Below are 72,089 nucleotides of genomic sequence, written 5' to 3'. Positions count from 1 at the left end.
GTTGAAGGTTTGCATTTGAAAGGAAAAAGGAACCCCTGGATAAATAGGGTCGGCAGTAACTCGTTTTGTTTTGTATTTAAAAGGATATATAAAGCATGTGCATTATAGTATCTCATAACGATGTGCAGAAAACCAAAAGTATAAAACTTAGGCAGTGAATATAACAGCTCTACAGTAGAAGATAGGGCTGCCATACCTGGGATTTCAAAGGAGGGATTTCAAGCTTTTGGTTAGGCAATTGTGGCAGTAATTTCAGTTACGGCACTTAGGGTTTGCCACACGTCCAGATTTTCCCCAGACATTACCAGGATCCAGGGGGGATTTCCGAAAGTTGGTGCTTTATCCTGGATCTTAAGCATGGGAATCAAAAATTTGCGGGGGGTGGTGTTTTGTTTTTTTAAAAAGCTCCACAACTTTGGGGTTTAAACCATGAGAACAGCAAGTATGTTGTGTTGTGCTGCTGTCTGCAACAGTTTAGCTAAAGGTAAAGGACCCCTGACAGTTAAGTCCAGTTGCGGACGGCTCTGGGGTTGCGGCACTGATCTCGCTTTACTGGCTGAGGGAGCCGGCGTTTGTCCGCAGACAGTTTTTCCAGGTCATGTGGCCAGCATGACTAAGCCGCTTCTGGCGCAACGGAACACCGAAACCAGAGCAGCGCACAGAAACGCTGTGTATCTTCCCGCCGGAGTGGTACCTATTTATCTACTTGCACTGACATACTTTCGAACTGCTAGGTTGGCAGGAGCTGGGACCGAGCAACAGGAGCTCAGCCCGTGGTGGGGATTCAAACCGCCGACCTTCTAATCAGCAAGCCCAAGAGGCTCAGTGGTTTAGACCACAGCACCACCCGCGTCCCACCTGCAACAGTTTAATCTATGTAAAATGTACAAGCATTTACTTTTTGAAATGGGGCAACCCTACTAGAAGATGATCAGTAGAGAATATTTAAGAATTTCATGCAGAAAATACTTGGGCTTGTCGGAGCATGTTCTGCCTCATCTTCTTGTAGAAGGAAGAGTCCTGAAACAATTCACATATGCTGCAAACATCTGACTAGGAGGTCATATACGAGACAATATGGGGAGGTAGAGAATTGATGCTTTTGAATTATGGTGCTGGAGGAGACTCTTGAGAGTCCCATGGACTGCAAGAAGATCAAACCTATCCATTCTTAAGGAAATCAGCCCTGAGTGCTCACTGGAAGGACAGAACCTGAAGCTGAGGCTCCAATACTTTGCCTATCTCATGAGAAGAGAAGACTCCCTGGAAAAGACCCTGATGTTGGGAAAGATGGAGGGCACAAGGAGAAGGGGACGACAGAGGACAAGATGGTTGGACAGGGTTCTCGAAGCTACCAGCATGAGTTTGACCAAGCTGCAGGAGGCAGTGGAAGACAGGAGCGTCTGGCGTGCTCTGGTCCATGGGGTCACGAAGAGTCAGACACGACTAAACAACAACAACAACAGATGTTCCTGGTGACAGCAAACAGAAGGGCAGTTTGCTTTTTGTGTTTTGTAGTAACTACACTAGTGGTCGAAATTGTGGAGATCTTTTGGGAAAAAATGTACCGGTATTTCCAAGGTTTGATGGCTCATAACACCTGATTAGCTCTCTAAATACTCATGCGCATTGGCTACATTCAAATGAACAAAAGCTACTGCATATGGACCTAAGCAAGTTGTGCTTCCTTTTTCTGGTTATTTGGCTATAACTTTTGATAGAATACAGATAACTGAACAAACTTCGTTGCATTACATTCTTCATTAAATTATTTTTCCATTGATATATAATTTTATGGTATTACTCCCCAAAAAATGGTGTTATGAGCCATCAAACCTCAGAAATACACTTTTACCAAAAGGTTTCCACAATTTTGGCCACGAGTGTTGTAAGGTAAAATGTTTTGGAGGCCTCATGTCAGCTGATATATTATTGTTTTCGTTCTGTTATTATGGTCTGTATTCTTGTGTTTTTATACCCACACACTCACCTATGCCAGCTGCCCCCTGAAAGCACACCTGTGGACCCATACAGGGTGAAAAAGAAGTCAAAATTAGAAATTATAAAACATCTCACTGACTGGGACAGTTCTACCTGCTGCACTGAGGGAAGAAGAAGCCCATTCCCAGGGAGAAGATGTCATCTGGCACGTAGCTGGTGCTCATGACTTTATGGAATTGTATCATTTTTAAAAAATGGATCTGTTGTCGTTGTTCGCTTTATTTATATGCTTCTGTGTTTGATATCATAGTGATTGCAATGCTTGTTGTTATCTCATGCTACTGCGATTATTCCAAGTTGCTTTGAGCTCAATGTTTGTTGTTAAAACGGATATTAAATCGGATCTGAATCACAGGAAATTGTGCCGAATCTTGATCCTCATGGCGTTGAATCTGTGCTGCTGGAAGAACCGCAGTCAAAACGTTTCACCTAAAAGTATGCCTCACCCATTGGCCCCGTGGTCTTTGGCCTTGGGTCCCCAAATGTTGTAGGGTTACCGCCTCCCATCATCCAAAGCCAACAATCAGAGATAACTGCAGTCGTCGTCCAACGGTGGTAGGAGACCTAAGGTTGAAGAACTCTGTCCCAGCCAACACCGTCAAATTTAGCAGTGAGGAGTGCATACAAATGTAATGGTATACATTTGCCAACCTAACAGCAGGCAAATTAAAAGATATTACAGCATGGCACTTTGGGTTTTTTATATGTCAAGCTGCAGCAGTGTTATGTAAAATTGCCACTTGGAATTACCAGTTCTTGAAAGGCGTTTTGGATGGAACTTTTCGTCATTTTGTGGGGTTTTTAGTACGATGTTAAGGGCAATTTAACTGCTGGGTGCTGTTTTTCAGCTTTATAACAATCATCTGAACTTTTATCTCTGATATGTAATTATTCTACTAGAGCACAAATGGAGGAAATACATTTGCAATTCTGACAAAATCTGTCAGGCCGGGTAGTCTACCTTTGTCTATGATATGCACTCATACGTTCATATGAGACACTTCAAAGCTGCTCTTTATATCATTAATTAATGTTCTTAATGCAGAAGGTGATTCCATTTTCCACTCCAACAAATGCAGACCTAACATTCAGGATTTGACTTGCATCTGCCTCAAAGCAGCAAGCTTGGCAGCACATTAAAGGGCAGCAAGCCATCAATTACTTAATAAATTAATAATTTTTTTTACCATGAGGAGAGCCCGTCGTGTGGATTTCATGCCTCAGTTGCCAAAATGCCCTTGACTTTGCCCAGTTAAAATCCCGTAACAAAAGTTGGTGATAATAATAATAATAGATTCTGAAATGCCATGCTCCAAAAACTACAGTGTAGAAATAAACAACCCCTTCATAACTTTTTCCCAGTCTGTACAGCATGTTCTCTCTTCACACATGCACACACACACAGTGAAAAACATGCTGACCAGATTCCTTCCTAATGTATTATAGCCTTTTGCTACATGAAAACAATAATGTAAGCTATTTTGAAAGCGCTGAAATGTACTTTCTCGTTCAGCTTCGGTACAAATGGGTCACGGTGCTCTCACACTTAGCCCTTCTATTTTTCAGCACCGGGTACATTTTCAAAAATGTACACCCCACCCCACAAACACAACACAGCTACCAGAAAACAGCAGAATCTTGCCAATCTTTATTTCAGACGCATCATTAAAAGAAATCTCATTATACTCCTTTGTGATACCATTACTGTTAATTTTAAAATATTGATTGATTTTCGGTGTGGCTGTTAGGAATTTCTGATCAGATCTCCACATTTCCAGTATACGGCCTGGTTTTACAATGGAGCTTTCCCACTTCTGGTGTGGGTGACAAACATTGTAGACATGCATCATTTCACGAAACGGAAATTCAGGTTTACTAGCAAACCGGACGCGGGTGGCGCTGTGGGTAAAAGCCTCAGCGCCTAGGGCTTGCCGATCGAAAGGTCGGCGGTTCGAATCCCCGCGGCGGGGTGCGCTCCCGCTGCTCGGTCCCAGCGCCTGCCAACCTAGCAGTTCGAAAGCACCCCCGGGTGCAAGTAGATAAATAGGGACCGCTCTGGTGGGAAGGTAAACGGCGTTTCCGTGTGTGGCTCTGGCTTGCCAGAGCAGCGGACAGCGCTGGCCCCCGGCCTCTTGAGTGAGATGGGCGCACAACCCCAGAGTCTGTCAAGACTGGCCCGTATGGGCAGGGGTACCTTTACCTTTACCTTTAGCAAACCGGAGGTTAAGGAACACGGGGAGCGTTTGGGCGGCACAGCTACCCATTGCAGCCAGCACGCTGATGTGTTGCAACACACAATTTGGAAAGCTCTGTTCTACAGCAACCAACCTTTTCTATGATTTTCAATTTTACACATTTCAATAACTTTGTGATCCTTTTAACATTTTGAAACTCGACTTCCTTCCCCCTCTTTCTGCAGTTCCTTAATTTTTTTAATATATATTTTCTGCATATTCCTAATTAACTTAATTTACTCATTTATTCATCTACTTTAAATATATACTCTTAAGAAACTGCAGGTTATTACAATAATCCTGCTGATGCTTTTATCTGTTTACAGTTGATTTGTAAATATTCAATAAATCATTTCCATTCTTTTATAAAAAGTTCATTATCCTTATTTCTTATGTGGTTGCCTTGTAGTAAGGTTAAAGCTTACTGGGAAATGATATATAACGTATTGAAAAAGATATTTAAAATAATGTTTGTAAAAAAAACAACCCAGAAGCTTTCCTTTTGGGAGTTATAAGGTTTAACGTATAACGTTTGTTTAAAAACAAACAGAAGCTCTTCTTTTGGGAACGATAGGGACAGAACTACTCAAACTATACAGAATTTTTATCATATATGCAACTAGAGCGGCAAGAATGTTCCTTGCCGAAAAATAGAAAGAAGAAGAAGTCCCAACAAAAAAAGAATGGATACAAAAACTCATGGAATATGCAGAAATGGCGATACTTACCAGAAGAATAAGAAACCGAGATAACAAACTTTTTGTACAAGAATGGAAATGGTTTATTGAATATTTACAGATAAATTGCAAGCAGATAAAAACATTGGCAGAATTATTGTAGCAACTTGCAGTTTCATAAGAGTATATATTTAAAGTAGATAATTAAATGAGCAAATTAAATGAATTTGGATATGCAGAAGATATTTAAAAATAAATTTAAGGATCTGCAGAAAGAGGGGGAAGGAAGTCACACTTTGAAATGTTGAAATGATTGTAAAATTAATGAAATGTATAAATTCGAAAAGTATAAATAAAAACTTTTAAAAGTATGATTGGAACATGTTGTGGATGTCTGGACTCCAGCTCAGGCGACAGATTTTGATGACTGCTCTTCTGCAGAGCAGTTTTCAAAGGCAGCTAAGGGGGGGAAAGTGAATCCTATACGTAACTTTATATAACTGTTTCTCCCCCTCTTCAAACTACATAATAGTTTTCCACTCTCTACGTGCTCTGTCTCCAGAGAGAGATAGCACACCTTTTTCACAAACTACAGCTAGTTAGCTACAACAAATTACATCTTTGAAACTGCATTTATGTTCTGAGCTCCTCCTGGGTTTATTCTGGCTTCTCTTGGATTAGAGAGACCGAGAGCTTTTAAGAGAATAAATGTGCTGTTCTTGATACCCACTCTAGCACATTAAGCCACAAAACCATTTTTTCTCCCTTGGAGTGTCAGATCATAATGGTCTGGGATGGCACCTTCCGCTTGGTGAGGTTAGAACAAGAAAATGGTTTCTTTCGAGTTTTTCTGTGAACTTTTCTTCTGCCACGGAAAGGAAGGGCTGAAATAATACTATTATAAGCCTCCTCTAGAGAGAGAGAGAGAGAGAGAGAGAGAGAGAGAGAGAGAGAGAGAGAGAGAGACTTCTTGGTAAAGAGGAGACTGAAAGGAGGTATGATAGCCATCTTCAAATATCTCAAGGGCTGTCAAATAGAAGATGAAACATGCTTGTTTTCTCCTGGTATGGACGGTAGGACTCAAACCAATGGCTTCAAGTTACAAGAGATTCCGACTAAATAAGAACTTTCTGACAATAAGAATTGGTTGATTGACAGTGGAATGGTCTCCCTCAGGAGGTTGTGGACTCTCCTTCCCTGGAGGTTTTTAAACAGAGGTTGGATGGCCGTCTGTCATGGATGCTTTAGCCGAGATTCCTGCATTGCTGGGGGATGGACTAGATGACCCATGGGGTCACTTCCAACACTATGGTTCTGTGATTAAATCTGACATCAGGAATCACAAGACAAAGAAGCCAGTAGTAGAACACTTCAGTCTCCCAGGACATTCAACACAGGATCTCAAAGCAGCTGTCTTATTACAAAAGAATTTCAGAAACAGACTTGAAAGAGAAGTTGCTGAATTACAGTACAACTTATCACTAAACTGAAAATGATGGTGAGACCTGGTCTGAATAGAGGTACAGGTTAAGAACAGGTTAAGAACAGTTTCAGGTTAAGAACAGACCTCCGGAACGAATTAAGTACTTAACCTGAGGTACCACTGTATTGGATTCCTGTCTCATTACATATGCTAATCATCTGCATACTATCCTTTGCTTTTTCCTGTAGGACTAATTGCAGTCGTCAACAGGTTTACCATACCCATTGAGTCAATCACCCATCTCCTACTACCCTCCTGAGAAAAACCCCACCCCACCCTCCTACTACAGTGGTACCTTGGGTTAAGAACTTAATTCGTTCTGGAGGTCCGTTCTTAACCTGAAACTGTTCTTAACCTGAAGCACCACTTTAGCTAACGGGGCCTCCTGCTGCTGCCGCGCTGCCGGAGCATGATTTCTGTTCTCATCCTGAAGCAAAGTTCTTAACCCAAGGTACTTTTTCTGGGTTAGGGGAGTCTGTAACCTGAAGCGTCTGTAACCCGCGGTACTACTGTATATATAAGGGTCTGGTGACTTCTGCTTCAGTGTATCTGAAGAAGTGTGCATGCACACAAAAGCTTATACCAAGAAGAAACTTAGTTGGTCTCTAAGGTGCTACTGGACATTTATTATTATTATTTTATATATTTCGACTGCGTCAGACCAACATGGCTACCTACCTTAATCTATAATTCTGTGATTAAGGGTTGTTCGCCCAATACAATCAACAAGGGTACAATGTTCGTGCATTCGATAGTTGAGATGTGCAATTCAACAAGTGTTGTCCCCCTGTCACACAAGTACCTACGCATGCGTAGAGACATTCTTCCACCCTCATTCAGCATAATGTGTGAAGAAACCTTTAGGCACCTGATTTGTGTAGAAAAGAGGGGAAGTGGTGACATTTGCAGACTCGTTTAAAGTCAATGAAACAGCAGAGGAAGACAAATGATATTTGATACTGCACGGAAAACTAGAACGGGAACATGGATACTTCAGGATAAACGAAGGCGCTTCTCCTTAGACTAGAGATTTATTCTCCGTCTTTACAATGCCCTCAAAAGGTAAAAGACCCCTGACAGTTAAGTCCAGTCACTGACGACTCTGGGGTTGTGGCGCTCATCTCGCTTTACAGGCCGAGGGAGCCGGCGTTTGTCCGCAGACAGTTTTTCTGGGTCATGTGGCCAGCATGACTAAGCTGCTTCTGGCAAAACCAGAGCAGCACACGGAAATGCCGTTTACCTTCCTGCCGGAGCAGTACCTATTTATCTACTTGCACTTTTTGGCGTGCTTTCAAACTGCTAGGTTGGCAGGAGCTGGGACCGAGCAACGGGAGCTCACCCCTTGGTGGGGATTCGAACCACCGACCTTCTGATTGGCAAGCCCAAGAGGCTCAGTGGTTTAGACCACAGCGCCACCCGCGTCCCTTTACAATGCCCTGCAGATAAGTAAAAGAGGAATGTTCAGATTCACTGCCTTGTGGATTCATTGAATACATGAGGGGGTAACTAAAATGCACCCATTGGCCAAGCCCACTGGCAGCTACAGTTTCAGTGAAGAATGGTACCTATACTTCTGCATCCGGCATTCCCAACTGGGTGGATGCTCCCTAATGCAGAATGTGCAGCTGATGTGGCTGTTTGGGGAGGGTGCATTGGCATGGGGGGAGCCTAGCGAGTGGGTGCCTTCCTGCTGCCCCTTCTAGCATTCATTGAGCATGTTTCGTTTTGTTTTTTATTAAAGATTTTCTTGATTAACATAAGTATGTGTAATGTCTCTCGTATTTTTTCCATGTAACATTTTTACAAATCAGTTTCATTTGTTGAGACATTAGGAAGAAAGGGGGGGAGATGGGGGGGGTCGGGTGGCGGTGTTTCTATTTTGCTTAATGTATGTGGGGTTTGGTGTCAGCGTTACTCGTGCCGGTTCTCTGCTGTTCACTTGTGTTCCTTTGGTGGTAAGAGAGGTTGGGGTTGGCCTAGGGTGTTTGTTGTTTGTTTGTGACTGGCTGTGGTGATCTTTGTTTTTGTGTGTGAGTGGGGTGGGTGGGTGTTTTGGATCAGGTTAGCCATATTGATTTGTATGCTGTTGGTGGATCATTGTCTTGTTGGGCTGTGTACGTGATAAAGGGGAGCCATACCGGGGTAAAGGCGTCTTCTTCTGTTTGTCCCCGTGTCAGTTTCAGTTTATTGGTTAATTTTTCTAGTAGGGCTGTTTTCCATACTATTTGGTACCATTGGTCCATGCTTACTCCTGACAGGTCTCTCCAGTGTCTGGTTGTGGTGTTTCTGGCTGCTGAAAGTAGGTGGGTTATGAGTTCTTTGTGGTGTAAGTGGGCATTGTTGTCTTGGAAGATGTTTAGTAGGGCCAGTTCTGGGGTGATGTCTAATACTTGCTTAGTTATTTTACATATTTCTCGTATGGCTGTTGTCCAGAATAGTTGGATTTTGGGGCATTCCCACCACATGTGGAGGTATGTCCCTGTGGAGGTGCACCCTCTCCAGCATTTTGGTGAGGTTCCTGGGCGTATTAGCGCTAGTTTTCTTGGTGTTAGGTACCACCTGTAGGTGAGTTTCAGATTCACTGAGCATGTGAGCAGGATTGTATGAACACCCTGATGTCACGAGATGGCGGTGCTTACAATGAAGCCCCCGATTCTACAGGATTTTGAAGACACAGTGAACCTAATAGAGGGAATGCCAAGATGAATTTAGATGATAATCCTGCCTTCTCCTCACTGTGCCAGCTGAGGGAATCTAGGTAGATGTCCACCTTTTTCCTTTTGCATAACGTCAATGTTCTTTTTAAGAGCAGAATATAACTAGGGTTGCCATATTTCAAGAAGTGAAAATCTGGAAAGAAAAGCTGGTGAGCTTTTTTTGTTAAAGTGGTTGAGCTGCTCTTTTTGGGGGGCGAGGTTGTTGAGCTAATTCTCATTGCAGAATGCTGATGTTCTTTTTTTAGAGCTGAATATAACCACATGACCCGGAAGCTATACACCGGCTCCCTCGGCCAATAAAGCGAGATGAGCGCCGCAACCCCAGAGTTGGTCACGACTGGACCTAATGGTCAGGGGTCCCTTTACCTTTACTTAAGCCACCTGTTCTAAATCTTTCCTCTGATGCCAAGACGAGGCTATTGATTTCGGAACTCTAATGAATTTTAGTTTATTTTCCCTAAACTATTAATGATGTTTTGTTCAGGAGTTATTATTGGCTTGAGTGGCAAACTGCTGGTAGCATTTTTACAAATCCAACAGGCATGCTGAGCACATTCTGAAGTGAGTTAGAAAAGCCAGCTGAAGCACTGAAAACTCTGGTATATATTTAGCTTCCTGCCAAGCCTGTTAGGAAAGTAATAGGTTGGAAGGGTAAATTGCCATGGTCAAGCACAATGACTAATAATCCAATTATTATTTCCTTTCTGGGTAGTTCTGGGTACAGCAACAGCAGTGAATTATTCTAAAGTTCTATTGAAAAGACAGCAGGTCAGGTCAGAAACAAAAATCTATACCGGTGTCTGTCATGATGAGACATTTAAAGGTACAACAGGAAGACTATAGCTACTTCCTCTCAGGATTTTTTAAGGGAAGGGCTAGCATTTGCAAATCAAGATGCAGAAAGGTATATTTTCTTTTCCCCTTCCCTTTTGGGAATATTCCCAAAAGGGAAGGGGAAAAGAAAATATACCTTTCTGTATCTTGATTTGCACACACACACAAACATACATATATTTGTTCTTATTTGCATTAACAATTACCTGTTTAAATCCTAACTGCTATTTTATTCATATGTTTTTCTTATGCTGGTCTGTGACTGTAATAAAGTTTATTCATTCAATGTACTGCAGTCACGCAATCAAGCAATCAATCAGTAGCTGAACTGGGTTCCACACAGTCACGAAAACAAAATAAAAGAGCCGCAAAAACCAAAACACAAAATAAATAGAAAAACCACAGACCTCAGCATAACATTCAAAACAGAAGTGTGGCACTCAAAATGGAGCACCTTCGGCTTCCAAAAAAAGTTCACAAACCGGAACACTTACTTCCAGGTTTGCAGTGTTTGGGTTCCAAGTTGTTTGAGAACCAAGGTGTTTGAGAACCAAGGTACCACTGTATTATGTTTTTATATAAGCTGGAAGCTGTCCAGAATGGCTGGGGCAACCTAGTCAGATGGATGGGGTATTATTGTTATTATTATCATTATCATGGAAGAGCACATGCCTACTTTCATCAGAGAAATATTGGAGGCTATGTGCTATGATGCGCCAATCTGGCATAAACTATGGGTGCTGAATACAAGTAAAAGAAATGGTCAGTATCCTATGCTATTCTGTTTTGCCTATTTTTGCTAAGGGATGCACTATGTGAATGCATCACACACACACCCCCCAAATTAACAATATGAAGCTATAACCTCAGCGCACCTGTGTGTGTTTGTGCGAAAAATGCTCTAATGCGCTAACTCAAGACCATGATGATGGCACCAACGCCACTTTGCCTTTGCTGCGCTAGCTCTCACTCGAATGGAAGGGACATTAGAAGTAATTTGTAGTTGGTGCATTAAATCAGTCATTAATTCCTTTGTGAGGATTTTTTTCTCTCCTCTTGATGGCTATGTCTCATTCCAAGAAATAGTCTTCAAAACTCTTCATTCCCATAATTCAATGAATAATTATGCTCTTCACAGGCTTTAATCACGGTCAGACCATTATCTTCCTCCGCCTCTTAACTATTTTTTATAATTTCAATTAATTCTCCACTGTCAGCTGATATGCTTCAAGAGTCTCTTGTGGAAACAGGCAGCATGCATGTCAGGAAACTTGATTAAGACTGTAGCATCATCACAAAGCTCAGTGTTTTTGTTTTGTTTTAAGCTTTTTTCTGTAGTTCTCCAGTCTCTTTCCTAAGGTTGGTTTTCTTTCAGCACTAGGGGAAAATTTCCAATGTCCCTTGTGCAGGAAGTTCTCTAGAATGTGGGCTGATCCTCATCTTTGCATATAAAGGTAAAGACACCCCTGACCATTAGGTCAAGTCGTGACCGACTCTGGGGTTGGGGCGCTCATCTCACTTTATTGGCCGAGGGAGCCGGTGTACAGCTTCCAGGTCATGTGGCCAGCATGACTAAGCCACTTCTGGAGAACTAGAGCAGCACACAGAAACGCCGTTTACCTTCCCGCCGGAAGGTATCTACTTGCACTTTGACATGCTTTCAAACTGCTAGGTTGGCAGAAGCAGGGACCGAGCAACGGGAGCTCACCCCGTCGCGGGGATTCGAACCACCAACCTTCTGATCGGCAAGTCCTAGGCTCTGTGGTTTAACCCACGACTCACATTTGTTACATTGTGGTGTAATTTAATGAGTACTATATGCATCTTTGCATATAGAACTCATTAAATTACACCACAATGTAACAAATGTGAGTCCCTCTTAACAGTGTGAATAATTTCAACAGAACCAAGTAAGTGAGATGAAAGAAGAGGAATGTGATTCTTAGGCTGGAACTTGTGTCTTGCATGGGGTTGTCATATTTCAAAACTAGGACCAGTTGCTGAGCTTTTTAGGAAAACACTGAAATTGTTGATCTTTTTTTCTAGAAAAAAAACCCAAGTCCCAGTTATGTCCTCTCCTCTACACTACAGACACCTGGTAACATTGAACACAAAGACAATGGCCGGCCCAAGACATTTTAGCACCTGAGGCAAACCACAAAATGGCGTCCCCCTCCCTGGTAACAGAACAAAGACTCTTAATCTTACCCCACCTAATGGAATTGCACTTTGAGTGTATCCCTCACCTGCAGAGCTTCACTTCAGGTTTCTTTTTTTTAAGTTTCTCAGCTTTTTAGTATTAAAACTATGAAATCTGAAGATGGATTAGAAGTCTTCCTCTTCTCCTTTTACATAAAAATACATCTATCTTGTTCAGTCAGCTCTGAAGTGCATCCAGTCATCATTACCCTTAAATGTCAAACCAACCTTCCTCTACTATTTAGTAATGAGATCTTTACTCAGCTGCTGGTGTGGTTTTTTTTAAGCGATACTGTGATCTCAACTGGTAACAGGAATATGAGGGCATATGAGGGCATCAGATGTTTTCCTAGCAAGTATCGCCTTCAGAAACTTATGTGCGGCGTTGCTTTCAGGGGGTTTTACGGTAACGCAAACCTGCCCAAAAGAAAACTTCTTTGGTGTGCATGGATGCATACTGGATTGTGGCTAAAGTTTAGCTTCTGGGATCTGGAAATACTTCATTTAGGTCTTAGAATGGGATTCCCTGTAGGGTCGGATCCCCACGACGGGGTGAGATCCTGTTGCTCGGTCCCTGCTCCTGCCAACCTAGCAGTTCAAAAGCATGTCAAAGTGCAAGTAGATAAATAGGTACCACTCTGGTGGGAAGCTAAACAGCGTTTCAGTGAGCTGCTCTGGTTCGCCAGAAGCGGCTTAGTCATGCTGGCCACATGACCCGGAAGCTGTACGCCGACTCCCTTGGCCAATAAAGCGAGATGAGCGCCGCAACCCCAGAGTCGGCCACGACTGGACCTAATGGTCAGGGGTACCTTTACCTTTACCTTATAATTCTATAGAGACACATACAGAATCTAGTGCTTTCCAAAGGTTGCTAGACTGTGGCTCCCATAATTCTCTTTAAATGGGCACCAAAAGTGCTTTAACTATATGGAGTGGATTTGCCCTTAGAAAGTGTAACTTAGGCTCTCCAAAATATAAGAATTATTTCACATTCGTCTTTTACGTGAGTCACGCAGAGCAAACGCCTGGGCATATTTACTCAGAAGCAAATCTCACTACATTCAAAACTATTCACTTCCTTTTTACTGTGCTTAAAGCTGCAGCCTTAAGATACCGAAACTCCTATGCATTTTGCATTACTAACTGGGGTAATTATTTCTCAATACTAACTGGAGAAATTAAAACCAGGCATCCTCTGGCCCTTCAGATATAGCTGGGAGTCAGTCTCAGCCAGCCATTTAATACCTACCCTAGGAAACACGATCCTTTTTGCCTTTGCTCTTGACCTGCACATTTCTATTTCTGGCTCTTCTCTTAAAACATCCTCCTAGATTAGTCAAAACATATCTTTCCATTCAAAAAGTACTCTGATTTACGGCCTTAAACAAACTGACCTTGACTCACCGCATTATAAAAAGGGCTGCATCGCTTTTTCTCGCTCTATGTATTTTCACTCTAATAAACATCTTACTGTGTTTTCAGACGCTGACTCATTTCTGTTTATTAGTTCGATTAATAATGTGTTCTGAGTGCAAATGAACTATCCAAATTTGCAGAGTAGTTCTTGTCACGGCACCCCCCACACACCATTGCTTTTTCATTTCCCAAATTTTAATTCTTACTAAGCAGTAAAGGTAATGTACCTGTATTTACTAGAGTCTAATGCGCATCTCTCTCTTTTTTTGGCCAAATCACGTTGCAAAAATTAGGGTGTAAATTAGATTTGATGGCGTATTAGACTCGAGTAAATACGATACAGTATATATTTATTAAGGGCTATGTAAAGTATCCAGACATTGTACTTCTTGTACTTCTTAATGTATGAGTTGCAGCAAGGTTTTAACCATGTATTCTTCTCAAAGCTTGAGTTGTGAACTCTGCTCTAGAGGTGATCTATGGAACAGCTCACTTGCACGTACGTTAAGGTTACCAGATTTTTTTCAATGAATCCGGAGACACTTATTGTTCACTACATACATGTGAAGTCTGGTAACCTTAGCGTATGTCCTCCATTCATTCCAATGGGACTTTGTGCTGGAGTTGCAGGCAGGCCCCATTGGAATGAATGGAGTAACTGCTGCAGCTGTGCAGTTAAATTCAGTTAGAGAGACCAACTGTCATTCTTGCTTCTTGCCTCGTTCTTGCCTCATGGTGTTGTTCAACCATCTCTGAGACAGTATGTTATGGCATGACCATTTACTTTATTACTCAAGCTTTGTTTGGCATTTACGTGAGCCGCTTACTTTGCTGAAAGAAAAGAAACTCTGCGTAAGAATGGTGGAATATCCTAAACGGAGTTATGATTGGGATACGTTGAGAATTCCCTGGGCGTATTGTAAATACTGCAGCCGCAAGCAGCGTCTGGTCAGAAATGGGCAAAATCTGGATGTATGGCAGCCCATTTTTGGCAGTGTCGTTTTTGCGTCCAATTTCTTTTCGATTTTGCAGAAATAAAAAAAAACCCACCTTTGGACAAAACTTTGAAAAGCTAAACAACTCCCCCCCCCCAAGCAGCTCACTAACTTTTCTGTTGTTGCTGGAATTTCACTTTTTGAAATATGGCAACCCCAGTTATATTCTGCTCTAAAAAAAGAACATCAATGTTCTGCAAAGAGAAAAAGATGGAAATCTGCCTAGATTCCCTGAGTTGGCACAGTGAGGAGAAGCCTTCCTGGTTTCTTATTTGATCTTGTAATGTCCCACTTTTCCTTAGGATGTCCCTATTTTCCTTGGAGAAACGTTGGAGGGTATGGAGTTATCCAACCCCCGAGCCGTCTGAAGGCAATCATGTATTGGGAAGTTTTGTTTCAATGTTTTATTATGTTTTTATATATGTTGGAAGTTGCCCAAAGTGGCTGGGGCAACCCAGCAAGATGTGTGGGGTATAAATAGTCAAATTATCATTATGGAATGGGGCTTCCCTGTTTTCACTGGAGAGAGGTAGGAGGATTTATCTGACCTCCATCCATCTGTAGGCAATCCTGTATAGGGAAAGGGTTTTGAAAACAAATATTTAATGTTTTATGATGTTTTCCTTACATGTTGCAAGCTGCGCAAAGTAGCTAGAGCAGCCCAGCCAGACGTGTGGGATAGAAAGAGTAAAATCATCATTATGGAATGGGACGTCCCTGTTTTCACCAGAGAAAGGTTGGTGGGTATGAAAGAATCCATTAAAAGTTTAGAAAATCAAATGTCACTTAAAATGGCCGCCGGGATAATTTAGCATTTTGCTAAAGGAGGGGCAGGTGTCTTTTAACAGGCAGTTTTGATTCCTCTCTTGTGGCCTCCTGCCAGTGTAGTCCAAGTTGCACTGACAAAGGAACGAAGGCTGCTTACAGCCAACCACAGTGCAGGCTGCAGGAATGAGCCATGTTGTTTCTAACCTGGGCAGCAAATTCTCCCAACAAGGTAGGCAGCCATCTTGCTGCAGCCAGGACTCTTTGCAGGCCTAATGCATCTTGCTTTTTTGTTCTGTTTTGAGACGTATCATTGTTAGAGGGAAGCAAAATGTGGGCTGTGAATCCTAGGGGACAGTGTGAGTATTGTCCTGACCAGGTTTGGGCCCTAGACTTTGTGTGTGTTTAAATATTTTCTTTGAATATGTCGGGGGGGGGGGAATAATGGGTGCATGCCCTGTTTGGTTTCTGCCAGCTTAGCCCCACAACCCAGGGCTGTGGGTGCCATGCAGCGTGCATTGGCCCTGGCACCCAAATTTGTGGGAGCACTTTATGGGAAATTTTGTGGGTGCTCGGGCACCTAGGGCCCCAAGGAGCTGGGACTTAGGCAACAGGCAGAAGCATAGCTGTCAACTTTTCCCTTTTCTTGGGAGGAATCCAATTCGGAATAAGGGAATTTCCCTTAAAAAAGGGAAACGTTGACAGCTATGGGCAGAAGGGTGGGGGTGCAATTTCGTGGAAGGGTTGTGGTATTTTACACTGCAATCCTAAGCGTGCCTACTCAGAAGTAATTCCTATTGCGTTCAGTGAAGCTGACTCGCAGGTAAATGGGGTTAGAATTGCAGCCTTCATTGTGAAAAGCAGATGGCGTTGAGGGGAAATCAGGACTGGGTTTTGAAAAGAGGGGTGGGGGGGAATCTTATGCCTGGTCAAAACTTAGTTCAACCCTTCCTCTTATCCTCGCTTCATTTGTATGCTGCTTTTCCAGAGCTCAAACCATGCTCAAGGTGGCTTGCAAGAGGAAATGATTTACACAATCGCAAACATAACAAAAGTAGTCCTAAACAAAACACATCGAAAAATGTGTTTGAAATGATTTCCACATTTAAAAATACAGATACAAAAAATTAATAATAACGGCAACCAGTGTGGATTTGATTTAAATCAATCAATTTAAATCACTAGTCAGTAAGACTTGATTTTTTTATTTATTTTTATTTTTATTTTTTTTACAGAGACTCCGTCTTGCTGGTATAATCTTAATATTTACAAGCAGAGGAAGGTATTGTTTTTGGAATAATAAATTTTCAGAGTAGTTTTTACAGCTATATCAAAAATTACTTATTTGGTTATACTATTAGAATTACATAGACAGATAATTATGAAATTATTGTGAGGTTTAATAAGTTAACTCTTTATATTTGGACAACTTTTCTGCTGTACTTTATTGGAAGGAGAAAAATAATCATTTCCTTAATAACAATTTAAAGAATATATTTAACTAAAACAGTAACGTAATAGCATATGTATCCATGTTTGTTAACTAGTGTTGCTAATTTTTATAAAACACAAACAAAACTTAGACTTGAGTTTTAGCACAAATAAAAAACTTAAAACAAATCTTTATTTCCTGATGAATAGCCTTTGGACTATAATGTAACTTAAATAGAAAACTATCTTTAGAAAGATTTTTCCTCCAGAAGCATTTTATTTTAAAAATCCGATTTAAATAAAATAAAAAATCTGATTTAAATAAAATAAAAATTGATTTTTTTAAAATAAAAATCACTGACTTTTATCCACCCTGACATCAACAAAAAACCCTAAACAATAGCTCTTCTCCCTTGCTTTTGTTTGTACACCTAGGATGTCTGTTTGAAGAGTATTGTTTGCTTATTACTGGAAGAAAATAGCTATAAATTGAATTCTTAAGAGTTGTGTGAGGGCTGATTGCAGTGAGGCAGCTGTAATGAAAAAGTTGTATTGCAAACACTTGTTGGCTCTCTTATTGCATCAAATCTCAGTTTCCATGAGCTTTCCTTATAACAGCAGTAGCAATGCTCAAGCTTTTGTTTAGGCAATTATGGCAGTTAGAAATAAGTTTGTAAGAAATTTAGGCATTGATGGGAAGGTGTGAGAAGCACAAACTCCATTTAGCTGATTTGAAACTGACCTTCAATTAAGGGAGTGCCTTAATGCACTTGCACTGATTTTCTGCATATTCAAAATTCCTGACATTTTGTCCAGTATTTCTCAGCATGGCTGTATTCCAGGCCATCTGTAAACTTTGCTTCAACAACACAGGAAAGGCTGTAAGTCCCATTGAACTTCTGAATAGATATATGTGTAATTGTGTTATAAAAGGCGTTGGGAATCTGGATCACGTTTTTTATTTTGGGGTTTTTTTGGGTGGGGTGGGTACTCCACAACTTTGGGGTTTCAACAATTTTGGTGGTTTCCTGGTTTTTACTTTTGAAATATCGCAACTCTGCACTTACCGGTAGTTGAACAGTCTTAACTGTGAGGGCAGCAGGTATGTTGTGTTGTGCTGCTGTGCACCCCGGAGACAGTTAATTTGTGTAAAACTTACTAGCAATTTGAGAATCCCCTGTGGTCTAAACCACAGAGCCTCTTGGGCTTGCCAATCAGAAGGTCAGCTGTTTGAATCCCTGCGACAGAGTGAGCTCCTGTTGTTCGGTCCCAGCTCCTGCCAACCTAGCAGTTTGAAAGCACGCCAGCACAAGTAGATAAATAGGTACCGCTCTGGCAGGAAGGTAAACGGCATTTCCGTCCGCTGCTCTGGTTTAGCCAGAAGCGGTTTAGTCATGCTGGCCACATGACCTGGAAAAACTGTCACACCCAGTTTTAAGTACTAGGTGCTATTCATTTCTGACCCAAAAGCTCCACCAGCTGTATTTCTGACTGATTGTAACCCTCGCCCCCTGCTTTTCTGACATCTTTTTCCAATATGGCCTCACATAGGGCAGCTTCCTGGCCTAACCCAGCCACCAACTCCCCTTTTCTGACTTTCACCAGTATAGTTTTCTCACTGGGAAGGATAACTTAATATTCAGGCCTCGGCTTTCCTTCCCCTCAGCTTTTTCTGCTCTTTGCCTCACATCTCCAACATTGGCCAGCATTCCCAGCCGTCTCGCAACTCCCCATTCTTCACTGATTCAAACCTCCAGCCAACCTGACCCTGTTGATTCCCAGACTGGTGAAAATAAATTTACTCCACCCAAGCCATGTCCGGAAATATTAAAACCAATGATTATTTTATTACAGTTGTTCTTTATTTAATTTGTATACAATATTGCCCTTCATCCAAATATCTCAGGGCGGTTTGTGGCATAAATACAAGATAAATGCACAAAATACGTAATCGTTTCTTTCTCCTCCTTCAGACCCTGGACTCAGCTTAAAGGTAAAGGGACCCCGACCATTAGGTCCAGTCATGGCCGACTCTTATCCAGCTTCAAATAAAAGGTGCTGTAAAGTGCAGTGTACAAGTGTGACAGTAGATGGCAATGATGAGCTATGGCAAATTCAATGTATTTCCCCCCCCAAAAAAAAAACTTTTTTTAAAAAAAAACATTTTCACAACGTTGTGTTTTTTTTAATAGGTGTGTAGATTCCACCCAGTTGCCAGAGCTCATTGTTGAGGAAGGTTGCTAAAGTCACTGCGACATGTGCTCCATTGTGACACGTCCCCTTGCTGGGTGACTTGCCAGACATCTTGGGCAAGAGGGGAATAAGGTGAGAGAGTTATTGAGTTAGTAAACCATTTTCTTAGGGGGTTACTTTGTCAGTCAGAATTAAAGCGTTAGGCAGTTATTGTGTTGGTAAGGGGGGGGGGAGATGCAGAAAGCCACTGTATCTTTTAAAACGTAAGTAGGATTCCTTTGTGATTCTGCCACTATCCATGAAGATTTAGCACCACAGAGGACATTCTCTCTCCAATCATGGGTTGGTTTTGTTTTATTATGTATAATGTGTTTTTATATAGTGTGTTTTTATATTTTATATGGTGGTTTTATGTTGTGGGTAACATATTCTTATTATTATTATCAAAAGATTACCTTATAAAGCTGATTATTATTATGCTTCAAGCAAAGTGCCTCATCTTTTCCTTTGTGGAGCAGTTCAAAGCAAGGTGTCTGCAAGTTTCCAGGGCCTTTTGAGAAAGATGTTCTTGGTGCAAAGTCCTACTGGCCTGGAAGACGGAGGAGAGGAAAATCCTTGTGTTTTTTCGAGCAACCCAGTGTTCTGAGGACAGATGGGACTCGCTCTTATTCTTAAGGTGAGCAAACGATCCATACTGGCAGGGAATTGTTCCGAGGCCAGTGAGAACCTGGCTAATGGGTTAAGAAGGAAGTCGATCTCTCCTTTGAGGAGACTTCCATGGCACCTCTTTCAAAGAAGGGAGACAATCATTTCTCTCTTTTTTTACTTCTGCCCTTTCCTGTTGTTTCATCAACAGGGACTTTCCATTGTGGACCCGCTCGCAGTGAACCCCTGCTCTCTGGGAGCAAGAAGTCAAACCTACTGGACAATGTTCCGAGATTTTAAAAAACTGGCCACAACTTTATTGATTCCTGGTGTAGGTTGGACAGGATGCAGGATAAAGAGTTGGCGAGGATAAAGAGTTGGCAAGCTTTCCTCTGTTGCCAGCCTAGGAGTTCCCCAACGGCTGACCGCCTAACCCCAGGCGTTGCTCCTAGGGGGGAAAGGTGTTTGGAGCTACGGTCTGCAACAGCCGCCCACCCTGTGACCGGTTGAGCAGCCAATACGCCGTTCCTTTTCTTCCGATGGAACCCAAGAACAAGTCAACCCTCAAAGGCATCAAGCCTGTCAGAGAAAAGGTATTGCCGCTACCTTCCTCGCTGCTTTTGAAGTGGAAGTCCAACACTGAGCGTCAGTGTGGCACCTTTGGGCTCACCTGTACCTGCAGAGGCCTTTTCTGGCACCCACAAGGTCCTTTCTCCAAACCTCCAGCCTAAATTAGGCTCAAAACCAGCATTCCGACAGGTGCACTCCAACTGCCTGTCAATCACTTTGTCTCCAAATGAGACTCCATCACAATTCCTCTGCTGTCCAGCATTCTGCTCCTCTTAAAAAAAAAAAAAAAGATTGTGCTGAATGCTGCAAATACTTCCATTTTCTTTATTTTGTGGGAGGGAATATTCCCCAATGTCACATCAATCAGTGGCCGGGCAGCATTTCCATAGGCTGCTTTTTAATATGTGATTTTTAAATTTCGTGGGGTTTTTTTTTTAAAAAAAATCTGATTCTGAACTGGTTCTCCCTCTCACAGGAACCGAGAAGTTATATTTCCATTGAAAACATGAATGGCAGGAATCAGGCAGCCAGCAAGACCTGTTCACTGCTGACAAAGGCGGCCAGACTCTTCAATCTGAAGGTACATCTCTCACATGTATTTATTAATTTGGAAAACTCAACGTTCCTCTTTCTAGCCCCAAGAGGCTCTCAACTAACATGGTCCCAGGGAGACTCAGGTGGCATTTCCTATCCTCTTCCTTAATGTTGCCTTTCAACCCAATGCCTACTAGGTTGCAGGTCCCAGTGATGTCCTCTGGGATGAGATTGGAGATGAGCATCTCACTCCACCTGAGTTGCAAGAAGGTCATCTCATGGCATCCTTACTTTGGCTTGCTTCTGCTTCTGTGTTGTACCCATTATCTGGTGTGCATTTTTGGCAACGCAAAAGGCGTGTGACTTTGCCTTTTCTCATCTCTACTGCAGGTCATTGTCTCTCCGGAGCTGACTGACCCACACCATAGATTCAGAGGAGGTAACCTCCAAACCATAAAAGGAGAGAATGACCCAAGACGACTCACTTTCCATATTAAAGCCATCACCTGTAGCCACAACTTAGTTGCAACATGAGACGAGATATGAATCTCCAGGCTGAATCCAAGTGTTGTGTGGCAGCGATGGAGGGACCACAATTTGTTGATTTTGTTGTTCTTGTTAATAGTTTTCAGAGTTTGTAGGGATGGTTTTTTAGGGCTTGTAGTTTTTCATATTCTATCACATTTTTCTCTTGTGGGAACACCCTTTGAGAGCTATTGAGCTGTGAATAATGAATTTGCAATAAATGAATGATGAATAAACCAATCTCTCATGGCTGATTGACTCTAGGAGTATAAGAGAAGGGATCTATCGCTGAGCCATGGTAAAATCTTTGCTCCTAATGCCTCCAGGTTTACATGGGATCACTCTTTGCAGCCCAGATACATCTTTAAGGTGAGTAGGCAGAAAGAAACTTGGATCGGTACATGGAGAGATCCAAGTGTTCAGAGCCAGGGTGGAGCCAACCATGAAAGGTAGATAAGAGTCTTGATTGCTGCATTCCACTATTTTATAGGAAAACACAAAAGGCAGTTTGCTAACGACAACAGATTCTTTCAGCATTTGCAGCGTCACATTTTGAACTCACTTTTTGCAGACTTCCTGCATTAGTCAGCCACCAGCTCTCAGCCTAACCTTGCTCGCATGGCTGTCGTGAGGATATAGAATAGGGCTGCCATACATCTGGATTTTCCTGGACACTACCAAGATTCGGGCAGCAGATTGGCATCCGGGCAGATTTCTGCTGAATTGGCAAAATGTCCAGCAAAAACCCGGATGTATGGCAAGGGTGTGTGTGTCATTTTTTTATTTTAAAATCCATAAAAATAAAAAAGCCACCAAGCTCAATAATTTGACACCCCACCCCAAATCAAATCATTGAAGGGGGTTGGATGAGATGACCCTTGTGGTCCTTTCCAGCTCTACAATTCAGTGATTCTCTGAAATCAGTTCAGTTCCAAGGCATCAGCCAGTTTCAGTCGGGCCTGATCATTGCATGTTAATTTAGATGCATAAGTACCACTTAGGTTCAGTTCAGCTTCCTCCCCAGTTTAGTGTGCACAAGGGGGGGGGGTAATTGATTCTGAAAAGAAGTTATTTTAGGCCTGTGGCTACTAGAGGGTGCGGTTAAAAGGTGTTTTTTAAAATGAATCCAGATCCAGTCTTCATTACTAGGCAATTTGAAAATAAAATAATAAAATTGCAATTACATAAAATATTGTTGGGGAGGTAGGAAATGCAAAAGTGAAAAGCATTGGTTTGAAAAGTGTTGGTTAAAAACAATTGCAGTATGTTGAAGCATCTGCTTGGTTCAGGATCTGATTAAGGACAAGGGTGGAGCATCTTATGTAAGCTTTTAGTCTTGAGTTTTATTCCTGAAGCAATAGCTCTTGCCCCTGGTCCTAGCTACAGCCTTCCTGGCTTGGGGAGATAGGCAGGGGCTCAAGGAACAGAGCCAAGCTATTGGCAAACAAACAGCTCAATCGGCTCCCACTTCCTTTTGAAAACTTTCTTGACTTGAAGTTTCTGTTGGGATACTGCCAGGGAGGCAAAGTCCATCATAGCCCCCAAGCCGGCTGCCGGACAATCCATCGATCTCCCGTAGACACGCAGTATCAGCAATTAGCGACACGAAGCCTCAGAAATATCTTGCCACATTCTTGGGCTGGTGCACACTCTATCAGCAGAATTCACACAGCGAGAGATGCACAGCAGGAGAGCATATTTACAAGTTTATTCAGCGTTGGTCAGAACAAAGAAAAAACATGACTGCCTGCTTCGGTATGCTCAGGCAACAAGAGAGAAACGAAAGCAAAGACACAACAGAAACATCCTGTGAAAACGAAATACGCAGACTCTGTGACTCACAGCCTGCTCCCTTTTAAGGTGGAACGGAAATATCCTAACAGTTTCCTGCACGCACACCTTAATATATTTTTGGCAAGGATTTTTCTATTCATCCAGTCTTATTGATTCAGTGATGTCATATTTTAAACTAGCTGCTGAAAGCATTCCATACCCTCCAGAATTTCTCGCATGAAAATAGGGACATCCTCTTAAACAACAACAGCAACAATAAATAGTATTATTTATACCCCACCCATCCGACTGTGTTGCCCCAACCACTTTGGGCAGTTTCCAACGTATATACAAATGTAATTAAACATTAAAAAACTTCCTACACAGGGCTGTCTTCAAATGTCTTCTAAAGGTTGTCTAATTATCTCCTTGTTTGGAGGGGGTGTCGCATAACTCCATCCCCTCCAACATTTCTTGGATGCTATTAACTTTGCTTAATGAAGCTTGTGCAAGTTGTGTCTGAAAGGACGCATAATTCAGTGTTTTTTACCAGAAGAGGCAGAATGAAGCTTCTAACTGTCTCACACAAATGGTGATACATATGAATATTTGCACGCTAAGTAATTAGTCTAAAAGCTACTGCTTTGCAAAAGTACTCTGCCTGAAACAAACAACTACAAAGTACTCTGCTTGAAGAGCTGGTGTTCTTTTTTTAAAAAAAATAATAACATGCACCAGTGGGCAATATTTCAGTATTTTCTTGTTTGAAGCGTGCATTATATCAGGCAATGTCAATGTATTCACAGTGAATTCATTTACTGACCCTTTGTACCATCCCCAACAGCTGCCTTACACTTTGACCTGGATCTTAGGCAAGCCAATCGAAAAATTGCGACTTTTGGGCATTTTTGTAAAAAAGGAAACACTCAACAACTTAGGGGTTTGTCTAAAATAAGCTCAACAATTGGGAGGGGGGTTCCTTTAAAAAGCTCAATTTTCAGGATGTCCATGTTTTTACTTTTTGAAATATGGCAAACCTAACCCCCTGGGCAAGTATGAGACATAAAATGCATGTTCTCATACAAATCTCGTTCCCTCCTATGGCCACACCAATTTGTACATCTTTAATTTTGCCAAGGTGGGGGGCGGGATTCACTAAATTCCAAGGCCTGACTACCAATCCCATTTGCAGATGGGAAAGAATCCCACCCCCGCCGTCGTAGTTAGATTAGCTAGTGACCCTGGAGGTTTTGCCTTATGTGTGTGGCTTGTTGGGTCATCTCTTTAGTCATCTTTGTGCAACAATGGTTTTCCTGGAATTCTAGGAGCAAGTGAAGATGTGGCCATACCACAATGGATGGAAGCAAGACATTCTGGCCTACTTAACATGAACAAGGTGCTCCTTTTAATTGGGCCCTCTGTGAGAACCACTATTTGTGCTTCCACAGCTAGTGTATATTTTCTTCTCCCTCTAAAAACAAAAAAATGAGCGGTACTGACTCCTCTTTTTACAAAAACGCAAAGAAATTGAACGTTTTGGAGCTATCTCTGAGGTAAATCAGCAAAAACGACATGGGCTGCCATACACCCTGATTTTCCTGGGCGTTTCGCAGATTTCTGCTCAGACACTGCTTGTGCTGGTCCCGGGGGGAAGGTCACCGTTGGTGTAGTCAAAGTCCGGTCCTGGGTCACTAGCCTGGAAACAGTTCACAAGGAGCGGGGCGAGGTCCGAAGCAGGAAGCCGGGTGGGGACAGGAACACTGGAGGGTCAGGTCTGGGTCCGGGCAGGAACAGGTACTCAACAACGACGTTGCTCCCGCAACCTGGGACCGGGCTGACTGGCCTTTATCTTCTCTGAGGCCGGGGGCGGTCCCAGCCCCCAGGAGACCCGCCTCTCCTGGCCTTAAGGCGAGCACTCCTCCTGGGAGAAACCTCTGCAGTTCAGGAGAGGCTGAAGGGTTACTGGGCCCAGGGGGAGACTCACCTGTAGGCACTGAGTCCTCAATCACCTCTGGAGCCAGAGTGGATTCACCTGGTGCCTGCTCCTGAGGATCCGGCACAGGTGCAGGCGCTTCAGAATCAAGGCCCTGCCCCAGTTCAGCCGGCCCTGGAGGCGGGGACTCCTGTGCAGGCTGGGATTCCTCCGGTTCAGCCTCTGAATCGGATTCCCAGGCCATCACACCACTTGTGGCTGCAGTATTCCGGGTATTTCCTGGACCCTAGAAAGGTCTTGAAAGTAACATTTACTAAAAAAAACCCAGAAGCTTTTTGACTAGGCTTAACAGGAGAAGAAATACCAAGAAACCTAAAAAGACTATGTATGCGACATGAGTTTGACCAAACTGTGGGAGGCAGTGGAAGACAGAAGTGCCTGGCGTGCTCTGGTCCATGGAGTCATGAAGAGTCGGACACGACTAAGCGACTAAACAACAACAACATGCGACAACAGCTGCAAGAATGTTGTTAGCCCAGATGTAGAAGGAAGAGTTGGTCCCAACAAAAGAAGAGTAGATAACCAAAATGATGGACTATGCTGAAATGGCAAAGATGACCGTGAATATCAGACACCAAGATGACAAAAAATAATAATAATAATCAAGAATGGGAAAAATTTGTAGAATACCTTAAAAACCCCTGTAGTTATTTAGAAACATTAGCAGGACTGATATAACATTTATGAAATAAAATGCACTAAATTTGTAAATAAGGAAATAGAATGGATAAATATAATTATATGCAAAAAAAGGGGGACACGTGGGGCGCTGTGGTCTAAACCCCAGACCCTGGGGCTTGCCGAATGGAAGGTCGGCAGTTCGAATCCCCACGACGGGGTGAGCTCCTGTTGTTTGGTCCCAGCTCCTGCCCACCTAGCAGTTTGAAAGCACATCAAGTGCAAGTAGATAAATAGGTACCACTCTGGCAGGAAGGTAAATGGCATTTCCGTGCGCTGCTCTGGTTTCGCCAGAAGCGGCTTAGTCATGCTGGCCACATGACCTGAAAAAACTGTCCGCAGACAAACGCTGGCTCCCTTGGCCTGGAAAGTGAGATGAGTGCCGCAACCCCAGAGTCGTCTGCAGCTGGACTTAACTGTCAGGGGTACCTTTACTTTTATGCAAGAAAAGAGGGTAACATATGGAAACCGGGGGGGGGGGGGGGGGATGGGGGAAGTCCGAGGGGTTTGTATAATCCCAGTACTGTATATATGAAAAATGTTTGGAGTGTATGGAAATAATGTTAATAAAAAAAACACCTGAAAACATTTTTTTTAAAAAAGTCTTGAAAGACTCTGCTGTGCTCCAATAACATTGGACTCCCAACAGGGCTGGAAACATACATTTTTTGAAATAGGGGAGAAAAGGAAAGGGGGGGGGCGTTTCAAAAGTGTAAAGAACCCTGAGGTTCTGAACTGTTTGCTTTTGCACTTGAGTTGCTCTCCTTGGGATAATAGCAGCCTCCCAAATCGTTATACACAGCTCACCGCCTGAGGTGGGCTGGGGAGAGATGGAGGAGAAAAACAGCAGAGCGTATGGCTTCAAGGCGAAGAAAAAGAATCCCAAGAAAGAGCGTATCGTTTATTTATTCTAGTTGTGTAGATGGAATTTAACATCCACAACAAAGGGGAAGCAATATAGCAAGTTAGCCAGAGAAAGCCCAATTACGAATCTAATGAAAAGCAAGCTACGAAAACCCTCTCTTGAAAGCTGAATTGCTTTAAATAGGGTTACCACATGCTCTCGTTCCCCCAGATCTTATCCAAGCTACGAAATCAAGATGAATATGCTACAATCACCGGTTTCCCAACCCGAACTCCACAGAGCAATTTAACCTTTACCAATCTCCTGTAAACATCTGCCGACTTTAAGAGGATGATTAATTTTAAAAGCCGGCTATTGCCAACACGAAGATAGCTCCCTGAGTGTCAAGTAGAGATTAATATTTTAAAGGGGAAATAAATAAGTGGATAAGGATAAAAAGAACCGTTTCTGGCAGGCGAAAGCTCCAAAGAATTTGTGACACTTAAGGAGTTTACACACAAATCTTGCTCTGGGATTGTTTTAGAAAGCAACCAAGTGTGTTCAGAATATAAGATGTCCTCACTGCCCCTTTTAAGAGATACTTATTTCTGATCACAGAGAAGAATGTATATTATATTGATTGCAAAACTTCTAATTGCAAAACATTGCAAATAAGGGCCCCCGTTCTGCAAACCAATTGTCAATCATATGCATATAATCTGGCTGCATCCCCAATTCTGCCTTCTAGGAATAGAAAGGTCCTTTGCTTCTCTCAATGAAACGTTGGGTTGTTACATTTCAAACCTAAATTAGACCTCCATACAATATTCTCTTTTTTCCAAATTATTTTTATTATTTTTCCAAATTATTGCAGATCAAACCAAATTAATTTAAAATCAGGTCCTGTTGAAACATATGTCCAAAATACACACCCACCCCATGCACGCTGCTTCGTTTCTGATTTAGTGTTCCTCCTTACAGACAGCACCTGTTACGTCTTATAAATATAAAATTCCAGTTCATATTTTAGGCTTAAAAGTCAGAAGGTTGCAGTCTGGAAATGTGCATGTCTTTGGACCAGATGGGTCCCTCTATACTCTACAGTTGTTTCCTGTTTTCATTGGGATTTTAACGATCCTTTGCAAAAAGATCACACCAGTCTTGTAAACTAAGTAACCTCACAACTCCAATTCAGAGAAAACCAGTTGCTGTGGAATCTGAGACAACTAACTCCCCCTCCCCCCAATCCTCAAGGCTGTGGGAATGTTCAGGGAGGCAGGAGAGGATATATTGTTTGTTAATATCCTTCCTAACTTGAGTTTGCAAGTTCCTTTACTTAGCGGAGTTTACATTCCCCTTTTAAATGCACAGCAGATAGCTGGTTGCAAGCTTGTGTAAGCCTCTCACTATTAGATTCCTGGTAAGTTCCCTTATATCCCTCTTAAAATAGTAAACACACGACAATCTTATTTAAAATCAATTCAGTGGTATCTCGGGTTACAATCACATCAGGTTACAGACGCTTCAGGTTACAGACTCTGCTAACCCAGAAATAGTACCTTGGGTTAAGAACTTTGCTTCAGGATGAGAACAGAAATCGTGCGGCGGCAGTGGGAGGCCCCATTAGCTAAAGTGATACCTCAGGTTAAGAACAGTTTCAGGTTAAGAACGGACCTCCAGAACGAATTAAGTTCTTAACCCAAGGTACCACTGTAAAAAGAAGTTTACTCACATCATCAGTTCACAGTTGGATCCCTGAAGGCAGGCTTAGTTACAAAGTTTATACATGTGGATCTATCCCATATGGAGATAATTCCAGTGTCCTCTGTTCTAGCTAAAAAAACCTGCTTCAACGATGGAGGAAGTGAAACTCTGACAAAAGGCCTCCTGTAATGTGCTTTAAATATTCTTATTGCAGGTTTTATAGATGTTTATATAAATATAAACTGTTACCCACCATTCTTGTCTTGAGTCTTTTTGGGTGGGTTGGAAAACTTCTCTAATTCATTCTTTTTTAAAAAAATAATTTTTATTATTTTCCAACACAAATATACAATTATGCCAAATTTTCACAAATTTGATTCTTTTTAGACTTCCTTCGGCTTCTCTGACAATCATCCATAATTCTCAGTTTACGCATTTCTCTGTTTATATTGCCATTAAACTTCCCTCCCACTCCTATTTGTTTTTAACAATATATCTCTGCTTTCATAGTGCTTCTTGAAATCCCACCAGTGTTGTTTGCACATCACATGTTCTTTTCAGATATTCAACAAATTTCCCCCAGTCCTCGATGAACTTTTGGTCTTGAAGATATCTAATTTTCCCAGTTAATCTGTCCAGTTCTGCATAGTCAGTCAGCTTCAGTCTCCAATCTTCTATTGTCGGTAATTCATTCAGGTCCTGTTGATTAAAATCCTGGGTGATTTTTGGAGTGATTCCGATGGTGTTGGGTTTTGGGAGTGATTGCTCCATTTGTGGGGCAGGGCAAAATGCAGGGTTTTCACTGCAAAACGTTTGCCAAAGTTTGGCACCAGTTTGGAACTAATCAGACTTTGTTGAGTTTGGGGACTTTAACTATGAACCCAGTTTGGATATATCAGTTACTCTGTGGAGTGCTGCAAGACACGGGGTTTTCACTGCAAAACTATAGCACCAGTTTGGAGGAGATCCCAGATTTTGGGGTAGTTCATTAAGCTGAGATGTCCACCCCTGCAAAGGAGGCCTAGTGACTACCCCAAGTTCCATTTCAGAGTGTGAACGAGATTGCAACTTCTGCAAATGCAGAACTGAGGTTGAGAAGTTGCTGCTTGCCTATGAGCTTCTAAAGACTTTCCTACCCTGTTTGTAACACTGAAGCAAAATATGGACCCCATCCCGGTCTTATCTTGGACCTTTAAGTGCAGATCTGTGAGTGTTTCTTTTTTATCCTGGCCATTTCAGACTTTACAAGGATTGAAAAAGTCTGCAGTTGAAAGGGAAAAGGTCTGGGACAACACTGGGCTGGGGAGACAGGCCAGTCCAGATCCATATTTTGCTCTGAAGAAGAGTTTGGATTTGATATCCTGCTTTATCACTGCCCGAAGGAGTCTCAAAGCGGCTAACATTCTCCTTTCCCTTCCTCCCCCACAACAAACACTCTGTGAGGTGAGTGGGGCTGAGAGACTTCAGAGAAGCGTGACTAGCCCAAGGTCACCCAGCAGCTGCATGTGGAGGAGCAGGGAAGCAAACCCGGTTCACCAGATTACGAGTCTACCACTCTTCAACCACTACTCCACACTGGCTCTCTGCTGTGGACAAGCCCTTTTAGGCCATGAAAAAAGATCGAAACAGCTTGGGCCTCTGTGGTGCAATGGACCAGTGCGGCCGTCAATTAACCAGAAGATTGTCAGTTTGAGCCCATCCAGAGATGACTGTGGGCAGGATTCCTGAATTGCAGGGGGTTGGCCTTGATGACCCTCTGGGTCCCTTCCAACTTTGTGATTCTATGGAATACCAGCTATTATATACATACAACAATCTATTGTACAATTTGTTGATTCTGTGAGCAGATTTGACAGGACGAAGAGGTGACATTTGGTGACCTTGACATTTTACTGCCATTCTCTCGTTCCTTATAAGCATAGATTGTAGAAAGTTATGTAATGCAAAAGAACAAAATAGAAAAAAGGCCACACATTCAGTTTATTTTGCTCATTCTTATGAAGAGCGGCTGAAATAATTGCATGCATTTGATGCGGTGTATCCTTTTTGTTTCTTTTTTCACATCTGCTTCGTTTGTTAGGTGATAGGCAGGCTGAAATTAACAGTCAAGGTGAAAAATAAAACAGCTTTGAACACAGATGAATTAGAAAAACAACTAAAAAACTGGATTCCAGGGAACAAAAACATGCCTTCCGCAAAAGTAAATCAAGCAGGAATGGTACATCTTTACGAATATTCTCTCCAAATGTGAACATATGATTTTACACTTGTCCCTCTCTTTTTTCTACATGCAGCTATTTACCAGTTTTAATAATGTATGTCTGCAAGAAGCAGGTGCCTTGGCCAAAAGGCAAAAATAAAGGCAAGCTTGCGTACGTTGCAAAGGGTTTTAAGCTCTATTATCAGGCAAAGGTGAATGAGAAAGGTTTGTATATTCTATGCCAGCGGTGAGCAAACTTTTTCAGCAGGGGTCCAGTCCGCTGTCCCTCAGATCTTGTGGGGGGCCGGACTATATTGGGGGGGGGGGAATGAACGAATTCCTATGCCCCACAGATAACCCAGAGATGCATTTTAAATAAAAGGACATATTCTACTCATGTAAAAATACTCTGATTCCCGGACCACCCGCGGGCCGGATTTAGAAGGCGATTGGGCTGGATCCAGCCCCCCGGCCTTAGTTTGCCTACCCATGTTATATGCTAAAAACAAAATCCCAATTCTGCCCAAAGCTGCTCCTTAAGGTCTAGAGCAGTGATGGGAAATCTGTAGCCCTCTGGAAATTGTATGACTCCACCATTCATAAGCAAGAAGAATGAATGGTTGCCAAATAGATCTGGCAAGAGGCCAAACTTGAGAAAAGATCTTGTTTTCAGCTATGTGCTGAAAGAGCTCCAGAGTGGAATTTTAATGGCGGGGACTGGACATGTACTCTGTGGGTTATTTATGGTCGCAGCCCGTATACTAGTTGTGGAACAGTGGAAGGTATGGAATGTGACCTTGTACCATCCAGATAAACACTGCAAAGAACTGAACAATGGAAGATAGTACTTAATCCTCCCAGCACACCAGGTCTGAAACAACAAATGTATATGAAGGACTACACACATGTAATGGATTTTATACTTATAAGATGTAACAGAGGTGCTGTTTGTAAGGAGGAAAATGCGGTCAGCTGCAAGAATAATGTAATGAAGATTGACGGATGACAACTGAACGCTAAATAAGAAATGATGCAGCTATCGGAGGAAACAATCGGCATATGTTTGCAACAGGAGCAGGGAACCTGATTTTTAGGAAATTGTATTCAATTAAAGCAATTTGGTTGGATTTGTACTAATTTGGAAAATTAATAAAAATAATTGGAAAAACACAAAGTAAAAGCTGAGGCTGCTAAAATAGGGCCGCCATATGTCCGGGATTTCAAAGGCAGAATTGACGTCCAGAGAGCAATTCCGAAAGCTGGTACCTTGTCTTGGTTCTTGGGCAAAAAGCTCAACAATTTTAATGGTTTCCTGGTTTTTACTTTTTGAAATACGGCAACCTTAGCCGAACAGATTCTGGAGTTGGGGTATTGTTTAGGGGGTTAACTGTTTTTAAGACGTGAGGTTTGTTGTTGTTTTTGTTTTGCTGTTGTTTTTTATTGAGGGAGGGGAGATGTGTCTGGGAGCAGAGGAACTGGGGAGAGCAGGAGGGGCCAATCACAGTGGTTCAGGGTCGGAGGAGGTATGGGGAAGTGGGGCAGGCTGGGTAAAGGCCATTAGAGACTGTCTCGTGGGCCAGCCCCTCCTCCTACCTGGGGAATTGAGGTTGCCCTTGTGGGATGTAAGAATCAGGTGCAGTCAAACACAACATTGCTAGAGTAGACATGAAGGTTGTCTCAGTCCTCCAGCCGAAACTTCCTATGTGTAACTTGAGATGGGCGTGGCCTCTCCTGAAGTAATGATCCAGAACCACAGGCTGGCAACCATCTTATCTCTCTTGTCTCTATTGATGCCATCTTAACAACAGCACTACTAAGATGCACCCTTGGCTCCAGGCCAAGAGAAGAAAAGGGGGGCTTTCTCCCATAAGGAGATGAAGGTAAAGGGACCCCTGACCATTAGGTCCAGTTGTGACCAACTCTGGGGTTGCGGCACTCATCTCGGTTTATTGGTCGAGGGAGCCGGCGTACAGCTTCCGGGTCATGTGGGCAGCATGACTAAGCTGCTTCTGGTGAACCAGAGCAGCACATGGAAACACCGTTTGCCTTCCCACCAGAGCGGTACCTATTTATCTACTTGCACTTTGACATGCTTTCGAACTGCTAGGTTGGCAGGAGCAGGGACTGAACAACGGGAGCTCACCCCATCGCGGGGATTCGAACCGCTGACCTTCTGATCGGCAAGTCCTAAGCTCTGTGGTTTAACCCACAGCGCCACCCGCGTCCCATAAGGAGATAGTCAATAGTCACCACATTTAAACTATGTTCTAACCTTTTAAGTCTGCCTTCTGGGAACCTTTGTGAGAACAGATGATTACTTGTGAGTAAATGTTTTATACTTTACGGAAGACTGTGTAGTGTCTTATTTTAGGAGGGATTAAACAGGGAAAATACCAGGAAATATTTACAAAGACTCTAATGAGTCTGAGCAAGCTATCTGCTGTGTGTGTGTGTGTGTGTGTGTGTGTGTGTGTGTGTGTTTAAAAAAGGGGAATGTTAACTCTGCTGCTTTTCTTGAACTTGTAAAGACAAGTTGGGATAGGATATCTTAGACAATATATCCTCCCCCGCATCCCTAAAATTTCCCACAGCCCTATCAGCCAGCCCTCGGGTCTGCGGTTGCTGTTGCTGAATGCTAGGTCGACTGAGTAAGACCTCCATCATCCATGATCTGACTGTGGATGAGGAGGCCAGTCTGGTCTGTATCACTGAGTGGGTGAGCAGGGTGGAGTTGGTCTGACCCAGTTGTGCCCACTTGGGTACTCGGTGCAGCATCAGGCCAGACTTGGAGGTCAGGGAGGGGGTGTTGCTGTGGTCTAAAGAGATTCCCCTCTCTTCTCTCCTCAGGCTCTCTGTCCAGGTGTGTTCGACAGGAATCCACAGCGTCTGTTCCTAGCACCGGACAAATGGGAGATTCTGCTGGTTTACATCCTGACTTGCTGCCCGGCGGTCTCCCTGCCTGAGCTGACAGAGCTGGTCTCAGCGGCGGTGTTGAGGACTCCCAGACTGCTGGTTCTGGGTGACTTCAACATCCATGCCAAGGCGACTGGCTCTGGGGTGGCTCAGGGCTTTAGGGCTGCCATGACAACCATGGGGCTGTTCCAATATGTTATTGGCCCAAAGCATGTAGCAAGCCACACACTGGATCTTGTTTTCTCAACTGGGCAGGAAGAAGGTGATCTCAACGTGGGGGATCCTGACATCAGGCCCTTGTCATGGTCAGATCACTTCCTGTTGAGACATTTCCCATCATCCTTAACCATTGTCCATGCTGGCTTGGGCTGATGGGAGTCCCATAACAACTGGGGGAAGCCCAGCCTCTGTGGTATAGAATACAACTATTTTCTACATTTCACTTGACCATAATGCAGTTCACTTATTTCAAACATCATGATTCCAGTTCCTTCCCCCCCCCCAAGGTGCTATTATGTCCCAAGGCAAAAGGAGAAGAAGAAAAAGAAAAGCATTAAGGGCATCTCTACAGCTCCTACTTAAACGGTTTGTCATTCCCACTCTTCAGAGAACCATGGCGGACTGTCAGCGAGTGAACAGAGCTATATAGCATATTTGAAAAGAGGTACTTGAATCCAGCACAATTGAACTAACTCTGGGAACATTGGTGGAGGGGGGGAATCAAAGGCTGATGTATTCCGGAGTCATTACTTCTTGCACTAAAACCTTTGTCTGACCCTGGCATTCCTAATCAAAACAAAGTAAATTCAAACAGAACAGCAGCATCATTGAATAATCATAATACAAAGCCCTAACTTGTAACATCATGTATATTTTTAGAATTTAATTTCCACATCCCATGGAGAATGATGCTGATACTGTTATAAAATCTAAGGCAGCAAATTAATTTTGCTGTGCTTCTCTGGCGTCTCCCGTAGCTTTGGGGAGCAGCGCAACATCAGAAGCTGTTTTGCCGAGCTGTGTAAAATCCTGAAATGTATTCAGCATGTCCAGCCTGCACACATCCCTTTCTCTCTATTGGCTGATCAGTAAATCGGAGGAGGGGCATGTCTCTTACTACCTTTCCCCCCCAATACAGTATAAGAAGCAGTAGCAGCAGGCAGGCAGGCATTGCACAGAAGGCTGAGTAGTAGTTATGGTTTTCAATGATGTATCTCTCTCTCTCAGTAGCAGGGACTAGTGCACTCTAGCCTCGTGCTTTTACAGAGAACAACAGAAAAGTAATTCTTGACGCTCCCGGCTTCCTTGAGAGGGAGGGAGCATTCAGCTACATCATTCCCAGCGGGTACAACAGGCGATTGCAGAGTTGGATAAGCCAGCAATAATTGCAAAACACTGCAGCTTTACCTTGTCTATCAGAGTCTGGTTTCCTGCTGCTGTACACCATCCCACTCTTTGGAAACGGCATTCGACCAGTTCTGCAGCTCCCCAGCCAGTGAAAAACCCCAAAGAACTATTCAAAGAGGGGAAACCACTGACAGGTGGATTTCATTACCAAGCAGCAAACTGGCAAGCCACCACCTGATTTGGGACCAGCGCTTTGTGTGATGAACTTCACACAGCACTATGGAGTTCACGAACCTCTCGGCTTGTGGAATCGCAGCTACGGACTACGTGGCGGAGGAGGCACGAATCGATCCCTGGGGAAGGCTTACTCTTCAGAAGGCTGCTACGAGCAACTTTTCGTCTCGCCCGAAGTGTTCGTCATGCTTGGCTTTGTCAGCTTGCTGGAGAACGTGCTGGTGATTGTGGCCATCGCCAAGAACAAGAACTTGCATTCGCCGATGTATTTCTTCATCTGCAGCTTGGCGGTGGCCGACATGCTGGTGAGCGTCTCCAACGGGTCAGAGACCATCGTCATCACCCTGCTGAACAACACCGACGCGGACGCACAAGGCTTCACCGTCAGCATCGACAACATCATTGACTCGGTCATCTGCAGCTCTTTGCTGGCCTCTATCTGCAGCCTGCTCTCCATTGCTGTGGACAGGTATTTCACCATCTTCTACGCTCTCCAGTATCACAACATCATGACTGTGAAGCGTGTGTTCATCATCATCACCTGCATCTGGGCTGCTTGCACCATCTCGGGCATTCTGTTCATCATTTACTCCGACAGCAGCGCTGTCATCATTTGCCTCATCACCATGTTCTTCACCATGCTGGTCCTCATGGCATCTCTCTACATCCACATGTTCCTGCTGGCCCGGCTGCACATTAAGAAGATTGCCATTCTCCCCGGCAGCGGCCCGATACGCCAGGGCGCCAATATGAAGGGGGCCATCACCCTGACCATCTTGATTGGCGTGTTTGTTGTGTGCTGGGCTCCGCTCTTCCTTCACTTGCTCTTCTACATCTCCTGCCCTCACAACCCTTACTGCATCTGCTTCATGTCCCACTTTAACCTGTACCTCATCCTGATCATGTGCAACTCCATTATCGACCCTCTTATCTACGCATTCCGGAGTCAAGAGCTGAGGAAAACCTTCAAGGAGATCATGTGCTGCTGCAGCTTGCGAGAGCTCTGCGATTTCTCTGGCAAATACTGAGTAGATGTGGCTCCGCTACCACACAGACACACACTTGCCACTTTTAAGGCTGTCTTGGCTACATCCATAACAACGAACCTCTTCCTCCTGCAGTTATTAGTTGCATCTTTCCTCCTTCTCGCTTGTCATGCTTCAAGTGCAATTATTTCAATTCAAAGCAGTGGTGGTGATTGGAAATGTTCCGACAGACTGCAATTAAAGGAACAATGTCAACTTATTTTTGAAACTGCCAGACATCAATAAATCGATGCTGAGGATTGCAAAGAAACACTTGCCTTATAAATGCACGTAACTGTGCAGATATAAAATGCACACAGCCGTGTTCTTAGACTTGCTCCATTACACTGCATTTGTTTAAGAGCTGGTTTAATGCCTCACACCCATGTTGCTAATTTTAATTAAATACTAGTGGGCGTTGTTACAGGGCTCTGTTTTTATTCCACACTGAGCTCAAATGTATATTAAAGAGGCATCATTTAATGGCATCAGTCTAGCTAAAGTTAGATAGAACTAGCAACCATTGGGTTCACTGAAATTGGATTTTTTTGGAGGGGACTGTAAATTCTGCTGTATATGGTGTTATGAACAATGTTTTGTTTCCCTGAAAGTGTTCATATTGGATTGTGACAATAAGAAATGTTGTTTGTATTTATTTACTTGCTTGATTTACTTAAACATGTTTGCTCAAGGTAAAATACAGAATTAAAGCACACCTTAAACACAGAATCGAGCAATTAAAGTCACAAAGCTTAAAATGTATGTTGTCAGACGCCCTGTGATTGTTGAATGAAGGGTGGTATATAAATTTAACAAACAAACAAACAAATCATTTAAAAGCACGTTTAAAATTACATAAATAAAGGAAGGGATGAAAGCACTCTGCATTAAATGTTGGATCAGGTTAGCTCCAAACTAGATGTTTAGCAGCAGTCCTAAGGGGTCAGATCTGGCCTCCGAGGAAAACATTGCTCACTGCAGCTGCCACATTGTTGGAAGGGTGCTGGAGGAAAAGCGAGCAAAGACTTTGAGTGAAAAGACCAAGAGGAAGGAAGGGACTTTGCCCTTTGCAACTGTGCAGCAGCCTAGAGACATTGTGGAGAGCACCCATCCTGTACCCTCTCCCCAGAACCCACTTTGTCACGGCACAAACATCCTGACACTGGTGATGCTCCAGGCTAGCCCCTGTGGTTCTGGTACACCTGCATGTGATGACTGAAGGGGACAGGTGGACACACAGACCTGAGAGATGGTATGTTACTCTACGTCTCAGGTGCCAAAACCTCCCGGCACGGCCCTGCAAAGGACATAAGCGGGGGGGGGGGGGCTTGTAGCACTCCTGGTCAAGGCTTAAAAGTCCTAGGTCCTTTTTAGTACTCCAAGAGGCCTGAGCGTTTAGCGGCCCTTCCTTGTCACTATGCTGCCAAGGGGAGTAAAGGAAATGTAGTGTCTACAAAACTGGGCAGATCCAATGTAAAAACAACTCTGAAAGTGTATACAGTCGTACCTTAGATCCCAGACGCCTTGCGAGTCGAAGGTTTTGCCCCCCGAACGCCACAAACCTGGAAATGGGTGTTCCAGTTTGTGAACGTTCTTTGGAACCTGAACGTCCGACGAGACTTCCACGGCTTCCGATTGGCTGCGGGAGCTTCCTGCAGGAAGCCGTGCCTTGGTTTCCGAATGTTTTGGAAGTTGAACGGACTTCCAGAACGGATTCCATTCGACTTCTGAGGTACCACTGTACTCGATTCTGACCAAAGTAAGCCTCCTGAGGTACATTTTGCTCTAGGAAGCTTGGTTTGGCCAAAATCGAGTACAGTGGTACCTCAGGTTAGCTAAAGTGGTACCTCAGGTTAAGAACAGTTTCAGGTTAAGAACAGACCTCCAGAACGAATTAAGTTCTTAACCCGAGGTACCACTGTATACACTTGTAGAGCTAATGCTAAACACATTACTTCTGGTAAATGAGCCACTATAGCCACAAGAGGGCCATGAAAACTTGTGTCCCAGGTTTTTTAGATTTGTCTACCCATGTACTGTCTGAAACCCAAGGGGTGCATGGGTTGCCAGATGTGAAATATATTGGCTATTTTTCAGCTTTTCTGCGTCACTAATCCTGAGCCCTTTATTTCCCCATCACAATAATTTCTGCAATGGTGTTCTTTTTCTGCCTTTCACAAATTTTGACGCCTATAAAATAAAATGCTTTATGACCAATTAAAGCTGGAATTAACATGCCTGTAAGTGGTTGAAGGAACATGCACTGTAATGAGCACCACAATTATTTCCAAAGCAAGCGTCTAGCCCTGGAAAAGTACAAGGAGTGTTCCCATTATATCTATAAAAGAACATTTTGGATCCCCCAAACTATGACTCAGCTAAGCTGGGTCACCGTGATACGATGCCTTTAATTACAGGGTATCTGAGATAGTTTCAGCTGCGACAATGTGACAGACACATATTTTCTGAACTCACACAAAGAATGAAAAGCAAGATTTGAGGTTTTCGTCATTCCCTCCCCTCCTTTGATTTATGCTTTGTTCAACTATGACAATTCACTCAGCAACCAAGTGCTCTTTGTGACGTGGCACAGACATTGATACAAAAGAGCCTTATTTTGAAGCAAGTGCAACTGCCGCTCAGAAAGTGTGTTTGAGCATTATCTCATCTGGAGGTTTCAGGAATGAGAGGGAAAAATCAAGGCTGCAATCCTAACCCCAGATCTGGGCTGTCAGAGCAGGTTAGGAGCCAACAGACACCCTTGTATTGCCAGCCCAGATATGGCCAGTAGGTTATGCTTCCTGGTTTCAACGTTTATTATAGCTATAAATCTTTATATATTTATCCAAATAATGAGGGCCTCATCATATAGCTAACTTACAATGAGGAACTGGTGCTAGATGCTGCTATATATTTGTCAATATAATTAGAACTATATATGATAAGGGCTGGGTGATCACTTTGTTACTTAATGAGAATTTGGCCTGTCTAGTTTGACAAGTTAACATGCCCTAGATGTGAACTCAGTGCCGGATTTACATATAAGCTAAACAAGCTATAGCTTAGGGCTCCACTCTCTTGGGGACCCCAAAAAAATTCAAAGGAAAAAAAACCCCAGATGTACATTTCCAAAATATAAGATAAAAAACAAATAAAATAAAACCTACATACAGCAACAGTGTTTTGTGTTGTGTAGGCTCCTATGATGTAAGTAATGGGCCCCGCCTGCTATATAAAGGGCCCCATTACCTTCAGTAGCTTAGGGCCTCGTCAAACCTAAATCCAGCCCTGTGTGAACTGTACTTGGCTCAACTTGAGGGACAGCTGATGTCATGAACCCTAACTGATCAGAGATAAGGCCGGCACGTGCGTTCACTCCCAATTAGGGAGGAAGGTTCACATAATGTAGAACACCTGCATAACCTGGCATCACGCCCTTGCGAGGGCTATATAAGCTCCTAGCTTCAGAAGCGGAGTCGAGTCTTCATGTTTGAGTTCTACCAGTAAGCATTGGACGCTGGTCCCATCAATGAGGGAAGGCTCTGCTGCTCCTGGGGACTCCGCTGCAGTAGAAACTGTGGACTTCACCTTTGCAATTATCTCCCTAATACCCTTTTGATCTTGTATCTTAAGTGCCACTTGTTAGTATGATATATAACTGCTAGACTGCTTCTTCTATCTTATTGTCTAAATATACCTGAAGGAGCGTCTCCACCTCCATCATTCAGCCTGGACACTGAGGTCCAGCTCCGAGGGCCTTCTGGCGGTTCCCTCACTGTGAAAAGTGAGGTTGCAGGGAACCAGGCAGAGGCCTTCTCGGTAGTGGCACCCGCCCTGTGGAATGCCCTCCCATCAGATGTCAAGGAAATAAACAACTATCTGACTTTTAGAAGACATCTGAAGGCAGCCCTGTTTAGGGAAGTTTTTATTGTTTGATTCTGTTTTTAATCTGTTGGGAGCCACCCAGTGTGGCTGGGGAAACCCAGCCAGATGGGAGGGGGTATAAATAATATATTATTATTATTATTATTGTCAGTCAATAAGCCATTTTCTTCTTCAGCTAACCGTCTGCTAATCCTCCATCTGCTGAGATCCAAAAGAACTCCTTGCTTGCTCTAACTACTAGGCAGCATAGCAAGACAAGCCCCATCCAGCAATCCTTGCAAATGCCCCTGTTTGTGAGGCCTGCTCGCGAGCTCTTGGTCACAAACTCCCAAAAGCTGCAATATCATGGCACTAGATCTGGATCTGTCCATTTTGGTCCTCTCCGTTTCTCATTTTTCCAATCATCCATTCAGTTCTCCACATTTTGCAGCCATTTGCATTTTTTAAAAAATCCTCATATGCTAATTGTCATTTTAGCATGAATTTCTCCTAATAAACACATTTTTATATGCAGTTGTGACTAATGAACATTTTTTTTGAAAGGCAGTGTCTTTAAAATGTTATATTCACTAATAGCTTCATTTTTATGCACAATTTTCAAAGGTAGAATAAATGCAAGCGTCAAAGGATAGCTTTGTTCCTGTTCACGTATCGTTTCGTAAAAAGAGCAAATTTGATAGATTTAGTTTTTACTGTGTACTGAACTGATTGTCTCCTCCATTGCTACATGGCACTCATTACTCTTACTAAACATTAGAGGGAGAGAAAGTGGAACTGGACGTGGGTTTGCTATTTTCAGTGTTGACTTGTTATCTGCATCACATCTTGCTCTGCCCTTAGAAACTGAACAGTGCTGGAGATCTCTTGCTCGGGGAAAAACAAATAAGACACTTACAGCATGCACACAATGCCTTGGGCAAACATAAAGTTGACTACAGGCTTTAAATGTTTGTCTTTGGTGCTATGATGTGCCCCAGCACCTCTTCTGGAAGCTAGTAGAGCAAAAACCATTTTAATTACATTCTTGAACAAGCCAACCACAGGGGCAGCACCTTGGACAGGGGCAGCAGAACAGTTACAGTTGCATAAATCAGCTAAGAATGAATTGTCCTTCCATACAGGTTAGAGCCTTTTAAAATGTCCCCCCTACCCCCATGATGTACAGAAAACATATTATCAAGGATAGGGCAAAATGGGAGTATATGAATCCTGATAGTTGTGGAGCATGGTTTTTAATCTGTGTTTTGTTTGGATTATATTTCTAATTAAAATACGCTTGGAAGAAACAATTGTCACATTACACAAGGTTATTCCGCATCCACAGGGATTGTTTCCTCATCTCCTCCTAGATAAAAAAACCATGAAAGGAGTAGCATAACAAGCACTGCAGAGTGTCAAATACTTAATGGGATGACTCCATTTCCCCCCCAAGAAGGGGGGCGGAAAGAGAAAATGTAAACAATATATTATTTTCTGGAAACGATTCTGATTGTTTATGTCAATTTTAATCTCCAGCTTTGTTAATATAATGGCTTTTGTGGTTCATCTTATCTGGCTTCCAGCTTAGTTGCCAGAGTCCTCTGAGATGAAGTTGGAGAAATTCCATAGTCTGGTTATTTGTATTTAATCCCTGCAGTTTTTCTCACTCTCCCTAGTCTAAGGGCTTGCATAAGATGAATCCTCTGTGGAAAGAATCCACTGTAATTAAATTAACACCCTTCTGGATGAAATATCCCCTTCCCTCTTTGTTTTGAAGAGTTCCAGATTCAGCTAAGTTAACCTGATCCATTGCTTTACATTCTGCCCTCTATTTATGCAAGTAATTTTGCTGTTGATTCTATGCAGTTCACCACCATGACATGGTGATATCTAGACATTTTTGCAAACAAACAAATGGGATTAATTGTTCTTTAGGTTTCAAAGTTAAGCCTTCCCTTTTTTGCCCCACTGCTGCCTCATGGATCCAATAATCTATTTAAAATTCGGATTAATATTATCAACATTTCTTTTCGACAGCAGAGAGATATATATATTTGTTCCAGAACTGGAAAACCATGGATGTTTCTGGCTACCAGTATAATTTCATTTAACATTTATAACAGATTCAAAAATATGATAGATTCAATGGACAATTCCACATGGAAGCTGCCTGTACAATGAACCTTTCTGTTGGAGGTTGATGCCCTGTTTCTGAAGGTAAGCAGCTTTTGAATGGAAAACTATCCCCTTAGACATACAGCAGGTTGCAAATATTCAGATGTGATTCAATGAACAACTCTGCATGGAAAATTCCAAGGACAGACTGGAATCAGACCATTTTCTGCAGGTAAATCAATTCCTCAATCTTTAATCTCCAAAGAGCATTGGTGTGATTAATTTATCTAACTACACAAGTGCACTGTTTCGCTGCTATTTCTTTTTAATTCAATGAGGATCCTAAACAACGGAACACCCTGTCCAACAGCTACCAACCCTAGGGCAATGAGTATTGTCAGAAGATTTCCCGTAAAGTTACCATCTGAGGCAAGCGAAGGTCACTAGAGCCAACCTCAAGATGCTGAGGATGAAGGAACCTCAGTTCAAACGGTCACAAGATCTGTTGCTAGGCAACAGCCGTTAATGCTATGGAATGCATGGCCATCATGCCAAGGTTCTAGGAGAGTCAGTGTGGCCTAGTTGTTAGAACAATGTTAATTCCATGCAATTCAAGGGTGGTGGTATATATATTCTTTTAAATGTACCATTTATTATTTATTTATTATTATTATTATTATTATTATTATTATTATTATTATTATTATCCTGCTTTCCAGACAGATGTTATCTCCTAAAGCATCTGATTATTATTTTTAAAGGTGAGACAAGTCCTGTCCTCAGGTATGGAAACTCAAAAAGGCAAGACACGCAATGCAAGGGATGTGGAGGAACAAGACACACTTCGCAATGCCCAAAGGAAAAGCTTGAGATATGTCCACAGGCAAGTCCTGTCCTGCTGGGACCAAGCAGACCTTCCCCACCCACAGCTGTACTTAGACAGAGATGCAGCAACTGACCCTGTAGCCCTTTGTGCCCAACTTCAGGGGGGCTGTGGGGCTCAAGCCCCTCTCAGATCCCCCTGGGGGGCTTCTCTGGGCCCCACAGGCTGCAGGCAGTGCCAGGCAAATGCACAAGCTCACCTGAGGGGCTCAGTTGCAACCACGTTATACTATAGGTTCCAGGATTGTGTGTGTGTGTATTTATTGAGCCTGCCTCAATGGGCCCATTGCCCTCACAAAGGGTCTCCCTTCTGAGCCCTGAGGGAAGAGAGGTGGGTTCCAGCAAGACCCAAGGCAGTGATTCGGCTTCAAGGCTTCATTGACGCCTCTGGAGCAGACTGAGGAATACACTCTTTCAGATAGCTTGCACCTGAGCTGTGTAGACAGCAGCCTAAAAGTACCTTGTTGGCTCAGTCCAGAGGCTGGTCCTCCCTTCTGTTTTCACCGTGATCTGACTAGATGCCTAGGAGTAGCCTGCAAGCAAGACCCGGGTGCCACAACCTTCTTCCCAGCTATGAGCTCTTGAGTGCAGCCGAAAACAAGGCTTGCCATTGGCACCTCTCAGCAGATCCAGGCCAACTGCAAGGAAACACTGTACTATACCCAACGCTGTTCTCTAGATCACTTACGTGCTTCGATACCTGATTGTCCCTTGGACACCTTGCAGGGTGGGCCTGGAAGGGGCAGCCTGAAGGCTTTGACATCCCTGCATGGTTGCAATGATTCCCTTCAAGAACTCACACTTTCCTGCATCTTCTGCAGGAGGTCAGAAAGATCTTGCAGAGCAAGACCAGCTTCTTCTGACTCGTCATTGTCACAATGATGGCCGTCAGTTCAGCACTCAGCTTCTCCTCGCTGAAGCCTTCGGGAGCAACATCAGCTGCATCCGACACTGTAGAGTGTGTGGTTGGGATGCTGAGGGGAGAGAGGAATGGCACTTTTGTTTTTTTAAAAAAAGGTTTGTTATAAGCAGCAGCTTCTCTGCAAGAAAAGTTTGACGTGTCACGTGGCCTAATTGTTTTGATTATTTTAAGGATTTTATACCATTCTGTTTGTTTACAGTATTCATTGCCCACTTCTCATTGAATAGTAGAACTGAAACAGGGCAGCTTGTGTCAGAAGGGAAATGGCTGCCTTCTCACACCCACGGTTGTGATCCCTCAATTCTCTGGACTTCCTCAGCAGCTTCTTTTGCCTCCCTTCCTACAGAGACTCCAAGCTCCACCACCATAAGCGGGCCTTTGAAAGCAAAAGGAAGATTTCAGAGATTTTGTCTTCATTGAAGTCAATACCCTGTTCATGAGAAAATAGAGCAAAGGAACAGGAAGTTCAGAGACTGGGGAACGGGTGAGGCCCTCAGGCAGGGATGTCATATTTGGAAAGCAGATTTCTCTGACGTATTTCTAGATATGCTGATATGTACACTGGGATATGATATGTAAGCCCAGAGAGGCTTACATGAAATCAAAAGCAAGATACTCCCTATTCGCAGTCTTATATTGTAATAAAAAAGCTAACAAACAGAAATACAACACGAGGAAAGAAGGCAAGGAGGGCTGAGGAAAAGAAAACTCTCCCACTGAGGCAGCCTAATGAAATGGCTGCTGCCAGATGACAATTGAGGGAGAGGAGGTTTGAGGGAGCTGGCCAGTCTAAAGCAGAGCCGATGGCGCTGTTTCTCAACCCTCTTTCCTCCAGATGTAGAGCTCCGCCAGGCCTCCTCTCACGCCCTCACCTGCACCAGGGAGCAGCTCTCACCTCCAATGGACTCTGTGGACAGGTGGGCAGCAGGGCTCCCTGCATCAGCTCTGTGGAAAGACCAGCTTCATCCAGCACCTCCTTCCCCTCCACTGGTCCAGCCGCTCAAGCTATATTTTCTTCTTCTGGTTTTCCCTTTCCCTTTCAAACTATAGCACAAAACTGATATCCAGAATGTAGAAATATAAATGAACCCTCTCCCAGATTCACATATGCATATAGCAGAAGGAAGTGCTCTGTTCAAAATAAGATTCAATCGACTGCAGTATAGTACACTAAATTTTTCTTTACAGCATTCATTCTCCCCTTCCAAAAACTTGCACAGAGCTCAGCCCTTTGACTTTGGATAGCTCTTCGCCAAACTTGGTGATGTCATTAATCTACATTCTAGAATTAAGTCCACCGGACACAGCAACATCCACTTACCTCCAGGAGTCTTTTGGACACCATCTTCTAATGTAGTGACTGAGCGAAGGTCACTAGAGCCAACCTCGAGATGCTGAGGATGCAGGAACCTCAGTCACAAGCTCCGTTGCTAGGTAACAGCCGCTAATGACATGGAATGCACGGCCATCATGCCAAGGTTCTAGGAGAGTCAGGCAACAACAACAACAACAACAAAATAACCGTGAAACATGGGATAAATTTGCTTTGATCTCCAACTTTTCCCCCACAGACTTGAAGCTATCTTTAGAGGGCAAGTGCGGGTGGCGCTGTGGGTTAAACCACAGAGCCTAGGACTTGCTGATCAGAATGTAGGCGCTTCGAATCCCCGCGACGGGGGGAGCTCCCGTTGCTCGGTCCCTGCTCCTGCCAACCTAGCAGTTTGAAAGCACGTCAAAGTGCAAGTAGATAAATTGATACCGCTCCGGCGGGAAGGTAAACGGTGTTTCCGTGTGCCGCTCTGGTTCGCCAGAAGTGGCTTAATTATGCTGGCCACATGACCTGGAAGCTGTACACCAGCTCCCTCGGCCAATAAAGCGAGAATAACGCCGCAACCCCAGAGTCGGTCACGACTGGACCTAATGGTCAGGGTTCCCTTTATCTTTACCTTTAAAACACATTCATTTTCAATGCCCTTCCTATGTGATATGTCTACAGCCTGCTGCTAGCCACATAGGTAAAGGTAAAAAAAGGTAAAGGACCCCTGGACAGTTAAATCCAGTCAAAGGTGACTATGGGGTTTCAGTGCTCATTTCGCTTCAGGCCGAGGGAATTGGCGTTTGTCCACAGACAGCTTTCTGGGTCATGTGGCCAGCAGGACTAAACCGCTTCTGGCGCAACGGGACACCGTGACGGAAACCAGAGCACACGGAAACACTGTTTACCTTCCTGCCACAGTGGTACCTATTTATCTGCTTGCACTGGTGTGCTTTCGAACTGCTAAGTTGGCAAGAGCTGGGACAGAGCAATGGGAGCTCACCCCAACATGCGGATTCAAACCACTGACCTTCCAATCAGCAAACCTGAGAGACTCAGTGGTTTAGACCACAGCACCACCCATTTCCCCAAGCTACATAGGTAGGTGCAGTTCAGACTGGGTTATACACCCCAGGCTTGGCATTTCTAGCATTGACGCTTTCATTGGAACTGGAATAGATCGCATTATGTCCTAAAAATATGATGAATTTAAAATTGTATTTATGGATCTGAAGGGTCCCCCCTGTCTGCTAATTATGCAGCTGTGAAAAGTCAGACTATCTAGAGGGTCCCCCTCCCCACATCTCTATGCCAAACATTTTTAGGGTAAAAGCAACAATCTCCATTGGCCACCTTATTGGCAGCCAGCACCTTTCTCTTCACCTCTTCAGCACTCAGTATTTGGCTTCTTCACGATCTTTTTGAATGGCCCAAAGTTTATGTCTAAGGTCTCATCTGCATTACACATTTAAAGCAGTATCATGTCACTTTAAACAGTCATGGCTTCCTCCTAATACTTCTGGGAAACGTAGTTTGTTAAGGGTGCTGAGCAGTGTCCGCCCCCCCCCCCCCAGATCTACAATTCTCAGAGTGGTTTAATGGTCAATCCCTTTCCCCAGGGAATCTCTCCTAAGTAACTCTTACCAGTAACCCAGGAAGAAGGCTGGGAAGAGCATCAGGGTAGTAAGATGGTGTGCTAGGCTTGGGGGTAACCTGAGCAACATGGACCAGGTCCGGTCCAGAATCTGAAGGTTCCACTAGGAGTCAGTCTGACAGGGCCAAGGAAGGACACGAGGCAGGAAACCAGGCAAGGACAGGTACAGGATCTCAGGCAGGGTCTGGCATATAGCAATGTTGCTCCTACAACCTGGGGCGGGGTCCGACAGCCTTTTATCTTTGTCGGGGTAATAGCCGGTCCTGATCCCTCGGCGACTCACCTCCCTGTTTTGCCCAAAGGTGAGCACTCCTCCTGCGAGTACTCAGGTCTCTCCTTCTCTCAGACCTTAGTCTCTGCAGCTCGGGAGATGTCGGTGGGTTACTAGACCCAGAGGCCGCCTCAGCCTCTCCTGACCCAACTGGTAGTGGAGCAGCTGTAAGTGATGGCCCAGCTGAAGGCAACGAGGTAATCCCCGCATCTGGAGCCAGGGCAGGCTCAGGCCCCTGACTCGGCCCAGCTGGTGTTTGTTGCAGTGGCACCTGTGCAGACTGGGACTCTTCAGGATCAGGCCCCAGACTTGGTTCAGATGATGCCTGAGGCAAAGGATCCGGTGCAGACTGAGACTCCTCTGGTTCCGAGCCCGAGTCCCAGGCCATCACAGGTGGGCAGATCCTTGCCTTCTGCCACACCAGACCCCAAGGCACTGTAATCAATAAAGTTTGGGCAATTTTTCACTGATTTGGGGGCTCTTCTTGTTTATGGGTGCCATAAACTGTGCCCGCCACCTGTGTTATTCATGGTGGCTTATGAACAATATCCATCAATTGATGGGGTGGTTTTCTCTGTCTCTCCTTTCTTCATCTGTTTTCTTATCTCTGGCTTACAGATATATTTCTCAGCCGCAGGGAAGTACAGATTATTTGCTAACTCTGTTAACGATCTGAGCCTTTGGAGGGAGATTATTATATCCCCCAGTGCCTGATTTAATATAAAGCTCCTCTTACATTACTTCAACGATTTCACATCCACGGACGAACCAGGATTGAAAGTTCACACCATAATTTGTTCCCAACATAATGGAAAAAGAGTCTCTGGATCACAGGTGCATTTGCAGTATTGAATGTATTCAGCCACATGTAGTCAATTCATCTGATTAAGAGTGTTGGGAAAATCCAACGCTAAGCCATCCGACAAATATTTGTTTCGTTCTCACAGAATTTTCATGCTGCCCCTGTCAATACCAGCGCAGAAAGGTTTATAGGAATAAATTGTCTTTCTTTCTTTCTTTTTATGTATGCATTTAACATATGTACAATGAGACACACTCCCAGGAATGTCAGGCTGCAACCTAGGGGTACAATCCTGTCCTCAACTTCTGCTGGCTGAGGGGATATAGCAGAGGTTGCCCCATTTGCCCCATGAGGTAATTTTCTCTAAACTACTGCCCCCTGACCCTCACCTGATGTCATATGAGACTTCTAGTCTAGTACCAACCCAACATGACGGCAAAGGAACAATCGGTAACTTAAAGTGAGCTCCTGATCTTCCTTTGCCAGAGCAATACATGCTCCCACTTGATGGGCAGGGGGAACATGGCTTCCTCCGATATCCCCAAGTGGTTTGCATTGAAACTGCTGCTAAAATGGAGGTGGAAAGCTCTGTTTCAGCAGCAGGCTCAGTGCAAATTGCTTGGTGCCACAGGAAAGATGCTCGCGCAGCAGTTCTCAAGTGGCTAATAGTCCTATGGCTATTTGGAAACCACCTCCTTTGGTACCTCCATTGTAATATTTTCATCTTATGCTGCAGACACACACGAGTGGCGCTGTGGATTAAACCCACAGAAGGTCGGCGGTTCGAATCCCCGTGACGGCGTGAGCTCCCATTTCTCAGGCCCTGCTTCTGCCAACCTAGCAGTTCGAAAGCATGAAGTGCAAGTAGATAAATAGGGACCGCTCTGGCGGGAAGGTAAACGGCATTTCCGTGTGCTGCTCTGGTTTGCCAGAAGCGGCTTAGTCATGCTGGCCACATGACCCGGAAGTTGTCTGCGGATAAACGCCGGCTCCCTCAGCCAATAAAGCGAGATGAGCACCACAACCCCAGAGTTGGTCACAACTGGACCTTTACCTTTACCTTTACCTTGACACAAGAGACATATTTTTAGGACCCATTCCAGTTGCGTTTCTTTTTTCTTTTTTAATTGTGCATTTTACGTTGCTATAAAGCACCCTGGGACCTTCTGGTGAAGGGCAGGAAATAGATCTAACAACAGCAACATCACATTGTGGCTTTATTCCTACCGTTTTTCTTTTACCTCTCTAGTCGGTCAAGATTCCAGCCTCCTCCTCTTCAAATGTAATTCATGGCTTCATACCCTTGATTACTTTTTCTTTTATCCCAACCTGTCCCCAAGGAGCCAACACAGACTGATGTCTGAATTTGTATAAGTCAGTTGCCTATTCAGTTCAGTGTTGAACTAAATAGGCAACTGAATTACTAAGGCTACAATCCTAAACAGTTGCACCTTGGTTCTGGAATGCCTTGTGACTCAAACATTTTGGCTCCCGAATGCCGCAAACCCGGAAGTGAGTGTTCCAGTTTGTGAATGTTCTTTGGAAGCCGAACATCTGACGCGGCTTCCGATTGAGTGCAGGAAGCTCCTGCAGCCAATCAGAAGCCGCGCCTTGGTTTTCGAACGTTTTCGGAAGTTGAACAGACTTCCAGAATGGATTCCGTTCAAGAACCAAGGTACAACTGTATTCAGGTACTTGCAAGCCCCTTTGAACTCAGTAGGATCTCTTTGGGATAGTGCTGTGTAAGTTTTTTTGTGTGTGTTTTTTAAAAAGCTCTCCTTCCAGTCCCTAGAAGACGTAGCGCTCTCTCTCTCTCTCTCTCTCTCTCTCTCTCTCTCTCTCTCTCTCTCCCCCTAACAGTTTATTAAGACTTTGCATATCAAAGAAAAATAAACAAAGAAACCCAGAGCACATAAAACTACTCATACCTGCTCTACAAAGGTTCTGTGGTGGCCACAGGAGAAAAGAGATTCTAACCCAGGAACGCATAGAGATTCACCTTACCTTACCTTATCTTTTTTTTTTTTTAAAAAAATAATTTTTATTAACAGGCCAATCACATCACATTATCCAAATCACATTAGTTCCAAATTATACAGCCAAATTTTAAATTTTGTTGGGGGTACCCATACATCAAGCTCCGCACGAGTCCAAAACTCCGAACGAGTCCAAACATCACTTATATTACTGCTTTAATTAGACAGTTCTATCCAGTTCAACCCAGATAGTCCTTTATTACTTTCTTTCTCTTCTTGTTGTTATTGTATATTCCTTTCTTTGCGATCTCTGATAATTTTCACAAGCAGATTGAAAACAGGCATCCTCTGTGTGGGTTTTGTACTCTTCAAAGATCATATCGCTCAGGGACAGCCTCTGTTCAACGCTTCCATAAAAAAAATTAATCTTCGGTCTGTCCTTTACTTTTCTCAGGCTTGCCAAATAAATCAAATGAATCAGGAGGCTCTGTCAGGTCAAGCTTGCATTCCAACATTCCTTCTCTTTCAAATGATCCTGATTCTCCTCCCCCTGTCCTTCTTTCTCCGGCAAGCCTGTCTTGGCGAGACACCATTTTTAAACTGTGTCATAAAAATTTTCCTCTTTCTCACCGTTCACCAATCCTCTCTCCTGTTATAATCCATCCCACACAGTTCTTGAATTCCTGCTTGTGATTAATAAAAACGCAACGATCTTATTTCTATCTGGGGTGAAGGGTTATTAATATCACATCGTGCAAAGGAAAAAACCAGTTTTTTCCTCCACCCCCCCTTCATTCCAAACATACAGTCTCCTAGTGGTGATTCATCAGAAGATTTACTTATCCATCCGTCACTCCCAGTCACAGAGATCCATTAATCAGCAGTCTTATCTCTCGAACATTACTTGATGTAGGTGCTTCAGCTTCATTCCAATCATTTGTTTCCAATTATAATTCTGCGCTGAGCTAACCAGCACGCGCTAATTGGAATCGGCGTCAGGAAGATCTGACTTCACCAAGGGCTCGTGCCAAGTGTTCGGCACCCCCATCTCTCGGATCAGGGGGTGCATTGTGAACACTGCTGGCAAGGCAGCACCCCCGTCTTCTGGGGGGGTAGGAAGACTGCATACTTCCCATAGCAGCCCCTTAATTACCTTGTATGGGTCAGAGAGATGTTATTGTCGGCCATCTTCCAACGTGCCACCTGGTGGCCCCCTACCTTACCTTATCTTAGCAGAGATTTCTAAGACGTTCAAAGCAGTAACTTTATGACTTGGGTTTTCTCTTTGTCAAATATCACCTTTAGGAGGGATAGATATTAAATGTCACAGAGCCGGTCTAAGTGGATGAAACTTTCAAAGTTATTAATAGACAAAGAAATTTCTATCCGGAGTCACGACTTGCTTATTAATGTCATCTCAAAGAAAAAAACTTTATTCTAGTGGGAATAATGAGTCTCTTTGGGCAGCAGTTCACATCAAGTGCATTGAACTGAAGCATATTAAAACATGTTGATTTGCTTAGGTATTGCTTGCTTCACTCAGGAATCAAATAGGATTAAATATATCCTGGCATCAAATGTAACTTCAGCTGTATTACATCAAATAGTAAAAAACCCATCACAGAAACCCCAGCAGACTTGAATAAGTAACACAGAATACATTCAGGTCAGGAACCCCGGCAAAGACTGGCAGAAATAGGAGAGCCTTCACTCTCAGCTGAGATGTTCAGCAGTACACGCTCTAAGGGAACAATTCTACACACAAGAAGCTGATGTGAAGCAAGCTGGTGTAAATTAAGACGGGGTAAAGCTACACCAGATTTAAGTCCTGTTCAGCAGCAGGGGGTGCTTCTCTGCCTAAGCTTGGAAGATGGAAAACCAGCCTTTGCCATAGTGTACTATGCCAGGTTGCCAGGTCATGTGACTGAACCGAACAGACTCAGGATACAGCCTAAGTTCCCCCTCTTTGGTCTCGCACCTGCCACACTTCTGGATTACCCCTTTTGGGGGAATTAGACTGGACTCAGCTCAGCCAGATGCCAGGATGAATAAGTTATGTTGGTGTTATCTTTGGCTGAATCACGGGTGGGGAATCAGCCAGTGGATCCAGAGATCTGCTGCATCCTAAGCTGCCCATCCCAGCGGATCTTGCCATAGGATTGCCTGCTAAAGCCCAGACATCTCCGTAGCCATCTCTGTTCACAAAGCTGCCTTCAGAAGTGTAGCCTATAATGAAGATTTGCTTTTGAAAGGTTAGATCTAATGAAGATAAATGGAATGACTTCCACGAAAGGTCAGATTCGGAGGCCACTCTGCGTGATTTGCCTCGCTGACTAATCCTCACCTCGCTAGATGAGAAAATGATTGCTAACTTGGCATTCGGTCTTAATGTTAACTGTGTAACGCAGAGCACAGGTTGCAAAGGGTGCTCTCGAGTCTTGTACGATTTTTGCTTTCGCAAAGAAACCACTGATAAAAGCAAGGGTGACAATGCGGGACTCCCTCTGCAACAGGCCCCAGCCAGCGTCACAAAGGGTGTGGGATGCTGGGAACTTTAGTCCAACAACTTTTTAAAGGCCACAAATTGCCCCCTACCCCCCCAGCTTGGAGCAATGACCACTTTGCTTGCTGACTTCGGAATGACTTTAGAAGAAAAATTGGCAGGGAAAATACTGAAAGCGAAACAGCCACTATCCTAAAGCTGCATTGTTGAAACTCTTGAAAAATGCTTTACTTTGCTCTGCAACCCCCCCCCCAAAACGCATCCCCTTCTGCTCTGAGTGCACACGCTATAATTTATTCTCTGCAAATGCAGCCACTAAACCTTTTGCTCTCCCTGTCATTGTCTTCTTGCTGAATCTCAAAACGACGTACGTCATCCTGCACCCATTGCTCAACAGAACTCCAAACAAAGAGACGGAAAGCTCAGTTTTATTGAATAATCTTAGAAGAGGGCACAGCTGTGTGGAAGTCTGGTGTGTGACTGTCATGATGGGTCTTGTCCTCTTCTAACTTTGCCATTACACTACAGACAGACCAAAAGGGTGATGTAACTCAGACCCTATTTTAAAGACTTGCTTTCCCTCTGCCAGGCTTAGGCTGGCTCAGGCAGGAGCAGTCTCACTGCTGACCAGACTTTGGGTTTGATATAAATTTATGCTTGCCTCATATACACCGGTTTGCTTTACAACAGTTTTTTTGAGTATTGCATTGCTCCCTTATAATACACAATTGGCTGACTGTTGTAACTGGTGGGTTGACTCTCATATATATGGGGTAGCCCCATGGCTGTCATAATGCCCATAGCTATTTGAGACAGCATGAATGCTCAAACTCCCTAGCTTCCAAAGCCTTGGGGAAATCTAAGACCACCATCATCAGTCCAGCCAGGGAGATAACTTTGGATGGGGTAGCTTTAGGGGCAAGGATGCCTGAGCCAGGAGGTGGCACAGACCATTTTTTAAAGACCACTTTTCATGGGTGGTTGAACTCAAAGGGCACTTTTATGCCATGCAAAGAGGCACTTTTAATGCTACTCTTGATATACACATTTCTTTTGGGAACAAAGTATGATTAATGCACCTTCATATTAAACAAGAATTGTTATTTCAAGAAACTGATCACTGCTCGAAAAACGGCCAGAATTCTGAAATAATGTTAAACATAAAATCCCACTGGTATAAATACCTCATAAACTTGTACATTAAGAATAGTCTATTTACTCACATCTTACGAGGGCCTGTGAATTCAGCAACTGAGATGTGTGCTTCTTCCCTCTCCTGCAGCCAACTGGCTTTCCTGTTGACTCTAGCAGGGGCACAGAAAATATTGGCATGAACTTTAGGACTTGTAATTCTTAAAAGACCATATCTCATAGGGAGACTGCCTCTCAAACAAGAAGTCTTCAATGAAGAAAGACCATTGCTTCATGCCAGCCTTCAGCAACTTGTTGCTCTCCAGATGTTTCAGCCCCAGCCAGCACAGCTGGGATGGTTGGGAACCGTAGACCAAATAAATTGGAGGGTAACAGGTTAACAACGGCTATTCCATGTTGATTGAGGGGGCCCGACATCCTGAGGTTGCACGCGCAATGTCACAAGGAGCCAGGGGGTGGAGCCAAACATCTTCTAAACATTGAGGAGGTCCGGCCCCCTAAATATATATATATATATATATATATATATATATATATATATATATATATATATATTTTGATGGGCTCCCAAAACTGCCTCAACCCCTAGGAATTGGCATGTATGGTTCCATGTAGATTAACTGGTTCCATGTAGATTAACTTGCAGGTTTTAAAAAGTATAAGTCAAAATACTTAGAGTGTGGAACTGTCAGGAAAAACTCAGAGAAAAGTGGATTTCAGATTTTGGTGTTATTTAACTTATACTATCAAAAAACTGTAAGTTAATATATTTTTTAACTAGTCGAAGTCAAACACTAAGAGCTGGAGAAAAAACAATGAAAGTTAAAAATTAGCCATTTCTTTAGCCTTTTAACTAGTTTGTGTCCATGACTACTCGCCACTGATACAGTACACGGAGCATAAGAACACATCCTCCATTTTTTAAATAAAAAGTCTGCAGTGCTCTGTGAGTAAATAACTCTGGTATGATTACCTTTATCAAGCACAATCCTCTGTTGCGGCATGAAATGAAAGTAACCTTTAGAAGCTACTACCTAATCATATGTTGTTACTTACAAAAGGAACACAGAAAATATCACCTAAGCTCCTAGTGATATTTTCAAATTATACCCCCCCCTCTCTGTATAGCGTAAAGGTCAGGGCTAGTAGTAAAGGTAAAGGATCCCTGGACAGTTAAGTCCAGTCAAATTTGACTATGGGATGCAGCACTCATCTCCACTTTCAGGCCAAGGGGGCCGGTGTTTGTCCACAGACAGCTTTCTGGGTCATGTGGCCAGCATGACTAAACTACTTCTGGTGCAACAGGACACCATGACGGAAGACAGAGCACATGGAAATGCCATTTATCTTCCTGCCGCAGTGATACCTATTTATCTACTTGCACTGGTGTGCTTTCAAACTCCAAGGTTGGCAGGAGCTGGGACAGAGCAACGGGAGCTCACCCCGTTGCACAGATTCAAACCGCCGACCTTACAACTGGCAAGCCCAAGGGGCTCAGTGTTTTAGACCACAGCACCACCTGCTCCCTACTCAGAGCTGGTAACCACATAGCACAAGGCGAGCAGGATCCACATTTGCATTACTGGGTGCTGTGGGTTGACCCCATGTTTGATTGCTCATTTTCTACACATCTTCCTGCCACTGACTGCTGATTTTTAAACTTTTTAAGAATTAAGTTTTTGTTTCCAAACTTTTCCCATAAAACAGCTGGGAATTGGGGTAGACATTCCCTTCAACGAGTAAAAAAACCAAAGCAAAAAAACCTTCCTTCTCAGAGAAAGAAACCTAAACTCCACAGTGAAAATAAAGAACTAAAATGTAGAAGTGCCATAGCTGAATATAGCACAAGAGAATCAAAAAGCTTTGGATTACAAGAGCTTTGGATGGTATCCAACTTGTTTTGCACCAGTAGCATCCATCGGTGGTTTGAGGAGGGAAAACCACTTTTTGCCTCCTCAGATAGGATCACACCCACCCACTCCAGAGGAGCATGATTTTCAATCCTGGCTTTTCCACAAAGCAAGTGAGTCTCACGAGTGAGCGCATCATGACTCATCTTCAAAAGCTTGGTGGGCAGGGCTTGGAGACTGTTGGGACATCTTCATTGCTTCTGTCCAGTTCTGAACATCTTGCTTGATTCCTGAACTCCTGAATCATGACTTCTCAACTCAGTGGCTGTTGCCAAGCTTGTGCTGTTTCTTGATGAAATGAGGATCTCTTTCTTGCTTGTACAGTGGTACCTCGGGTTAACTACTTAATTCGTTCCAGAGGTCAGTTCTTAACCTGAAACTGTTCTTAACCTGAAGCACCACTTTAGCTAATGGGGCCTCCTGCTGCTGCTGCGCCGCCAGAGCACAATTTCTGTTCTTATCCTGAAGCAAAGTTCTTAACCTGAAGCACTATTTCTGGGTTAGCAGAGTCTGTAACCTGAAGCGTATGTAACCTGAGGTACCACTGTACATAAGAGCTTGTCTCTATATGTTGGGTGTGAGGCAGAACAGAGGGGCGCCAACTTTGTTGCCTTGAGCTTCAATCAGAAAATGTAACTAAGCCTTCACAGAACTGTGAACTTTGTCCATCTAAGATGTAAATCTTGTTAGGCTTGTGTGCAATTACTGAACTTCAAATCTCTCAGGGTGAAGTTAGAGGCCTAAGCAACTTTTTGGGTTTGTTTGTTTTTTGTTGTTGTTGCCTGATCTTGGCTCAAATGGTAACTTTACGGGAAATCTTCTGATAATACTCATTGCCCTGTGGCTAGTAGCTGTTGGATGGAGTGCTTCATTGTTTAGGATGCTCATTGAATTAAAAAGAAATAGCAGCAAAACAGTGTGCTTGTGCAGTAGTATAAATTAATCACACCGGGGCTCTTTGGAAATCAAAGATTGAGGAATTGAATTATGTGCAGAAAATGGTCTGATTCAAGCCTGTCTTTTTCATGAGGGCAACTTAATTAAACTTGGAATTTTCCATACAGAGTCATGAAATGAAAGCAGTAGAAAGGAAAAACACCTCTGACACATCCACCATGAGCTATTTTCCTCTGCACAAATAGTTGTAACTTCGGCTATGCTAAGACCGCAGCTGGTGTTAGTCACTCTTCAATGCCACAATAGAGTTTTGGTAGACCCTATTCCGGCAGTTCATTTTCCTCCAATGAGTGGGCAGGACAAAACAAAACAGTGCACTAGTGTTAGCTGCTGAAATTATGACTCCTGAGTGTAACATTCACAGCTGCAAACTTTACGAAGGAGCTGCAGTACGGAACTATGGAGCGGTAATATTTATAACTCCTTGGCAATGTTCACATAACAAAATGGCACTGCTCTGGGCTTCTTTCGCTTAGAGAGTGTCACAGAGAACCGTTATTCTCACTGCAACAAATCACGGAACACTTTGGCTCCCTCTTTGAGTTGCATATCACTACACAGCGGAAAACATGTGTGGGTATATCGGCGAAAGAGATGAGGTTGTGGAGAGTGTATTTTCTTTTTCAGGTCTTATGAGAACTGGGCTTAAATAAGTCATGTAAGGGTTGTGGGTTTTGGCAGGCACTGCCCCTGCCTCCCAGTGTCCCTGTTGGCTCCTGCCAGTCTTACCTTTGATTGGCAAAGTCTTCCATATTTTTAATAGAGGATTTTGCTGTCTCCAGTTTGTTGTTTATTAAATTTATACACCGCCCTTCATCGTAAGATCTTAGGAAGGTTCACAGAATAAAATAGAGGATAAAAACAAGTAAGCAAGTAAACCAAGACAACAAAACAATACCCCCCGCCCCACAGAAGCATTTAAAAAGGCTGTAGAATATGAATCAGTGAAAGGTCTGGTTGAAGAGGAATGTTTTCGTCTGGTACCTAAATGAAGGTGCTAGGCGAACCATCCTGGAGAGAGAATTCCATAAGTGGGGAGCCAATACAGAGAAGGCCCGTTCTCATGAGAGCCAGTGTGAGAGCCAGTGTGGTGTAGTGGTTAAGAGCGGTGGACTCGTGATCTGGTGAACCAGGTTCACTTCTCCGCTCCTCCACATGCAGCTGCTGGGTGACCTTGGGCTAGTCACACTTCTTTGAAGTCTCTCAGCCCCACTCACCACACAGAGTGTTTGTTGTGGGGGAGGAAGGGAAAGGAGATTGTTGGCAGCTTTGAGACTCCTCGGGTAGTGATAATGAGGCAAGGAAGAAGGGCTACCCATATGCTATTCATATAATCAGTTATCAGTAATCAATATATTCATATATGCTCACACATAATCAGGGCTTACAGTATTTTATAATCCATTTTGAATCAAAGGGAAGCTGTGCCTTAGCTAACTGCAAACTGTTTGAAACAGCAAAATTAGGAGCCGACCTTTCCCCTACAAGCATCCGTGTACCCTGGACAAGGGGAAGACGTGAATCAGAGATACTGGTGCAAAATCCCCTCAGATACAGGCTAAATTAGTCCACTGGAACAGGAAGAGCTAAACCACAAAATCTCCAAAACTCCCTGTCCTGTCATAACTAGGGGAGAGGTTAGACAGAGTGTCACTGCAAGCAATGGAAAGCAGAACTAGAACTCCGTGCTTGACCAGTGCTTGACCAGGAGCTGGTAGCATGGCAAGAAGCTTGCTAATTGGCTAATTTTCGCAGGCAATATCGTGACTGCCTCATGGTTGTCTCATGATCTATGATTTGCTGTGATCTGCTCAGGTATAAAGACCTCTGGATTTCTGTCAATTGGGATCCCAGTTCCTTTTGGAAGAGATTCCACACTGGGTCCTTATTGCCTGGCAATAAACTTCACCTTCTTATTCTCCATTGCTGAGTCTGCCTGATCCTTATTAAGGCCAAGTGGGTACCTGCTTACGTTCACGTGCGTCAATAAAGCGGGATATCAAATTCAAACTACTACTCCTCCTCCTCCTCCTCCTCCTCCTCCTCCTCCTCCTCCTCCTCCTCTTCTTCTTCTTCATGTTGCCACCCTCCGGACCTCACGTGGAGGAGGCACACAATGAAGGACCTCTCATGATTGCAGAGTCCGGGATGCATCATATGGGGAGAGGCACTTCTTCAGGTATTGTGGTCCGGAGCCATTTAAGGCTTTATAGGTAAAAACCAACCCTCTAAATTCAGCCCAGAAGCAAATTGGTAGCCAGTGCAATCGGACAAGGAACAGTGCAATGGGCTCATGTCGTCTTGTCCCAGAGGGCTTAGGAAAATTGCAACTCCACTCTCTTTGAAAATTGCTCACCCAGCTTCTCTTTAAAGGTAAAGGGACCCCGGATGGTTAAGTCCAGTTGTGGATGACTCTGGGGTTGCGGTGCTCATCTCGCTTTACTGGCTAAGGGAGCTGACTTTTGTCCGCAGACAGTTTTTCTGTGTCATGTGGCTAGCATGACTAAGCCGCTTCTGGTGAACGCCCTCCCACCAGATGTCAAAAAGAAGAACAACTACCAGATTTTTAGAAGACATCTGAAGGCAGCCCTCTTTAGGGAAGCTTTTAATGTTTAACATTTTTATACTTTGTTGGAAGCTGCCCAGAGTGGCTGGGGAAACTCAGCCAGATGGGCGGGGTATGAATAATAAATTCTATTCTATTCTATTCAGAGCAGCACACAGAATCACCGTTTACCTTCCTGCTGGATCGGTACCTATTTATCTACTTGCACTTTGATGTGCTTTCAAACTGCTAGGTGGGCAGGAGCAGGGACCGAGCAACGGGAGCTCACCCTGTCCCGGGATTCGAACTGCTGACCTTCTGATCATCAAGCCCTATGTTCTATGGTTTAGACCACAGCGCCACCTATGTCCCTTCAGCTTCTCTTTGTCCGAAGCCCAATGCTTGTGTACGCGCATGCATGCACACACATACATTTTGAAACTCTTTGTGAAGTTCACTGCTTATCAGAGTTCATTGCTCATCAAAGATCTGTAGTAGTTACAGAAAATTGCCTTCCCAATTCCATGTGATGATACATTATCATGATGATATTTGAAATGACTGTTCCTAAGAACAGAACAGTGAGCAGCAGGTTCCCTGCTCCTCCTTTCCACCAGATATACAATTTTCAACAGAGTTCCAGCTTGATTTAGGCTCTCAAGAGTAGTTTAGGATAGTACAGTGGAGATCCTTTTGCTGGGAATAAAAATGAGCACAAGAAAATTCACCATTGCAATACTGTCCACATCTCCAGGACTTTTTGTTGTTGTTTTTTAAGGACGAGAACTAAAAGTTGATGAAGAAAATTGTCAGTGCATAGAAGCAAATGAATTTAGGAGTTGTGGAAGCCTCTCATCCTTCTGCATTCCTTTTCAGGTGCCAGCTTCCACAAGGATCGCTGCCCTGGCAAAGGTGGCAGAGCAGGCCCATGGTGAGTAGGTGTGGACCAAGGGAGGCAGGCAAGGGGTGACAATGGCCCAGCCCAGCCCGGCCCGGCGCTCCTCTCTGTGGACATTGGGAGGATTCACCCACCAAGGCCTGCATTGGCACCTGTCAGGTTCCCCCCTGCATGTTCAGGCTGGCGGTGCAGCATGGCCCCACTTGGATCTGGTGAAGAGGGGTGTTCTGGTGATGTCGGTGGCTTAGCCACCCCGGACTCTGGCAATCCACGCTACGCCACTGGAGGAATCTCCCTCATTCTTAAAAAGAATAAAAATAATGAGCACAGTGTCTTGAAGGAATACTAAGTCATATTCAGAGTAGACTTATGTCAACTGATTTCAGTGGGTCTGCTCTGACTAATGTTGGATAGCACCAATTTGTATTTCCCTTTCCTCACAATAAGCTCAAGGAAACTAACAACAGAATCAAATCATAATTTAGCAATGCAATTATTATTTTTTATAAAACATGTAAACACCGCAAAGCAACAGAAGCAGTGATCCCTCCCCCTGATCTCATGCCCCCCCCCATGCAGGCGCTACCAGCCCATGTTCCTCCTCCTCTGGCCTGCCTCAGCAAAGGGGAGTTCGCCTATCTCAGCTGCTTGACCCACCTCCTTGATCTTTGCCCCTCCACCCAGTGGGGAAAGGAGAGGTTGAGGAATTGGCGGGGTCCACCCTCCTTCTCTACCTGGGTGTGCCCATGCCCCACTCCTTGCCCTCTCCTCAATGATGGACGCAGCTACCCTCAGTCCCTGCTGACCCACAGAGACCCCCTCGGCCACAGTGCTGTGCCCCATGGGGCAGGATTCCTCCTCAAATGGGGGGGTGCCCTCCTTGGCTTCACCCCACTCCCCTCCCCAAAGAGCAGATTTGTCTTTTTGTCTGATGATGGTAGCAATAAAAGCATCCTCCCTTAAAAAGAAAAAGAAAAAGAAAACAATGAATTGTACCTTGGTTTTGTGTTTTTTGGGGGGTTATTCTGTTGTGCCAACTCCATCTTGGTCTCTTCCTTATTAAACCCAATGCATATTATTGAACATCACCACAAGGCATTGCAGTGAATTAAGCAGCCAGATAATTTTTCTGTGCCAGCATTCATCTGAGTCTTTCCCTCTTCAATACAGTGGTACCTTGGTTCTCAAACTTAATCCGTTCTGGAAGTCCATTCCAAAACCAAAGCGTTCCAAAACCAAGGCATGCTTTCCCATAGAAAGTAATGCAAAATGGATTAATCCGTTCCACTTTTAAAAACAACCCCACAAACAGCAATTTAACATGAATTTTGCTATCTAAAGAGACCATTGATACATAAAATGAAAGCAATAAACAATGTACTGTAGTCACACAATTAGTCAGTCAGTAGCTGAACTGGGTTCCACACAGTCACAAAAACAAAGAGCTGCAAAAACAAAAACGCAAAATAAATAGCAAAAACAGACAGACCTCAGCATAACACTCAAAACAGAAGTGTGGCACTCAAATCGGAAGTGCAGCACTCAAAACGGAAGCGTAACACTCAAAATGGAGCATGTTCGGCTTCTGAAAAAAGTTCACAAACTGGAACACACACTTCCAGATTTGCAGTGTTTGGGTTCCAAGTTGTTTGAGTACCAAGTCATTTGAGAACCAAGGTACCACTGTATAGGAAAGAGATGTGAAAAGATGCATCTCTTTGGTGCATTATTGCACACCAGTTTCCCTGTAGGGAAAAAGCCATTGCTCTTGTGGGTGATGGAGATGAGAAATTCCTGTTCTCTCTCTCTCTCCCCCCCACCCCTTTTAAAAAAGCACAAATGATTACAGCAGAAAGAAAAAAACATCTTAGCCATGAGCAATTTGGCGGTTGAAAACATGAGTTTTCAATTGCTTGTCTTGATCACAACCTGTGGCTTATTTCCACGCAGCTATTTATCATTTCCATCTCTCTCCTTATCATTCTTCCATTTCAAAAAGGAGGCAGAAAAGATTTGTTTTGCTAATATGCCCTTTGAGTCAGCTTTACATAACAGCACCATAGCATTTCAGCCAAATGAGTTTCTGCCTTCAAGAATATCATTTTTGCAGCACTGTTCATTTCAGCCGGATCTATTTTTTTCCTGCCATGGCCAAAAAATAATAATAGTAATGGGCTTCATTCAAAATAATGGTTTTCTTGCATGTTACATTGAAATGAATGAGAAATGTGAAAGAACGTTACTCTGCAATTCGAATCTTCCTTGAAAAGCGTCTCCTTTAAAATGCACAGCCCAATACTCGCTTGAAGAGTGAAGACAAGTGGACTGAGACTATACAGCCCATTGAGATTCCCTGGTTAAATATGCTGTTTCAAATGTCCATTTTATATCTGACTTCCTTTAGGAAGGTTTTCTTTTGAAATGTTGGGTTTTTTGGTTAACTTTGCTGCATTAAATGTGCACTCTGCAGTTGACATCCGCTGTAATGTTTTATTCTGAAATCTTTAACGTTTTCGTTTCCTGTTAATAAGTTTGCTTTGAATGTATCCTTTATAATTTGACTTTGTTCTGAAATATTTTCTTCTGCGTTGTTTTATTTCATGTGTGAATGTAGCTTGTAAACCGCTTAGAGATTTTTTAATGAAAAAATATAAAGTGGAATGAATAGGAAAATAATAATAATAATAATAATAATAATAATAATGTCCCTTTGTGCATTGAACGTGCCCTTGTGCAGCAAGAAGCATCAGTTATCTGTGGAGACTTTCTTCATGACTGAGAACCCTGGAAGGTTTGATTCTCATTTGCCCAGAGAGCATGCACTGATTTTCTGTGCTTCCAAAGTATCCGAAAGGAGCTTTGCAAACCACCTTTGACCCAGCCGTGTGTTTACTTGTCCCATATTTGACATCACATATGCCATCATGTGTTGAGCAGATAGGTGTGTTGTGTCCAAAATGGCCCAGTGATGCAAATCGAGAGACTCAGTGGGCCAGAGGATCTGCACCGCTGCCAAGGCCAGATTTCGATTAATAGAGACCCTAGGCTACTCCACTTGTGAGGTCCCACCCAATCCCCCACCCTCACGACTAGAAGAAAAAATTCAGAAGTGAACTGTACAAGCTTGCACAAGAACTCAATAAAGGTCTGACTTCTGAAGGGCTTTGCTGACCCTCTGAAAATGACCTAACACACGGGTCCAAAAATGCAGCATAAACACAAATTCCAGTTCTTCCATTTTCTGCAAAAGATGGTTAGCTTGGAGCCTGGTTTGCCCTTCCCATTAACATCAGAGTACAAATGACTGAGGGTATCAATGATAGCACTGTAACTTTCCAAAAAGCTTCTGTGGTTTTTGCATGTGCTTTGCGTCCCACATGTTGTTGTTGTTTAGTCGTTTAGTCGTGTCCGACTCTTCGTGACCCCATGGACCAGAGCACGCCAGGCACTTCTGTCTTCCACTGCCTCCAGCAGTTTAGTCAAACTCATGCTGGTAGCTTCGAGAACACTAGCCAACCATCTCGTCCTCTGTCATCCCCTTCTCCTTGTGCCCTCCATCTTTCCCAACATCAGGGTCTTTTCCAAGGAGTCTTCTCTTCTCATGAGGTGGTCAAAGTATTGGAGCCTCAGCTTCAGGATCTGTCCTTCCAGTAAGCACTCAGGGCTGATTTCCTTCAGAATGGAGAGGTTTGATCTTCTTGCAGTCCATGGGACTCTCAAGAGTCTCCTCCAGCACTATAATTCAAAAGCATCAATTCTTCGGCGATCAGCCTTCTTTATGGTCCAGCTCTCACTTCTGTACATCACTACTGGGAAAACCATAGCTTTAACTATACGGACCTTTGTTGGCAAGGTGATGTCTCTGCTTTTTAAGATGCTTTTTAAGATGCGTCCCACCTAGTGTCTGACAATTATTTAGGCACTTTAGACTGAGGTGGCAAAAATGATTTTAGAACTGCCCATCTCTTTGTGGAGGATGAAAAGAAGGAATAAATTTCGTTGATAATGCCAAAACAGTTCACTGCATCAAGGCAGCCATCCACAGCTGAACGGCCCAACATATTTAAAAAGTGACCTGCCAGCTCTTGTTGCTTCAATGAGTGGTTGATGCACGAAAGCAGTGATTGGTCTTAACTTCATTATCATAGCATTTTCGAGTTTCTGTCTCTAGCACCACTTTCAAATCATTTACTCATGCTTAGATTAGAATCTAAAAATTAAAATTAAACTTGGGCTTCTGTCACTCTTCAGTAGCTGCCACCACTCACTGACTTCCCTGTGCTGTTGAGGGGTCTGACTCTGGCTAACTCCTGGGGTATGGAGATGAAAACCCCTGATGTTGGGTTTCTCCTGGAGGGTTGGCACCTGCACATTTTTGGGCTTTTTCCCTCCCAGGACCCTTCTTAAGGCATTGGTAGTGGGCAGAGCGGGGGAGACTCTGTGGTCACAGCACCACACTGGGCTTTTAAACAAATAACAAATATTTTCTTGACTTTCTACAAGTATGGTGCTGGAGGAGACTCTTGAGAGTCCCATGGACTGCAAGAAGATCAAACCTATCCATTCTTAAGGAAATCAGCCCTGAGTGCTCACTGGAAGGACAGATCCTGAAGCTGAGACTCCAATACTTTGGCCACCTCATGAGAAGAGAAGACTCCCTGGAAAAGACCCTGATGTTGGGAAAGATGGAGGGCACAAGGAGAAGGGGACGACAGAGGACGAGATGGTTGGACAGTGTTCTCAAAGCTACCAGCATGAGTCTGACCAAACTGCGGGAGGCAGTGGAAGACAGGAGTGCCTGGCGTGCTCTGGTCCATGGGGTCACGAAGAGTCGGACACGACTAAACGACTAAACAACAACAACATCTATAAGTAACAGGATTTTAAACACAAAAGGCACTTTAAACATAGAAAAGAAAAACACCACCCGGCACATATAAAATAAGACAAAACGCAGTTCTTCTGACCCTGAACTGATCCCTATAATTATTTCCCCTCGGGATGAGGTCCAGTTACCAATCTGCAGCCTGGCTTCCTGCCTTCTACAGGTAGTTCTGGTTCCCTTTGAGGATCCCTTCCCACTGCTGCCTTCCCTGGTCCCCAAGGCCACTCTCTGCCAGTGGGCAATTTACAATGCATGCTGCAGGCACCAACAAGGCTCTGTGAACTGTGAAAGATAAGACTTCCCTGCCTGGGAGGGGTGAGGCCAGTGCTAGTCCCATGTGCTTGCCTTGGTCTGTTCAAGCCAAGGAGGAGGGAAGGAATGGAAGAGACTTGGGAGAGCTTGCTTGCCTAGTCTATCTGTCCCAGCCAGCCCCCCACTCACATTCTCCCACGGATTAAAGTGCAGCACGTACCACTACTGACCTGACCCTTGAGCAGGAGAAGGCTGCATAGCTGGTTGTTGACTCTGGGCCTACAGGCTCTGGATTCTGAGATGGAAAATTCTGGGGTGCAAGGATACTCAACAGTTCAGTTCATCGGGTGCAAGTCCCTGTGGGTCTCTGCGGTTAGCAGAAGAAGGAAGTTCCAGCCAAATACAGGAGCAAAACAGTGGTCAGTAGATGATGATCTTTATTGTTGTTCAACAGGTCCCCACACAGAGTAAGAACCCCGAACATGGGTTACAAGCTCTTTGAAGACCTTCCCTCCCTACCAGAATACATGTCCAGAACCATCATTGATACATCACTGATACATCATCATGATGTCACAAGGAGGGAGGGGAGTCGTGAGGTTACCCAGGTTCATCAACTTGCCTCGTGTCATGAATGAGCCAGCTGCCAGGGAAGGTTTGCAGCCAGCTCCCAGTGAAGGAAGTAGCCAGGAAGAAAGAGGGTTAACTGCCAGATAAGATGAGCATAGCCTAGTGCCAGCTTCCCCACCCTTAGGACTGGCAGTTGATAAGAGAAGGACACAGGCCTAGCCAGGACGAAGAAGGCCTGGCCAGGACGCTGAAGGCTTGGTCAGGATGAAGAAGGGCTTGTGAGGCCCCTTAGATTTAGAGGCCCTAGGCTTCAGCCTACTTAGCCTATACATAAATCTAGCACTGACCGCTGCAATAAAACCCTGAGACACTGCTGAAGTAAGCTATTTTGGGGTTCAGTTTAGAACTTCATTACTACAAGATATCCAGATGAAGACTCCACTCTCAGACAAAACTTATCCATTCTTTCTGGTTCCTGCCCAGTTCATTTCATCAAAAAAATAACCCATTTCCTTTCCATTGTGCATGCCACCAAAAGTCATCCCAATGTTTCTTGTGCATTCTGGTGGACAGTGCCTGATGGGATGCATTCATGTTGCATGTTGCTGTCCCCTTCTCTCAGTTAGTGCTTCCCTGCCCACCAGAAGTTCAAGAAACCTGAGGTCCATAGTGGACATGAGTGTGGATGTTTGTTTAACTGTGTGTGTACAATTTTTCTTTAAAAAATTTACACACACACACACACACACACACAGAGAGAGAGAGAATGGTACCTTGATTCTCAAACTTAATCTGTTCCAGAGGTCCATTCCAAAACCAAAGCATTCCCAAACTAAGGCATGCTTTCCCATAGAAAGTAATGCAAAACAGATTAATCTGTTCCAGACTTTTTAAAAACAACCCCTAAAACAGCAATTTAACATGAATTTTACTATCTAACGAGACCACTGATCCATAAAATGAAAGCAATAATCAATGTACTGTACTATAAAATAAATAAGACATTATTGTAGATGATAAAAAAATTCTTTCCTGCATTGATGATGGTCATTGTTTAGATGGGGGACTTTTATCCATTTCCGTAGTCACTCAACCAACCAACCAACCAACCAATCAATCAATCAATCAATCAATCGCTGAACTGGGTTCCACACAGTCACAAAAACAAATTAACTGAAAAAGCTTCAAAAACAAAAACGCAAAATAAATAGTAAAAGCAAAAGTGCCAGACGTAATCCATTCTGGAAGTCCGTTTGACTTCCAAAATGTTAGAAAGCCAAGGTGCAGCTTCTGATTGGTGCAGGTGTCCCAGAAACAATAGCCAACAGCCACATCGGACATTCAGCTTCTGAAAAACATTCAAAAACTGGAACACTTACCAGGAAACAACCAATTCATTGTGAGCACACTTACAGGTAATTGTTTACCTGTGTGCATATACAGCTTTAATTTAATTTAAGTTTTTAAAAAACAAACAAGTTTTGTGCAAATCTGTGCAACCAGATTTGCACAAAACAGCAGCCTTTCTCTTTCTTTTAAAAAAGTGTGTCGCTCCAAGCTAGGCAAGGATTTGTAGTCCCTTACATCATAGGTGCCGTCTTGCTCCAAAGATTATGAGTGCCCGCAATGAAGGGCTTCAACTTTGCTCCTTGACTTTGTGGGGGCCCAGCCCCACAAATATATTATTGGGGTGCAGAAGCATCCATGGCCCCCTGGAGTTGGCTCCAGTGCCTTAATTAAAAGCCTGCTTCTTTCTTTCCTCCCTGCCTTCCTTTCCTTCCTAAAGGAGCACCTTTTGTTTTTAATGCAACAGTTTTGTGCAAGACGAGCTCCGTTTTCAAAATACAGCAGACGTGCTTCTGGCGACAGCTGTCAGAAAAGGGCAGGCTACATGCTTTCCTTTGGACTGATGGAGAAAAAAATACATGTGAGGATAGAAGGCACCAAGCAAAATATCCCCACACGAGTTAAAAAACAACACACACCTCCCCACACAATGAGCTTCAGTGCATCCACAGTTATACAGCCATACCTCATGTTACGTCCGCTTCATGTTATGTTCTTTCAGGTTACGTCCCGTGGCGACCCAGAAGTACCGGAAAGGGTTGCTTCCGGGTTTTGCCGCTCGTGCATGTGCAGAAGTGCAAAATGACGTCATGCGCATGTGCAGAAGCGGCGAATCACAACCCGTGTGCGCGCAAACAAGCCGCTGTAGGTAGCCTTCTTTTCATGTTGCAAATTGGCCTCCGGAACAGATCCCGTTCGCAACCAGAGGTATCACTGTATCGGATTTTCTTCCTTTATCCAATGATCTGTGGATTGGGAAGATCCAAATTTCCCAGGGAGGAAGTATTGGTTGCTGCCTGGATAAGGATGTCCTGTGGATGTCACAAAAAGCCAGCAACAACCCAGATAACAAGCAGCTGCAAATCCACATTAAACTCCAGTGTGGATGAGCCTATAATTAATATAAAGGTAAAGGTAAAGGATCCCTGACAGTTAAGTCCAGCTGCGGACGACTCTGGGGTTGTGGGGCTCATCTCACTTTCCAGGCCAAGGGAGCCAGTGTTTCTCTGCGGACAGTTTTTTGGGGTCATGTGGCCAGCACGACTAAGCTGCTTCTGGCGAAACCAGAGCAGTGCACGGAAACGCCATTTACCTTCCTGCCAGAGTGGTACTTATTTATCTACTTGCACTTTTTGGCAAGCTTTTGAACTGCTAGGTTGGCAGGAGCTGGAACCAAGCAACGGGAGCTCACCCCGTTGTGGGGATTCGAACCGCCAACCTTCTGATTGGCTAGCCCAAGACGATCAGTTGTTTAGACCACAGCGCCACCCACGTCCCTTGTAATTACGTAATATACCCGTATTTTTCGCACCATAGGACGCACCGGACAATAGGACGCACCTTGTTTTAGAGGGGGGAGAACAAGAAAAAAAATTCTCCCCCTCTCTGCCCAGCACCCCTTCAGCGAAGCGGCAGGAGGCGCTGTGCAGAGAGGGGGAGAATTTTCCCCCTCTTGTTTTCCCGCTCTAAAACAAGGCGCCATTTAAGGTGCGTTCAGGCGGCTACCTTGGAAGCCTGGAGAGTGAGAGGGGTTGGTGTGCACCAACCCCTCTCGCTCTCCAGGCTTCAGGTTCCTTTCGACCTGCTCTTTGGGGCTGGCGGGGGGAAGCCCACCACCAGCCCCATAGAGCAGGTCAGGGAGCAGCGGAAAGGCGCAGCGGAGAGGCTGCTGCCATAGTCGCGCGTCACCTCTCCAGCTGGGAGAGGGTCGCGGGGCTAAGGCTTCTTTAGCCCCGCACACGCTCTCTCAGCTGGAGAGGTGGCACGCGGCTAAAGAGGCTCCTGCCATAGCCGCGTGTCACCTCTCCAGCCAGGAGAGGGTAAGCGGGGCTTCTTTAGCCCCATGCACGCTCTTCCAGCCGGAGAGGTGATGCGCGGCTATAGAGGCTCCTGCCATAGCCGCGCGTCACCTCTCCAGCCAGGAGAGGGTCACGGGGCTATGGCTTCTTTAGCCCCACGCGCGCTCTCCCGGCTGGAGAGGTGGCGCGTGGCTAAAGAGGCTCCTGCCATAGCCGCGTGTCACCTCTTCAGCCAGGAGAGGGTTAACTGGAGCTTCTTTAGCCCCACGCGCGCTCTCCTGGCTGGAGAGGTGACGTGCGGCTATAGAGGCTCCTGCCATAGCTGCGCGTCACCTCTCCATCCGGGAGAGGGTCGCGGGGCTATGGCGTCTTCGCTCCATAGGACGCACACACATTTCCCCTTCATTTTTGAAGGGGAAAAAGTGCGTCCTATAGAGTGAAAAATACGGTAGATATGTGCTGTATTGCCATGTCTGGCTATCAATACCAGTCGGGCTGCCAGAAATGTAAACAACTTGCAACAAAGGGAACTGAAAGAAGCTAAAGGACACCAGTCAGTTCTCCAGCTTTTCAAAGGAGGTCAGGGTTTTATTTTCAAAACAGACCAGTAATTGGAAGTCAGGAGGAGGGACTGTGTTATAAGACTGCACCAGAGATGCAGAGAAAGAATGCATGACCACAGACGGCAAAGGAAGTAAAGCAGTAAGAGGCATTAAAAATAAAGGGGGAAAGTGGTCTCACGAAGCCAGAAGCATTTAATGGTCTAGCATTCAGTAAGAAGAAGAAAAGGTTTATGGTTATACTACCAACTTCCTTTTCAAGGTCCAGACTTGCTCTATTATTTCTTCAGCAGAGCATCTAGCTGAATCCTTATTTGCTCATTTATTATTTTGTGTACCGCATTCCCCGCTACAAGCTAGATTCTGACTGCAATTTCTGAGAAATGTTTTCATATAAGGACCACGTGACGATGTTTATCTCAGCTCCCGTTTGCAGGAACTTTCTGTGCAGTGCTTTTCTGAGCCCGAGGTCATGGGCTCTCCAGTTCTGCTCTACTTTATATCTTTGATTTGTCAATAAAAGAGTAATGAATATGTGCCAGTACTTTCTCCCTAGCTGCTTCCACAGAACACAAAATCTGGTCCGCCCCCCCCCCAGCATAGTGCAACAATCTACATGCTCAGGAAAAGCAAATGGCCCAGAACTTTTGGAACCATGCCATCTTAAAAAACATGACCTCTTTCCTGGGTCAAGGTTGTTTTTGGTCTCTCACCTCCTTATGACAAATACCTAACAAGAGCCACTTGCCGGAAAGAGAAAAGTTGAAAGGGGAGTAGTATTATATCGAAAGATGCAGGTTGATCACTTTGCAGCTTCTCCATTATTTTCTTATTATCCAAAAATTGACTTGAACATCACTGTGACCCCTTTTGACTGCTGGATGGAAAGAAACTCCATTGGCAAGAAATGGCAATGTTAAAAACATCCAGCACTAAAACATGGCATAGATGCATCCATCCTTCATCTACATATTGCAATATTATGCACAGTGGCGTAGCGTGGGTTGTCAGCACCCGGGGCAAGGCAAGTCATTTGCGCCCCCTAACCCGTGGATTTGCACCCCCTAACCCTAACCCCCAGGTGTTGTGCCCGGTGCGGCCGGCCCCCCCTGCACCCCCCATGCTACACCACTGATTATGCATGAGCCCCTCCCGCCAATCCACTTGTTTTCTCACTTTCCTTCCAGCCACTCCCTTTCTTCCTGACAGAGGAACAGCAAGGCTAGGAGGGAGTGGAATCTCTCAGGCTGGATCTACACAGCTATTTAAAAAAGCTCTGGAAACGCTCTGGGGTGGGGGTGGGGTGGAACGTTGTAAAGCTCACAATGGAAAATTTCATTGTGTTTCAGCTCTACAGCACCATCTGGCATCCCAGTGTTATAATGCTATATTTTTTCTAATGTAGCTGAGTCCTGGGTCTACAGACTCTGAGGGAAGACCATAGATCTAAATAGGGGGCAGTGAGATGAGAGGATGAGTTAAACTTGATAAGGAAGGAGGTCTGATGAGATTTAAGTTGGTTTAAAAAAGCCTTCTGCCAGCCCAGGGAGCCACATGATGTGTCTAAGTACGAATGACGAAGACGATACAAAACCAGACCCCTTTTGAATACTGAGGGACCTTTCCTATCTTATCAGAATTGGAGCTCCCAGACTAATTAGGGAAATGATTATGAACTAGCCATTCACACAAGAGCAAGTGAACCTTGACTTCCGTTTCACCGCATTAAAATGCAAGTGAAGGTATACGGGATGGATGATTCACCCATACAAAAATAAGTGAAGTATTCTGGTCACACACAAAACTAGATGTCAGGGAAGGTCTATAAATATTTAGACTTTTCTTCAGCTGCCAGCTACCTGTGGGACTGCTAAAGTGAGGTAAAGATACTTAGGCTTCTGCCATGAAGAGAAGGCCTGCAGGAGAAGTGGGGCTTGGAACATCCTCTGTCATGAATCTTGAAAACTCACTGCTAGTTGGTGTTGACGATGCTGAGCGAGATGGACCAATTGCCGGACTCGGTTCCCACATCAAGGAGAAAATAAAGGTTGCCTGGTGCTGAGTAGTGTTTTGAGGTTTGTTGTCTAGCAGAAGCTCATAATCAGGCAAGAGGCAGCCAAGCAAGAGTGTTTCATTCTTGTACAAGAATGGTTTCTCATCCACTTCATGGTGCAGACAAAAGGTCCTGATTACAGGTCACACAAATGATTTTATAGTTTCACATGAGCAGCTTGAAGCCTCATTCCTTCGCAGCTTGTCCCACCTTTATAAACCAATCCTCACTTTTGATTAGCAACCTTAACTATGCATTTTGGAGGAATTTCCACCGTCCCCCCTCTGTCCCTGCTAAGCCCTTTCCAATTTCCTGCATTCTTCTACTTGCAGTTAGACTTGTTTTTTCTGCTGATAATTTCAAGCTTTGACACCTGGGTTAACCACAAGCTTCATCTGTTAAGAGAGTTCCCTATTGTTGTCTGGAACAAGCAGGGGTGGACTTTGGCAATCTTTGGTAAGATGGCATCCTGAGTCAGGCCAAAATTTGGCGCCCTAAAATGGACCTTCACAATTATGAATCTTCTCAATTTTGCACCCTCTCAGCTTGGCACCCTGTGCAGGGGAACCACCTGTAAATCTGGCGCTGGGAACAAGGTACTACTCAGAGATACTACTGTTAGAAGCTGACAAGCAAACATTTCATTTTCCAGAAACAGGCCCTTGATTTGCCCAGCTCGCTTAGCTTTTACACTTAGCTACATAATTG

The 72,089-nt window shown here is 44.0% G+C and overlaps 1 protein-coding gene and 1 long non-coding RNA gene across 2 annotated transcripts; both read left to right on the top strand.

Annotated features, from left to right (window-relative positions):
• The first annotated feature begins 15,232 nt into the window (after positions 1-15,232).
• On the top strand, positions 15,233-21,139 carry LOC128417874 (uncharacterized). The gene is made up of 8 exons (XR_008331576.1): positions 15,233-15,680; positions 16,557-16,603; positions 17,579-17,633; positions 18,945-19,077; positions 19,432-19,621; positions 19,802-20,183; positions 20,636-20,740; positions 21,085-21,139. It is a non-coding gene; the product is annotated as an uncharacterized LOC128417874 (long non-coding RNA).
• A 13,115-nt stretch (positions 21,140-34,254) lies between these two features.
• MC4R (melanocortin 4 receptor) lies at positions 34,255-36,659 on the top strand. The gene has a single exon (XM_053397094.1). It carries the CDS (start codon positions 34,932-34,934, stop codon positions 35,931-35,933), a length of 1,002 nt encoding a protein of 333 aa, XP_053253069.1. The 5' UTR covers positions 34,255-34,931; the 3' UTR covers positions 35,934-36,659.
• The last annotated feature ends 35,430 nt before the right edge of the window (positions 36,660-72,089 follow it).

Source organism: Podarcis raffonei, chromosome 7, assembly GCF_027172205.1.
Source record: "Podarcis raffonei isolate rPodRaf1 chromosome 7, rPodRaf1.pri, whole genome shotgun sequence".
Lineage (NCBI taxonomy): Eukaryota > Metazoa > Chordata > Lepidosauria > Squamata > Lacertidae > Podarcis > Podarcis raffonei.
Note: the sequence above shows the minus strand (reverse complement) of the source record. Positions and strands in the feature narration are given on the sequence as shown.

Excerpts from the sequence above, each read along its gene's own strand:
- MC4R (XM_053397094.1), top strand. The coding sequence starts at position 34,932 with ATGAACTTCACACAGCACTATGGAGTTCACGAACCTCTCGGCTTGTGG.